Source organism: Gymnoscopelus braueri (genome assembly GCF_963280865.1).
Source record: "Gymnoscopelus braueri genome assembly, chromosome: 10".
NCBI classification, from domain to species: domain Eukaryota; kingdom Metazoa; phylum Chordata; class Actinopteri; order Myctophiformes; family Myctophidae; genus Gymnoscopelus; species Gymnoscopelus braueri.
The window spans coordinates 54581784-54653872 of NC_137611.1; the positions used below are offsets into that span (position 1 = coordinate 54581784).

The 72089-nt window shown below is 42.1% G+C and overlaps 4 protein-coding genes across 9 annotated transcripts in view; 2 read left to right on the forward strand and 2 right to left on the reverse strand.

The window, feature by feature from the left end:
* Positions 1-1179: 1179 nt before the first annotated feature.
* On the reverse strand, positions 1180-19494 carry trim55a (tripartite motif containing 55a). Its single transcript, XM_080439658.1, has 10 exons — positions 19140-19494; positions 17229-17401; positions 15376-15553; positions 7107-7202; positions 6649-6779; positions 6062-6164; positions 5745-5767; positions 4538-4662; positions 2363-2832; positions 1180-1389 (listed from the first exon to the last, which is right to left on the reverse strand). Exons 1-10 carry the CDS (start codon positions 19260-19262, stop codon positions 1309-1311), a joined length of 1503 nt encoding a protein of 500 aa, XP_080295784.1. The 5' UTR covers positions 19263-19494; the 3' UTR covers positions 1180-1308.
* Positions 19495-25337: 5843 nt separating this feature from the next.
* dnajc5b (DnaJ (Hsp40) homolog, subfamily C, member 5 beta) lies at positions 25338-30875 on the reverse strand (the record flags this gene model as incomplete). Its single annotated transcript, XM_080440370.1, has 5 exons — positions 30784-30875; positions 29278-29398; positions 26689-26902; positions 26092-26266; positions 25338-25435 (listed from the first exon to the last, which is right to left on the reverse strand). The coding sequence occupies exons 2-5, from the start codon at positions 29382-29384 to the stop codon at positions 25338-25340; spliced, it is 594 nt and encodes a 197-aa protein (XP_080296496.1). The 5' UTR covers positions 29385-29398; positions 30784-30875.
* A 5027-nt stretch (positions 30876-35902) lies between these two features.
* Positions 35903-49626, forward strand: LOC308094202 (armadillo repeat-containing protein 1-like). Of its 4 annotated transcripts, none has more exons than XM_080440704.1 (8): positions 35903-36164; positions 38806-38832; positions 38891-39087; positions 41444-41535; positions 42174-42360; positions 45760-45876; positions 46748-46822; positions 48856-49626. In XM_080440704.1, the coding sequence occupies exons 3-8, from the start codon at positions 38923-38925 to the stop codon at positions 49045-49047; spliced, it is 828 nt and encodes a 275-aa protein (XP_080296830.1). In that variant the 5' UTR covers positions 35903-36164; positions 38806-38832; positions 38891-38922; the 3' UTR covers positions 49048-49626. The 4 variants fall into 4 exon arrangements, with proteins under 4 accessions (XP_080296830.1, XP_080296831.1, XP_080296832.1 ...); XM_080440705.1 differs by having other exon boundaries at positions 38897-39087; XM_080440706.1 differs by lacking the exon at positions 38806-38832.
* Positions 49627-66772: 17146 nt separating this feature from the next.
* The window catches only part of LOC308094128 (uncharacterized protein), a 67703-nt gene continuing 62386 nt past the window's right edge, over positions 66773-72089 (forward strand). For all 3 annotated transcript variants that reach the window (XM_080440597.1, XM_080440596.1, XM_080440598.1), the window contains exons 1-2: positions 66773-66954; positions 70185-70325. In XM_080440597.1, the coding sequence (XP_080296723.1) occupies positions 66840-66954; positions 70185-70325 (256 nt within the window). In that variant the 5' untranslated portion in view covers positions 66773-66839. The remainder of the gene's footprint in view (positions 66955-70184; positions 70326-72089) is intronic.

Below are 72089 nucleotides of genomic sequence, written 5' to 3' on the forward strand. Positions count from 1 at the left end.
ACCTATGTTGAATGCACTTATTGTAAGTCGCTTTGGATAAAAGCGTCTTCTAAATGACTTTTGACCTCCGCATAAGGTGGTCTATTCGTTGACCGGAGTCCCCCAGGGGTCTGTACAAATATCTTCACAGCACATTGTTGTGAGCTTGTAGATTGGCTATTTTCACCAAATGCTCACTCCCAGGATCATGGTTAATTATGTTAAAATCTTGCACATAATGTAAGCTTTAACACCGGGTTTGTTTTCCATCCATGGAACATTGGTCTTCCTCTTTCCTTCTTGTTTAAATGATGAAATCTACTGTCAGAACATTTAAGTACAATTAACAGAACCAGTCTACCTGTCCACAAAATAGAACCACATCATATTTTCTATATAGTGTAATTGAAAATGTATATCTTCCTCTGAAACAGCTTTATTATTTCGAAGGTTTGGTAATAAAACACAAAAAGAGCAACAACATACAAGATCATTTATATTCGTAATAAAATCGTCACATTTGTGGATTATTCTCCTGAATGTTCCAAAAACATTCCGTTTGGTTTTTTTGATCACCCAGTGCATAAAATGATGATGAAAATGATGACTCCACATCCACACAGCTGTTAAAAACAAACAAAACACATACAGAATTAACTCTTCTGAATGTTTACAGGTTCAAAGACAGAGAAAGAGTGATCTAATGGGGATTATAACACTGACCGTTAACACTTTGAGCTACATTCTGAAATGTGCCAGAGATGTAATTTCAGAAAGAAATAGGGGTTAATAAATGTACGGTTGCAGACAAGAAAATGCATATCTATGTGTCACATGTCTCGTGTAGATGGACGGGCATGGACTGAGATGCACTCAATCTGTAATCAGATACATCATCAAGAGAGATGAAGCAGGGACCCCCTCTATATTGTATAAAATTGTGTTTCAGATTAAACTTTTTTTTTTTTTCACTTGGTTGGCTCTTTTTTCCCTCTACACCTATACCTCTTTGCCAAAAAATAGCCGATCTACAAGCTCACAACGCCTCGCAATGCGAGGCATTGTGAGCTTGTAGATCTGCTATTTTTGGCTAAAGTTCTCCTCAAAAAAAGGGATGCTAGGATTCAAGGGTTTAATGTAAGAAATAAGATCATATCACACAAAGATTTGGCGGCCCCCCTGTAGTAACTCTGAGGACCCCATGTTGAAGACCCATGCACTAGAGGGTGGCAATTGTCATCCCCGGAGACCCCAAATAACACCCCCTGAAATGTCATAGAAATAAAAGTTTATCATTATTAGTGTGGTACGGTCCTGAGATGCAGCGTTCTACTTCTGGTTGAGCCAGGAGAAAGAGAAAACGTGGCGGGTTCCATCTACGTCCTCGCCGCCGCTGGGATCTGAGGAGGCCTGGAATCAAAGCAAAACATGAGAACGTTTTCGTTAGTCAAGTGGCTTAAATGCTTTTCTTCAAAATGACCGTTAGGGAGTGGATACAAGCACCACCAGGCTTAAAGGAGAGAGTTCACCAAAAAAAATTACTTATTTTCTATCAATTGCACAGCCCATGAAGCCTTGGATTCATGGATTCTTTTTTGTTTTTGTCGCATTCCTAAGTCAATAATTTGATTACCGGATGCTAATGTATCCGGTAGGAGACTCAAAGTTGTGTCTCCTACTGGAAATACACCCGGTTCATTTTTGGGTGAACTACTCCTTTAAGGACCTACAACCGGATTTTAAGGAGGAGCCCACCAGAACATTGTTTTTAGGCCACTGAATAAGCTTAAAGCTGTGACTTTCCTCTTCTACTCCGGATTTGAACCTGGTTTCCTGTGCAAATGCTGAGATTTTTACCACTGAGCTAATAGAGCCTGCCTGCTTGCTCAGGGGATAAACTGAATCTTGACCAGCAGGTCCTGTGTCTAGGTGAGACATGACCTTTGACACAATCTAAATGTCTCAAAAGAAGAGCCGGGAGACAAAATACAACCACCCCAAGTTATATTGTATTAACATACTCTACCATTGGACAAAATCACATTTTATTCATTCAAGAAACGTAATAGTGCTGCTTTAATTATGGCAGGAAACCATGAAATTGGAATCCTAACCTGAAAATGTATTTATTTTTATTTTGGACGTTAGCGGAGCACTCGTTTTCGGACCACGGCCACGTCAAAACCTCCTCCGCTCGCTCTGTCTCGTGCCGAAAAACGAGCGCTCCTATTTCACATGTATGGCTTTTCCACATGAACTGTAACATATATAATGGTGCTTCTTCATGTCACTCATAAAACATAACACATAAACTGTCTCAAACTCTCTTTTACCTACATAACTACTTCAACATAAATCAAGTAAAGAACAGCGAGTCTTTCACCTGTGGTTGGCCGGCGGTGGCCTGGGACGGAGTCTGGGACGTGGGGAACGCCACGGACGCGGTGGCGCTCAGACCCTCCACGGGTCTCTGGTGCTGGGACAGAGAGGGCAACGGCAAGGGGTGCAGAGGGGGTATAGCGGCCTGCAGGGGCAGAGGTGAGGGGTGCAGGGGGGGGAAAGCAACGCTCCCTGTTGGCAGAGGAGGGGGCTGAGGGCTTTTGGGAGGAGGGACAGCAGAGATTCCTGTTGGCCGGGGAGGTTGTGGACTCCTCGGAACGGGGACGCTAGCGCTCGCCGCCGGCTGGGGAGGTTGCGGACTTCTTGGCACGGGGACGGTTGTGGCCCCTAGTGACTGGGGGGGTTGTGGACTCTTGGGCATGGGGAACACAGTGCTCCCTACTGGCGGGGGGAGCGCCGCTGAGCCCGCCATCGCTAGTTCCTCTTCACTGTCGTCGTCCTCCTCTTCGTCAGCTGAAAAAGCAAGCAAACAAACAAACAAACAAACAAACAAACACATATTTAGTGTAGTTCTAGGATTGAGTCCAAAAACCTTATATCGTTGCTGTCCGGCAGAAACCAGCTAACTCAATTTTTCCGCTTTTGCATTTTTTCCCCCATAAATCAGTGCTATTGAACACCCTTTACGTCTGTGTGTTGATTAAAACAATATTGAACCAATGAAAAGTATTCAAAAGCGTTTCTGACAAAACCAGCTAACTCCATTGGATCCTCAAACTGTCTGCTAAAACAGCTAACTCCACCAAAGGGGGGTGGAGTTAGCTGGTTTTGCTGACTCCAGGCTCCACCCCCTTTTGACCTCCAACCTCATTGTGAGCTTTGAGGTCCATTTAGCTGTTCTTATCAATGATGAACAAAACCTCCTAACTCCACTTTTTGTTTTGTTTTTGTCCTGAAAAATGAACAGGACTTAGCTGGTTTCTGCCAGACAGCAGAGATATGTAACAAGCTCATGAACTATGTTTTAAATCTCTTGGACAGACCAGGTCAAAAGTGTTTTATACTGTGAGGACAAAAGTGTTTTATACTGTGAGGACAAAAGTGTTTTATACTGTGAGGACAAAAGTGTTCTATACTGTGAGGACAAAAGTGTTCTATACTGCCCCATAACTAATTTCTGAGGTCTGAACTTTTCTTTTTGTAAGAATTCTGAGCGCCAGATCCCGCCCACTCAGTAATCTGCCCATAATAACTCAATTAACCTGCCTAGCAACACTGCGGCTCGCTCTGTCGGCCGAGCCACTGAAGCTGTGTACAGCCAGTGCTGGAAGCAGTGGTTTTATCACCTGGATCTCCCTCTGACGCCCGTGGCAAGTTTGTTATGGAGGTACGGAGGTTTTGCCATTTCTTGCGACAGGTTGTGTTTATGCAGAGTCACTCAGTAATCACACAGGTGTTTGTAACTCCTGGAGGTTGGCTCGTGAGACGAGTATCCTAACCCTCCTTATCCAACGTCTCTACCAAACAAAATAAAATCACGCCCAGCATGAAAGTCTGACCAATCACACACATTCTGTCCAAACGCTCTTCGGCTAGATACAACATCTCAGAGATGGTGCAAGAGTGTCTGAACTTTGTGTTGACAGGCCCTGCCGAAGTTCTTAATGACGTCATTTTGTTCTTATTGCTCACCTCATCCGAACAAAATGTGGATGTTGGTTGGAGTATGTTGCAGTTGTTCATGTTTAATGTTTTGAGTCTGCATCAAGTTAATCCATGTTTGCTGAGTTTGGTGTCTGAGTTTTGAGTTCCTGTGTTTGGTTCCACTTCCACCTGAGTTCAGTCCTGACAAATTAACCCATTGACTATGACTGTGACAGGTGGTACAGTACCTTGGTTTTGTGATTGAAGTGTGATTTTCTAGGAATCCATAGGACCCCATTTATTTCAGAACAGTATATAAGTCAACTTGCAAAGACTTCTACTACTTTTATGATGTAGGTAATATCATTGCTATTGGTATTTGTTATCAAAATGTGGTTATCGTTGCATCTTAACGCATTGGTTTGAAAGACGTAGCCAAAAAACTGCCCTGGAGAACAATTAATTTATGAACCAACATCCTTGACTTGCCATTAGGTCTACATTCATGCACACTACTGTATTGTGTAGCTGAAGCGGTGAATAAACAAAGTGATGCATTTCTGTCGGTTCTTACTTGTGATGAAGCTGAGGATGTGCAGGGCTCTCCTCTGCCGTTCAAAGTTGGTTGTGAAGTGATCAAAGTTCTCGTAACCTCGCTCCACCTTCTCCAGGTGAGATGTGTTGGTTCCTTCAATGATCCTAAGCAAAACATAACACATTTGAATCAATGTTTTCATTTTGTAACCTTTAACAAAACACAATGTTACCACTATGTATCGGTATTACTATTGTCAAAGCCCTAGATGATAAGCTGGCCAGAGCCAAACCCCCATAACGCTGCTTGTATTTTAATATTTCAATTGTCCACATTGTTTTTATAATGATTTTATGTTGCAGTATTATCTGGACTAGTGCTTCCAAACCTTTTTTGTATGGAGCCCCCATTCTAACATCTGACACCCCTCATTCTAACATCTGACATAGCTGAGACCCCTGCGCATGCACACAATTGCAGGCTCATGCATGTTTTTTTTCATACATTTAAACCACAAATGCCCTACACTCGTATGACAAATAGCAAAAGTAGCCGATCTACAGGCTGAGCTGGTAGATCTGCTAATTTTCTTTATAACCCTAGACGACTAACATTGAATGTTATCACACCATCACTAACGCTGTGTTTATTTTACCCAATATAATATATTCCATAAAAAATACTTCTCATAAAAAATATAAAAAATATATAAAGTACAACAATACATGGCAAATTGAGGTACTCTTCTTTATAAATGAAAAACATCATCGGGGGGCCCTATACAAAAGCAATAACCATAATAAGACCTCATGTAGGCAACAAGCCTACCTTCGATGATGTCCCTGAGCAGCCTAAAGGTACCCAAGAACCCACCCACCTCAGACATCAGCAACACAATGAAAATCACACAACCATAATTGTGTGGGTGAAAATCACCCGACGTTAGTGCTCTAGCATTAGCAGTGAAGCACACAAGGTTAGTGTGCTTCACAATACATTACATTACACGTGAGAGTTAGCTTAGATTTTGTGCAACATGTTTAAAACGATCGTCTGTCTCAAAACATACACGGCCTCCCTGTTTGCCTCCCAATGTTCTGTAGGTCTGTTAGTGTGTTACTATCCACCAGAGAGAGCTGTGGTTTTAGGACATGCTTGATCCACACACAAGTTCAAAACATTATGCTACCAAATCACAGGGTTCAGGGGCAGGGTTAATGCGTTGCGTTTGATTAGAAGTTCTTACTTTTGTAGAAGAGGTTTAGCATCCTGAAGGAGACATGAAGAGAGTGTTTAGACTGTTTTATTTATTTATTTATTTTGTGTGTGTGTGTGTGTGTGTGTGTGTGTGTGTGTGTGTGTGTGTGTGTGTGTGTGTGTGTGTGTGTGTGTGTTTTTTGTGTGTGTGTGTGTGTGTGTTTTTTGTGTGTGTGTGTGTGTGTGTTTTTTGTGTGTGTGTGTGTGTGTGCGTGTGCGTGTGCGTGTGCGTGTGCGTGTGCGTGTGCGTGTGCGTGTGCGTGTGCGTGTGCGTGTGCGTGTGCGTGTGCGTGTGTGCCTGGTCACCTGTAGAAAGAGAGCCATCTCAGACTGGTCCATGGTTTGAATCCCAGTCTCCAGAACCTTGGCCATGCTATCCAGATGCTCCGTGTATCTTCTCCTCAGACACCTGATGCAGTGGTGGAACAAGCATTAACATTAGTTACTCAAGTAAAAGTAGCAATACCACAATGTGCAAATACTCTGATACAGTAAAACTCCTGTATTCAAAATCAACATCAAAAAGGTTATAAGTACAAACCGATTTGGCATAATAATATACTTAAAATATCAAAAGTAAAAGTACTCATTATGCAGAATGTGCCATTTCGCAGCTTTAAAATCAAAATCCTTTGAAAATAACACACTGTAGATCAGCTATTTTTGAATAGTCAAAGTATAAAATAGGGCTTAATTGGTTAATGTATGTTTTGTAATAATACAAATCTACACAGTAGTAGGAGTAAATTGAGGAGTAAAACGTGCAATATTTGCCTCTGAGAGGTAGTGGAGTCAAAGTATAAAGTATATTGAAAAATGGACATACTCATGTGAAATTAAAGTAACTCAAAATTGTACCTTAGTACAGTAGTTGGGTAAAAGTACTTAGTTACCTGATGTAGTCGAGCTTCTCCTCCTGATCTGCGTTGATCTGCAGGGTCATGTCACCCTTCTTCTCCTCTAGGATGGCATACAGGTGGTCAAACGTCTCGCACACCTTCGACTTCTGCCTGCGACCGTTTTCCTATAATAATAATAAGGAATAAGAATAGAGATAGAGAATATAGATTAACTCTCTATCACTAACGTCGGGTGAAAATCGCCCAATCACCCACAAACCAGGGATGGGGGCAGGGAAACAAGCCTACCTTCGAATAAGAATAGAGATAGAAAGAAAGAACAAGAAAACAGCTCATATATTCAAATATTCCTGTTAAGTGAAACAAATACATCTAGCATACTGTATACATACATGAGGCAGCAGACGTGTACATAAGGTGCAGTAATAGAACAGTAAAACATAAAGGAAAGTAATCCGCATAGTAGATGTACTGTATGGACTGAGACCTACATCTATGGTCCTGCAGGTCTCTTCCAGCTGTGTGATGATGGCCTGGAGTCGTTCATTGTTTCCCACCAACAGCGATATACAGTCAGTCAGCTCACCCTGAAAAACACACACACACACACACACACACACACACACACACACACACACACACACACACACACACACACACACACACACACACACACACACACACACACACACACACACACACACACACACACACACACACACAAAGAATATTTTCTTATTCTCAGTTTGTGGATCTGCTATTTTTGCAATTTTTGAATTGGAATCCAGATTTTTATTTGCTCTTTTTTAATTGGAATCCTGAAAAGTAAAATTTCTATTTAATTTCAAATGCATTTAGTTAATACTTATGTTAACTTAATGAACTTAAATACAAATAAATTGGACATAAAAGCGGGTTATGTTTGCATGTTTGGAATTGTAACTGCTGAAATCAATAATATATTAGTATTCCAATATTAGTGACTCATACGGCAAAGAAATGTCGAGGAATAGAAAAGATCAAAAAGAACATGAAGGAGAACTGGAGGAGATAAGGAAGTCTCTTAACTTCATGTCGGCAGAAATCGACAAGGTGCTGGGGCTAGTCGAGGAAGTCCGACAGCTGAAGGCGGCTAACAAGGAGAAGGATATACAGATAGCCGACCTTTTCAAGAGAGTTGATGATCTCGAGCAATATTCCAGGATGGACGACTTGCTAATAAGCGGTTTGGCGACAACATATCGCACCTACTCCCGTGTGGTAGCAGGAGATAAGGGTGAAGACGCGCCTGACAGTGAGCATGTCTCCCTGGAGAATCAGGTGATCCAGTTTTTTGGTACACAAGGCATGGAGCTACATGCAAGTGACATATCGGCATGTCACACACTCCCTAGAAAGGACGGCAGTGACAAAGATAAACCATTGATTGTGATGCGCTTCGTGAACCGTAAACCTAAAGTGGAGTTGCTGAGCCAAGGCAGAAAGTTGAAGGGGACTAATGTCTACCTGAACGATCACCTCACAAAAAGTAACGCAAACATAGCTAGAGAAGCACGCATCCTAAAAAAACAAGACAAAATTCAACGCACCTGGACGAGGAACTGTAAGGTGTGGATAAAGTTAAATGGATCGCCTGAAGCAGCAAAGGCCATACTGGTAAGAGACATCAAGGAATTGGACAAATATAAATAATATGGGTAGGCCTATTGCTAGGCCTGCTGGCCCTGGCTTAAGGAGTGACTCTGAGTCCAATGATGAAATCTGACAATGATATTATTTGTTTTAATATGCATGGACTACTTTTCGCGCTCATGGCATATATAGAATTTTGTTTTTCTAATTACTTTACAAGGACTTACCTAGTGCTTTTTGCATGGACTAATACAGCTTTTTTGGAATGCATCTTTTTAAACGGAATTAGTCAATACCCTGGTGGATGGCATGTTTCCCTGGAGGATATCGTTTATTTTTCTAGTTCAGTAAATAATAAATGCATGAAGGGAATCATTTATTTGTTACTTTCCGGTTATTTGGAATGGATTATTATTTACATGCATGGAACTATGGGAAAGCATGGATTACTATTGTCGCTATGGAATGGTTATTTTATTTTTATTGGATTAAAACACGCATGCATGGAACTGTACTATCGGAAAGCATGGATTACTTTCGGAGCGATGGAAGGGATTTTTGTTTATTTTATTTGTATTGGGCTATTTTCATGCATGAAGAGTGGTTATTGGCATGCATGGTTCTTTTATCCCCTAGTTATATTTTTTGATGGAATGACATTCGAGGACTTGGCTTTTTCCCACGGTTGTTTAGATGGACTAAACGAAATGCATGCTTTTGCTGCTCTCGCCTTTTTTTTTCCTCTCGCCTTTTTTTTCCTTCTCTCTCTCGTCCTGTCGCTCTGTCTGTCTCGCTCTCTCTGTCTCTCTCTCTCTCTCTCTCTTTGTCTCTCGCTCTCTCTCTGTGTCTCTCTCTCTCTCCCTCTCTCTCTCTCTCTCTCTCTCAGTGTGTGTGCGCCGCGGGTGCGTTTGTGAGCGGGTGTGACGGTAGATGGGTGGTATTTGAAAGGACTCATGATAAATGGATTGGATTGGGATATAGGAATTCTTTTTTATTAACATGATCGACCTGAATCAAGACATTGACCCTGAGAGTAACTTTTTCACGAATGTAAATAACTGCCGTTACTACACAGATGAACAGTTTATAAAAAACAGGAAATTGGATCATTGTATTTCAATTATCCATTTCAATAGCAGGAGCCTATACGCAAACTTTGACAGTATTAAACAATATCTGAGCAAGTTCATCACACCATTCAGTGTGATAGCTATCTCTGAAACATGGCTCAGTTTAGAGAGGGGGGTGGTCGATTTTGAGCTGGAGGGCTATGATTTAAATTTCATGAATAGAAAAAAAATAACTAAAACAACAGGAGGGGGGACAGCTTTGTATGTGGACAAAAGATTGCAATACAAGATTGTTGAAAGTATGACTACTGCTATTGATGATATATGTGAATGTGTTACAATTGAGATTAATATGGAAAAAAAGAAAAATATTATTGTCAGCTGTGTTTATAGGGATCCAAGCTCTAGCATTGACATTTTCAAGAATTTTATGGAAGAGTTGTTCACGAAGACTGAGCAGAAGGTTACATATGTCTGTGGAGACTATAACATAGATCTTCTTAATCCTAATAAAAATATATTAATTGATGACTTTATAGCTGCAATGTATAGTATGAGCCTATATCCTATTATAACACAGCCTAGTAGAATAACATCTCATTCAGCTACTATAATAGATAATATATTTACAAATAATATGGAGGATAATATAATGAGTGGATTACTTATTAATGATATCAGTGATCATCTGCCAGTCTTCGTGATTTATGACTGTGGCCATAGCCTGAAGAGGGAAGAGAATACTAGAAGGTACTGTTCCTGAAGAAACAGTGTGGGATCGCTAAGAATGTTGATGGTATTGAGTATTGATAGTGTTAGAGTTAAAGGTTTGAAAGGTTTAAAGGTTTGAAAGGTTTTAAAGGTTCTAAAGTTTTGAAAGGTTCTAAAGGTTTGAAAGGTTTGAAAGGTTTGAAAGGTTTAAGAGGTTTGAAAGGTTTGAAAGGTTTAAGAGGTTCTAAAGGTTTGAAAGGTTCTAAAGGTTCTAAAGCTTTGAATGGTTCTAAAGGTTTGAAAGGTTTCAAAGGTTTGAAAGGTTTAAGAGGTTCTAAAGGTTTGAAAGGTTTAAGAGGTTCTAAAGGTTTGAAAGGTTTAAGAGGTTCTAAAGGTTTGAAAGGTTCTAAAGGTTTGAAAGGTTTGAAAGGTTCTAAAGGTTCTAAAGGTTCTAAAGGTTCTAAAGGTTCTAAAGGTTCTAAAGGTTCTAAAGGTTTGAAAGGTTCTAAAGGTTTGAAAGGTTTGAAAGGTTTGAAAGGTTTAAGAGGTTCTAAAGGTTTAAGAGGTTCTAAAGGTTTGAAAGGTTCTAAAGGGTATTTACTTTAAATTATTTTTAGTCACTTTAGTTACTTTAAAGTATTTTTTACAAATTTTTACAACTTTTAAGTATTTTTACTATTTTTTTCAACTTTTAAGTATTTTTACTCATGTTGAGTACTTTTAAGTATTTTTACTCAGTATAAGTACTCTTAAGTATTTTTAATCAAGGTACTTACTTTAAAGTATTTTTAGTCATTTTATTTACTTTAAAGTAGCTTTTACTAATTTTTACAACTTTTAAGTATTTTTACTCTTTTTATCAACTTTTAAGTATTTTTACTATTTTTTTCAACTTTTAAGTATTTCTACTCATTTTGAGTACTTTTAAGTATTTTTACTCAATATAAGTACTCTTAAGTATTTTTACTCAAGGTATTTACTTTAAAGTATTTTTAGTCACTTTATTTACTTTAAAGTAGCTTTTACTAATTTTTACAACTTTTAAGTATTTTTACTCTTTTTATCAACTTTTAAGTATTTTTACTATTTAAAAAGTGAAATATCTCTAAAAGTACAAATTATTTCAAAAAATTCTAATGGTAGCCAATATGTCCTAAGTAGGCTGAACGTTATAGAGTTGAAACGGAGTTTCTATCTAAAAGTATGAATTTCTCCATTGAAATGAATGGGAGTTTTTTAGAAGTAAAAAGTGAAATATCTCTAAAAGTACAAATTATTTCAAAAATTCAAATGGTAGCCGACATGTCCTGAGTAGGCCGAACGTTGAAGAGTTGGAACGGAGTTTGTAGCTAAAAGTATGAAGGACTAGTTAGGGGCCAAAAAACGGTGTTGACAATAACAGTAGTGTGATCGCTTTAGCGATCCCACAATAACTAGATATAAGAGATTGAGAACTGAAGAAGCTCTAAATGCTTTCAATAGGGAATTACTAGCTCAAGACTGGAAGAACATATATGAAACAGAGGATGTAGATCTAGCCTATGATAATTTCTTAAATACATTCTTACTGTTGTTCGAAAGAAACTGTCCAAAGCTAAAATGCAGGAGGAACACAAATTGTAATGATAAGCCCTGGATTACAAGGGGATTGTCAAATGCATGTAAAAAGAAGAATACCTTATACAGAGAATTCATAAAATATAGAACTAGAGATAAAGAAATTAAATATAAAAAATATAAAAATAAACTAATGGATATTATTAGGAATTGTAAGAAAGATTATTATAATAAATTATTAGACAAAAACAAAAATAATATCAAGGGTACATGGAAAATATTAAATAGCATTATTAGGAATAAAACATACTCTAACTATATTGATCATATTGTTGACAAGGAAAAGACCATTAACAACATGAATGAGGTGGTTGAGGGGTTTAATGAGTTCTTTGTGAGTATAGGACCCAAACTGGCAAAGGAAATAACCCCACCCCAAACGGGAGGTGCTCAATATTTTGTGGAAAGTAACGCAGACACCATCTTTATACATAATACTGACAAAAAAGAAATAATTGATATTGTAAATAATTTTAAGAACAAAACATCAACAGATTGGAACGGCATTGACATGTCACTTATAAAGAATGTAATTGATGCTATTGCAGACCCATTAACACATATCTGTAACCTATCATTTAAAACAGGCTCTTTTCCTTGTCAGATGAAAATAGCTAAGGTAATTCCAATACACAAAGCAGGAGACAAACACCTTTACACAAATTACAGGCCAGTTTCCTTGTTATCTCAATTTTCCAAGATCCTTGAAAAACTTTTTTCTGCTAGACTGGACAGTTTCATGGATAAACATCAGCTTTTGACAGATTGTCAATATGGCTTTAGAACCAATAGATCAACTTCAATGGCATTAATTGATGTGATAGAAAAATTAACTAGTTCAGTCGATAATAGGGAATTTGCAATAGGGGTATTTATTGACTTAAAGAAGGCATTTGACACAATTGACCATGATATCTTACTTAGAAAAATGGAAAGATATGGTATCAGAGGCATTGGGCTTAATTGGGTGAAAAGTTATATTGAAAATAGACAACAGTTTGTACAGATGGGAGATTATAGATCAACAAGCTCGGCTATTACTTGTGGAGTCCCACAAGGGTCTATATTGGGCCCCAAGTTATTTATTTTATATTTAAATGATATATGCAAAGTCTCTAGTATCTTGAAATGTGTGGTTTTTGCAGACGATACTAATATTTTTTGCTCCGGGGAGAACCTTCAGCAGCTGTTGGAAGTTGTCTCTGTTGAATTGGGGAAACTGAAATTATGGTTTGATTTAAATAAATTATCACTTAACATTAAAAAAACTAAATATATGATTTTTGGAAATAAAAAAATAGACTTAAATACAAAGGTTGAGTTAAGGATTGACAAAATAATATTGGAAAGAGTTTATGAGAGTATCTTTTTAGGAGTTATAATTGACCATAAGTTCAGTTGGAAAGCCCATATAAATCATGTACGGACCAAAGTGGCAAGGAGTATTGGAGTACTGTATAAGGCAAAGCATATTTTAAATTATAAGTCACTGTACACCTTGTATAACACGCTAATACTGCCATATCTGACCTACTGTGTGGAGGTGTGGGGAAACACCTACCAGAGTAACCTTCAACCATTATGCACAATCCAAAAAAGAGCAATAAGAATAATTCACAAGGTAGGATATCATGAGCATACAAACGTACTGTTCTTAAGGTCTAATACTTTGAAGTTTCTGGATATGGTTAAATTTAAAACGGCACAAATGATTTATAAGGCAAGAAACAAAACATTACCAGGAAATATACAGAAATTGTTTAAGGATAGAGAGGGGAGGTACGAATTGAGAAGGGAATTGAATTTTAGAAATCTTGGTGCTCGTACCACTCTTAAGAGCTTGTGCATATCTGTCAGTGGAGTGAAGCTATGGAATGGTTTACCGGAGGTGGTTCAGCAATGTAAAAATATAATACAATTTAAAAAACATTACAAGCAGAGTCTGTTGGAGAAATATAGATATGATAATTAATGGACTTATGGAAAATATAGTGTATACAGTACATAATTATAATAATGGTATGGGGTGTAACGGATTCCGTTGGTGTGTGTGTGTGTATGTATGTATGTGTAGGTATGTGTGTATGTATGTATATATATATATGTATGTATATGTGTATGTGTGTATGTATGTATATTAATGTATGGGTGTACATGTGTTATATGTGTATATATAACGATTAGGGCGTGTTGCCTGCTCAGTAAAGCATGGTAACATAATATGTTGGCATGTTGTGGTGAGATACTGACATGTATATGCGTAATAACTAGGAAATTGATGGATTGAGGGGTATGGTGTGATGTGGTAGTGTTGGCGTTTGTATATAACGGTATGATATTTGAATGGGTGTATATTAGTATATGCACGCATTCGGGTGAAATTATGTGTATAAGAATGAAGAAATGGGTGTATATATTGTATATTTTCGAGTGTTCGATTACTACGATCAGTGTAACATCTTGAATGTAATTATGAAATACTTTGAGTGTTCATATAATATGAACTTTATAAAAGATGTATCTAAGTTAAAACAACATGAAGGAAGGATAGGCATAAATAAGCTTTGAGCTTCAGCCTATGCCTTTTTGATCAATCATCATGAACCATTGGCTTATAGTGGGTTATGTTTGGTGTAATTGTTGATGTGGATCAAAATAAACTAAACTAAACTAAACTAAACTAACCTGCGGGCCGCATTAAGTGAAGGTGGGGGCCGCATGTGGCCCCCGGGCCACCAAATTGCCCATGTATGTAGTAGATGGAGAGAAACTGTTTATCGCTAGAGAGGAAACTGTTTCTGGAGAGAGCAGACAGTGGCTCTCGCTGACTGTTTGTGGGAAGACTGTTTCTCAGGTGTGTGGTCGCACCTGGCTCTGAGTCCAACTAGTTTGACTCAGCCATCAGTCATCATACCAGTAATGTCAATAAACAGGAAAATATTCATTTGTCAACGTTACGCAGCGATGTTTGGCTGAGTCCTGTATGTTCAGCTTTAAATTATTTCATGTTCTGGTGTTACATCAGACGACAAAGCAGTGTTCTTGTATGAACTTTATAATTGTGTGTTTGTGTATGTATGTATGTATGTATGTACATACAGTATATGTATGTACGTATATATATACACCTGCATGTTTCTGAAACAGACACTGAAATATCAACACCTGATGATGCGTATTTGTGGACAAAACAGCTTGAATAAAAACAACACATTGTTATCTTGTCATGATGTAAACTCCAAAATATTAATGCGATATCTTCCGTAGTTTCTCCGTTGATTAGAAACTGATGTTCCAACAATATTCTCCTTATTGACTTACATTGAAACAGCTCTCAAAGTCCCTCTTTTAGCACATTAAAAAATCTGGATTATCAATTTCAAATCAATAGAGCAACTACTGAATATAGGTCACCAATATTTGCAGTTACATCATGACAAGGTAACTACACAACCCGAACCTCTAACAAAGTATCATTGTTCTTTAAGTTCAATTTGATTTAATCCATTCAGACCGGGAATGCATCTGTGTGTCATTTTAGATTTAGCTACAACCATTATTTTTATACTTTGGCTATTTAAAAATAGCAGATCTACAAGCTCATATATTTTTATAGCAGATCTTAATACTGCGCGGCACCGAGTGCAGATGCGTTCCCGGTCTAAATGGGTTAATCCATTTTATTCTCCATTGAAACAAATGAGTAAAATGAGCATTGGCGACTTCTCACCTTCTGCTTCTGGAAGATGTTGTTGAGCGGTGCGACCTCACAGTCTTTATGAGCTCCAAACACCTTGCACATGGAACACGTAGGAACGCCGCAGGTCACACAGTAGATGTTGATCTTCTCCTCGCCGTGTTCCTCACACATGGGCTGTTCCACCTTGGGCTGTTCCACAGGTTTAGGGCTAACAACAAGAACACAATAACAAGGGTCAGCTTATATGATGGGAGCTGATATGATTTGAAGCATGTGCTTCAAATCATTCTAGAGAACCTCTGTCTGTGTACCCCAACTGCACTGACCAACAGTATGAGACTGTGGTTGTACTTGTACTGGCCAGCTCCCAGTGACCAATAGTAACAGACTGTGGTTGTACTGGTCAGCTCCCAGTACAACAGTATTAGACTGTGGTTGTACTGGTCAGCTCCCAGTACAACAGTATTAGACTGTGGTTGTACTGGTCAGCTCCCAGTACAACAGTATTAGACTGTGGTTGTAGTCTTGTACTGGTCAGCTCCCAGTGACCAATAGTAACAGACTGTGGTTGTACTGGTCAGCTCCCAGTACAACAGTATCAGACTGTGGTTGTACTGGTCAGCTCTCAGTACAACAGTAGAAGACAGTGGTTGTACTGGTCAGCTCCCAGTACAACAGTAGAAGACAGTGGTTGCACTGGGAAGCTCCCAGCACACTGTTCCAGTGTGTGGAGAATTTAGCAGTTGGATCACGTCTCTACAATAAAAATAGTCTTGTGCTCTCTCATTGGCCTACATTTATAAATAGTCCCAAGACAAGCAGGTCAGTCTATGAGGGCAAACGGCTGGTTAATGTGTGTTGCAACGTCTGCTAGCAATTCATTCACACAGCAGTCAAACCCACTGTTTAATGCAGGGTTATTAAACAATGGCTCAACTCGTAGTAAACAAGGGTTAACCCCATGATTAAAACCCATGGTTAATGCATGGTTGTAAATGCATGGTTACACTAGTGAATTCATGGATGGATTGTGGACCTGGTCCAATGGGGCTAGTGCCCAGGGGCCCTGGACTATGAGGGGCCCTGGACTATGAGGGGCCCTGGGCCACAAAGCTCATCAATAGTTCACTCAACTATATACTGTAGGTTGCCAGAGCGTCCTATAAGGGGCTGTCCTCCTCTATAGGGGGCTGTCCTCTATAGGGTGCTGTCCCCTATAGGGACCAATTCCACAACTGTAAGTTAGGTGGGGAGCTAACAGTGGAGAAAGTGATATGCATTCCTGCACTATATGTACCGAGTTGATCTTGTTACATAGAGCTGCTGTACATCAAAGAAACTGACTTTAAATACATTTGAAAGATATGCTGCTATTTTGTGTACAATTTGGTGGGGGCGGAAAGTTAATAGGCCCCACAAAACTTAATCCTTCCCTGCATAAACTATGAACGGTCGGCACCAGTCAAAAACCTAACCTTATTCCTAACCTTAAGCTCAGTAAAACCATGCCTAAACCTGACCTTATTCCCAACCTTAACCTCAGTAAAGCTATGCCTAAACCTAACATTATTCCCAACCTTAACCTCAGTAAAGCTATGCCTAAACCTGACCTTATTCCCAACCTTAACCTCAGTAAAACCATGCCTAAACCTGACCTTATTCCCAACCTTACCCTAAGTGAAACCATGCCTAAACCTGACCTTATTCCCAACCTTAACCTCAGTAAACCTACGCAAGACCGAGTGTTCCGCCTTGCTGGGCAGAGTGTTCTCGGAACGGGCCGAGTGTTCTGAGAAACAATGGGGCTGAGTAGTTATTAATGCCGAGCGTTCCGGTTACCATTGCATGTTATAAACCAACATATTATATAATGTTCCATTCACCTGGTTTCACCCTGTTTCATCATGTCTATGATATTTTCCACCAGCAGGTTGCGCTGCAGGCCGTAGACTCCATGTCGGTCCAGAACCACCTCATGGCGACACGACGGACAGCGGAAGCGACCGCCCGACGTGACGGTGCCACCGGCTCTGGTGGTCATGTACGGGTTGGCTGCCTGGAGAGCAAATAAACAAACACACAAATAAATGAATGTGACTGTGGAGCCGCTTCTCGTGGACAGTGGGACACGTACGGGTTTGACGCCTGAAGAGCAAATAAACAGAATCATCAAGAATCCAGAAGGTTTCATTGTCACTCACTACACAATATACTGGAACTAGGAACCAAATGCAAGTGTGTGACTTCTGAAGATACTGTGCAACTGCAACATCAACTATAGAACAGTGGTTCTCAAACATTTGTGTGTCAAGGACCCCCAGATTGATATGTATTTGGCTATGGACCCCCATCTGAAGATTTTTTGTGCCAGTGACCCCCACACATATTTTCAAAAATATTCTATAGCAGCTCACAAGCTCACAACGCTTACATATAAATTCTACCAAAATAAAGTAGGCCTACCCTGCCTAAAACATGATTTAAATCTTTCATGATCACTATTCTAACCAAATGATACAAATAGAGGACATTTTACTATTTAAACATTTGTATTTACATTGTGTATATAGTGTTATTTTAGAAATAGTACATCTTGATGTGACTTGTTGTGAGCTTTTATCAAAATACAAATGTGCCCAATAGGGACGCCAGGTTTAATGTCGTCAAAATATATTATTTTATTTAATAGCCTAGTTATTATGTTACCAAACATACATAGCTAACAGTCTACATTTTCCAAAAGGAAATGCATGTATTTAATTCAGTTTGAAGCAGGGATAAAACATATCCCTACCAGACATAAACCTGAATGACAGGGATATGACAGCCCAGGATGCTAAGGTTCATGTGGTTAAAGATAGTGTACCGGTGAGTGATATTTTTTGGTTACAACAAAAAGCAGTTTGTTAAAAGGTTAAAGCTCTATACTGTGATGGTAATCATTTAGTAACATGGGTCTTCCCCTCTCTCCTGCAGGCCATTTAGTATTAGTAAACACAGATACATTTTCAGGTCAGGATACCAATTGTATCCAATCAGGAGAAGGAACCCCACAAAGCTTTTGTTCCAGGTCCATATGTGTCTGCTCATTTTGTGTTTTGTTTCATCACTTCCAATTTCACGGTTTATTCTGTATCCTGTATGATATAAGTTCTATGTCCACACTGTATAACAATGATTACTATACTATCACAATATAGGCTAGAGCTAAGAAGAAAGAAAAAACACTTTCGCTACTTAGTTTAATAAGAAGTTTGCACTTACTAGCCACACGTAGATTATCAGGCCTGTCACCAAGACCTATGTAGGTCAGTGGTTCTCAACCTTTTCAGGATGTGACCCCACCAAAATAATCATATTTGAACTGGGGACCCAACATTTTGTTTGACTCAGTTCCACAGATAAATATTGTGAAAATAGCAGATCTACAAGCTCACAACGCCTGTTGTGAGCAGAGCTTGTAGATCGGCTATTTTCACAATTCTTGTCTCTTTCTTATATTATTTGACTATTTGGCCAATGTTTCATAGTATAGTCTGTTGATTACTTTTGATGCAGTCATTTTCTTTTCTTTCTTTTCTATTCTTTTTTTTAGGTATTAAAAAGTCCTTAAATTGTCACTTCACTATCATCTGGGGACCCCCCAAAATCATGTGGGTGTGAGTCAGGACCCCTGGGGGTCCTCCTGACTCACAGGTTGAGTCTTGAGAACCACTGATGTAATAAGGCTACAGTTCACCATGTTATAATTCACATGACATTCATATTCAAATCATTCTTCATATATTCCATACCTGGAAGACATCGTTGGCACATTTCCTGCAGAGGTTGTGCTGACAGGGCAGGATGACCACAGGCTTGGTGAACACCTCCAGACATATGGGACAGATCAGCTGCTTCTCCAGGCTGTCCTGCATGCTTTCTATCTGCACTGGACTGACCTGAGACTATCACAGCATTGACCCACACAGGTCCGAATGCAGATCACAGAACCTCACACACAAAAACAACCAGAGAACCCAGAAGAATACCGATCAGAACCAGTTAGAGTCTGTAGGTCCCTCCAGACAGCTTATAGGAACAGATCTATCTAACCGCTCAGTCACTGCAGGCTTCGCGACGCAAGCCAGATCTTCTCCTCTTCAAAGTTGCGTCTTTCAGGGAGTTCTCGGGTGGGACGTGTTACACCACATTAAGTGCCCTATCGAATTATGTGACCAGTGGAAGTAGCCTACTCCAGTTATTTATTTGTTTTACTTGTAGCAATACCACAATGTAGAACTACTCTGTCACAAGTAATAGTACCAGTATTCAAAATGTGCTTGAGAAAAAGTGCAAAAGTATTGGCATAAAAATATACTTAAGTACTATAAGTAAAAGTAGTCATTATGCACAATGTCCCATTTCACAAGTTATCATTATGTATAAAATCCTTTGAAAATAGCCAAAGTAGGTCTGAAGTGGTTAATGTATGTTTTTTTAAAAATATATAATAATGAAAATCTACAAAGTAACGTACAACTATTGAAATGGGAAATACTCGACCCCAGCAGGATTTGGATATTGGGTGATGTCAGTTTAATTCATGTGAACTTTCACATTTAGTTTCACTTGCCAGCACTGCTGGGAAAAAAATTATCCTTGTGAATTGGAAATCTGAAAATTCTCCATCACAAAAGCATTGGTTGAATGAACTTTCCTCTTTATTGTACTCCTGAGAAGATCCTGTACAATGTAAGGAGAAAACCCGAGACCTATAACACAATTTGGGTCTCTTTTCTCGATATTTTGCCTTCATTAACTCCTCTTGGTTGAGTTGCTATTGCTATTACTGCAAAGGTTGTTGTAGTCAATGATGTTTATTGTGCCATTCTGGGGTTGGGGGTGGGTTTGTGGGGGAGGGTTGTTTTTTGTCTTTTTGCTTTCTTTTTTCTATTGTCTCTTTTCCTGTTTTGTTGTATAAAAATGTAAAATGGATGGATGTACATTGTAGCCTACTCTGTCAATAAACAAATCTTTAAAAAAAATAAGAAATGGGAAATACTCCAGGAAAGTAAAAATACCTCAAAATGTTACAGTACCTGCATGTAGCCTACTTAGTTACTTTCTACCACTATTTGTCAAATAACTATATAAAAAATGTTGGTTAGCTTGTTACCTGAGTGTAAAACAGTTGACTCCTCTGTGGAGTCACTAGATTCGATAGGTCACCGCTGTGTGTGTGACCGGGCCGTGTGTCAGTGTGTGTCAGCTGCTGTTTTTAGAAGGTCGCACGTCAAACGGTTGCCATGTTGACATGTCCTTATATGAAAAGAAATGTCACCACAGCGGGCCCGGGGCCAGCTGTCTGTAGATAGGGACGATGGGGGGGCAAAGCAGTGTCTGACTGTGTGTGTGTGTGTGTGTGTGTGTGTGTGTGTGTGTGTGTGTGTGTGTGTGTGTGTGTGTGTGTGTGTGTGTGTGTGTGCGTGTGTGCGTGTGCGTGTGCGTGTGCGTGTGTGTGTGTGTGTGTGTGTGTGTGTTGAGAAATGTGTTGACTGATGTGTGTGTTCCATCAGTGGTGGAAGGAGGAGGAGGCCTACTTGGATTTTTAGTCAAAGTAGGCTAGTATATAAACAGAGTATAACAGAGTATATAAAATACTCTGTTACAAGGCTTGTATTACACATTTTACTTGGTTAAAAGTGTAAACATATTAAATCAAAATATACTGTGACACTTGAGATTGTAGATCTGCTATTGTTATTTATATTATTTTCTTTTGGAAATGTTATTACATTTCTGAAATGAATGATTATTTGTCATTTTTTGTAGGAAATATTCAGTTTTGTAAAATAAACAAACAGACAACCCCATCGGGTTCTGACAAAGAGTTAAAAGATGACTGAAAAACTTTGTGTTAAAGAAAAGTGTATTTATTTCCCTTATACAGTCATACAGTTTCAAACAGAAAGCTTCTGCACAGCTGACAAAACATTCACTTCTATTCACACTTACAGTAGATTTACAACCCACGTCCATGTTGAGTTGCAACAGCAGATCTACAAGCTCCACGATGCATCACACCGCAACGCTTTGTGAGCTTGTAGATCTGCTATTTTGGAAAGTTTGGGGGAAATGTTCACCTATAATAACATGCCCGACAGGGTTGAAAGAGGTTAACATCACAATCCAACTGATTCCAGTACAGCTGCTCACAAACGTGTGATAAAAGACAATCCTGCCCTGGCAAAACATGATGCCATTTCAGCATAATATAATCTAAGATATTCAGTATGTAATGTACTGTATGTATCATTTAACCGAATGGAATGTGTTATTCTTTTTTACAGGATGTTTGCATCATCACAGCAGAACCGAGTTCTTCATCTCTATGTGTGTTCTGGCTGTGACAGAGAGCTGATCGTGTTCCGGAAGATTCACTGGAGTTTAACAGACAAGCAGAACAGCAGCTTTTCAGGTAAGTTTATTACATTCACCTCATACCCAGATTTAACCAGTTAAACCCTATATCCACAAGTTTCCCAGGGCGTTGTGGGCATCACTTCAGTCGATTTGATCCCTGATACCTGATCAAATCGACAGGAAGTGATGCCCACAACGCCCTATAGGAAACTTGTGAATATACTGTATGGTTGACCGGGGTCCCCCGCAGGACTCTTGGTCCGCTCCTCCTCCTCCCCCCCCCCCCTAAAACCAAGCAAATAGCCGATCTCACAATTAAATGAGAATGCGACACATTGTGAGATTGTAGATTCACCCCTGAATAGCATTAGTCTCTCCAGACAGACTGTTGCCTCACACAACTTTCAAATGCTTCCGCCTTACAGTCTGTACAACAGAAGTGCTCAAAGTCCGCAGAAAACAACCAATGTCCCTACTTCCGTTTTGTCTTTGCAATCACAAAAAATAAGCCCTACGGTAAATCAAATGAGTCAATGATAGCTCGCTTGTTACGTTGCCGAAATGGACAAAAATGTTTTAAAGAACGGAAATGAGATGACAGCTTCCTGTGTACAAAGTTTACGAGGTGGTGTTACAGACTATCTGCAGCATTGGAAGATTGTGGAAGAATTGTCAGGTTCTTATAGACTAGTTTCAAAGGAGCCTAGTTTGTTTGAGGACAAATTGTTTAAACGAAAAACACCAACGACAAAAAACACAAAATATCTTAAATTTGTACAAGCTTTTAACTTAAATAAATGAGAACCAAAGCCAAACGCCAAGCCAAACTGTATTTACAGTGACATATACTGCATATCTGACAGAGAAGGGATAAACATCATTCAAAACATCAACAACACAAACTTCCTCATACTGTACTGCCCTGTGTCCATGTTTGCACAACTCATGTATTAAAAGTCCTTTGCTCAAAAGATTCTTTTTCAAGCATTTCTGCTTGGGTGCAGTGGAAAGACGAGTAACATGACAAGATAAACAATGGACATTCAATCCCATGACACTAAAGGCTTTACCCCCATTAAGACCATTAATAACCAGAAAGGGGCAAGATGCATGTTACACTGAATTCATACCAGCAGCGCTAAGACTAGTCCACCACGATAAATACAATAAACTACGTGGTTTATAAGTGACAGGAGGTTATAAGTGACAGGCTGACACTGTGTGTCAACGTGTATGTCTGCTATCAAGACTTTTTCGGACATACTGGGGCAGCAGTGGCTCAGGAGGTAGAGCGGCCGCTTGGGATTTCCAGTTCGATCCCCGGCTCCCCCTGTGTTAGTGGTGGAAGTGTCCTTGAGCAAGACATTGAACCCCTAACTGCTCCCGATGAGCACCTTGGTGCCTTGCATGGTTTCCTCCGCCGTCGGTGTGTGAATGGGTGAATGCAATGTGCATTGTAAAGCGCTTTGGATAAAGTCGCAATATAAATGCACCATTTACCAAGTCGAAAATTGTGAAAACAAAGATTTATACTGGCAACTGTAGAGTGAAATGGATCAATATTGAGCAACATGATATGTTTGTAGGCTAAAATGAAAACGTTGTTTATAATCAAGCTGCAGGGACCAGTAACAGGCTGTCTCTACATCTCCCCTGCTCTGGTCAGCTGTCCTGATTGGACAGAGCAGCTGTGTGAGAATCAGAATCAGTTTTATTGACAACATCACATCTCCCTGTGTGAGGCCCTGGAGCAACCGGAGCTGTCCCTACACTGGGGATATGGCATAGAGTCAGGCTGTTTGTTTAGTTGTCTATCTACAGTATCTACAACTACTAGTTTAAAACTTTAACTTTCTCTACCTCCATACGGCAGTTAGTTTCTGTCCATTTCAAGTGTGTGTCTAGTCTACACCAGAGCCTTCTATTAGAGAGTTGCGCCAATGAGGGGTCAGAAACAGCGTCGGTCACGTGGTTCATGTAGCTGGAAATAGTGACAAGGAGCCGTCGACTTCAATGCATTCCATGTACTTCCGGTTTAGGGATTTGTCACTATTCGCCAATGTATGTGTATGGAGAACACCTGGCCCGAAGAAGTGAACGGAGTTGGCGTAACTCTCTGATAGATGGCACTGGTCTACACATCCAGCCCAGAGCTCCGGTGCTGAGTGGATCAAAACGACTAGCTGCGACACATCACACACAGACATTCAGGAGAAGTGAACGCACTCCACGCTTGTCTCTGGCAGTTTGTTTGTAAACGATGTATACATTTTAGACATTAAATATGCCATGTAGTTGCTCAGTCTTCATTAATTTCACATCAACAGCTAGTTTAACACTTTGTTACTACTACTTCTATAGCAGTGCATTTCTGTTTTATCTCGAGTGGTTATTTTAGAGCACTCTGATTGGGTGAACGATGTGTGCAAAGTTGAGGTTTTGTCAATGTTGACGCTAGGCCTACACTTTTTGTTGTCGAGCGTCCTGACGCTGTGGGAAAGCGTGGAGACGCTCGTCTACATAGACTTTGCATTGAAATTCGCTGCTCAGTTAGAAGGTGTTTAGTAAACAACATGTCTGAGGGACACTAATGTCATTTAATCACTTATTAATTTCTACAACCTTATTACTGTGAAGTGAATACCCATTCCAGGGGCATCATGTGATATAAGAATTATATTTGTAGTTATTATACAGTACTGCATCTGCTTTAATCTCCCTGCTCTTCTGCTGAGAAATGTCCTGTATATCCTGTGGTCTGGGAGGACACCTACTGGTTAACAGGTGGTACTGCCTGAAAGTCAATTTCTCCCCTGAGCAAGCAGGCAGGCTCTATTAACAGGTTCGAATCTGGGTAAGACATGAAAATTACAGAGAGCAGCTTAAATGTAAATGTCAAATTCATGTCAATTACACATAGTGCAACATGCTTTCATAGATAGATAGATAGATAGATAGATAGATAGATAGATAGATAGATAGATAGATAGATAGATAGATAGATAGAATGACTATCTACTATAGTGTATTGCACTGAAATGAACTGTAGGCTACTGTGTAAAAACGCCAAATTAAGAATTTATAAGTTATTATTTCAATAAAGGCATTTCTTAGAATTTCTCAGATATTTTAGGCAGAAATGGAATCAGACAAGCAATAGTATTGGGTTCTGTTTCATGTCAAGAAAATTCGACAAAGTTGCTTGTTTGGAGATTATTTTGAATTTTAGATCATGTTCTGCATTTTGATGGTTATGGTGTTAAAATGTAAAATATTCTAATATTATAATAAACACTCTAGGCTAGGGCTGGGCGATATGGACAAAATTGAATATACATTTCCCTTTTTTTCCTCCCAAAGTTTCAAAAACAGCCAATCTGCAAGCTTGCAGCCTGAGCTTGTAGGTCGTCTATTTTGGCTATTTTGGGACGTTTTGGAAAGATTTTTGAAAGTATAAAATAAGTCTAAAACCAGGAAAAGACAACACTTTTGCCATATCACGAAAGAATGCCATCCAAACTCCCAGATGATGTCTAGTCTCATATGACCATATACAGTATGGATATAATATGGATCTTAGTTTGAACTCATGTGTAGCTGTCTCCATATCGTTTCTTCCCGTCACCGATCAGCTGTGTCTTCTCACTGGATTTAGATGGCTGCTGGACCACTGGGGTGTCTACATCTGCACACGACAAGGACATTTTTGAAATACATAAAAAATATGCATATTTAGTCATTTTCTAAGTAAAACTAAATAAAAATGTAACTGAAAAAGTCTCCTCACGCACTAGAAGGACAATATCAGTCACCAGAAGCAGGGAAGTGTGTTTTCATTGAGTCTAGCATTCATTAGAAGGACAATATCAGTCACCAGAAGCAGGGAAGTGTGTTTTCAATGAGTCTAACATTCAATAGATGAATATCAGTCACCAGAAGCAGGGACGCGTGTTTTCAATTAGTATAACATTCATTAGAAGGACAATATCAGTCACCAGAAGCAGGGACGTGTGTTTTCAATGAGTATAACATTCATTAGAAGGACAATATCAGTCAACAGAGTTTTTATCCCACGATTTTGTAACCCATTTTCACCCAGTGCCAATGCCTAAGCTTGTAATCCTGGGCGCTACTCTCCCTCCGCCAGCCTGAGGAAAGCCCCCAACTGAGCTCATGCTTCCTTCAATGCATGAGGAGTGAGCAGGCCGGGGACGCGTGTTTTCAACGAGTTTAACATTTATCAGAAGAGCAATATCGGTCACCAGAAGCAATGGTTCTAACGTTCTTAACATTATCATCATTTACCATAACATGTCATTAATATTAATCCTGTCCACCCACCGGTGTCGTCGTTGCGAACCTCCTCCTCCAGGTCCTCTGGTGACAGGTTGCATTCTGGCTCCGCCCCCTCACCAGGAGGCATGGGCTTCAGCCGGCCACAGCAGCAGTTACAACAGCAACACAGACAGCAGAGGCAGTAACAGCCCGTCAAAATGCCACACACTCCAAATAGAGCCTAGACAGACAGACAGACAGATACAAAAAGTACAAAAGTATTGGCGTCAAAATATACTTAAGTACTAAAAGTAAAAGTACTCATTATGCACAACATCACATTGTGCATGAGCCTGGGGACCTACCAAAGACCCCTGGAGGTCCCCAGACTCCACTTTGAGAACTACCGACAGACACACGTGCACGCATACATTTGCGCGCACACACACACACACCCTCACGCGCACGCACACACACACACACACACACACACACACACACACACACACACACACACACACACACACACACACATGCACGTACGCACGAGCGTGCACACACTTATCATTAAACAAACAACAGTCTTCACAATGATATGGTTTCTCAAATCCTACTGTAGTTGTGGGGAAATGTGGCCCTCACAAATACAGTACACACACCTACCTTGGCCCACCAGGTGGACAGCATGAAGTAGGTGTTAACGTTCTCCTCTCCAAACTGCTGAGCGACGTACAGTCCCAGAGAGCCATAGGAGTCATAGATGTTCCTCTTGGTGAGATCGGCGAGGACAGAATGAGCGCTGTTCAGCTCCTTGAACTTGTCTGATGCCTCTGGGTTGTCTGGGTTCTTATCAGGGTGATACCGCAAGGCCAGCTTCCTGTACGGAGGTCAGGGGGTCAGTGGTGAACAGTGGTGGAAAAATAACCCACTTTTTTTTCTTATACAGTAGGTGGCCACTGGCCAGTGACTTTGTCCATTTTCCTTCCACACCTATTGGAGTGCGTGACCTGAGATGATGTTGGTTCGAATCCAGCACACAACACCAATGGTTTTGATAATGTGGATTGTGGAAGTTAAATGGTGGATTTATGGATAGGACTCTAAATGAACAAACATGTTATATCAGCAAAACGCATCACATTCTGTTTGTGTGACATGCATGATGCAAAGGTTTTGAACGTGAAACTGGCCAATGTCACTGGCCACCTACAGTAAGTAAATGTATCAATACTGCAATGTAGAACTACTCTGTTACAACTAGTAAAAGCACGGAATTCAAAATGTTCTTGAGTTAAAGTATACATAAAGTATTGGTGTCAAAATATACTTAAGTACTAAAAGTAAAAGTACTCATTATGCACAATATCCCATTTCACATGTTTCCAAATGTATAAAAAAATCCTTTGAAAATAGCAGATTACACCTCTGGTGGTGAAAGAAGTATACCCAATCAGGAAAGAGAACCCATCAATGTTATAGTGGTCCAGTTCTTTCTTTAACAATAATAATAATAATAACTTTGTTTGTATAGCACCTTTCATATGAAATGTAGCCCAAAGTGCATCACAGATAATAAATAATAAAGTAGGATGCCAGAAAAAAAATAATAATTGTCAAACAGAAACATAACTAAACAGTATAGTTACTTCAAGTCAAACTAAGGGAAAATAATACAAATTCATTCTTCATCCTATCATTCCAAAGAGTCACCCTGCAGACTGAAATGCACATACAGTATACGTTTTAGAGTAGGACACTTGCCTATCTTTTGTAGGGAGCTCTTATAAGTGTTTCCACAGACTTCCACACAATAATTAAGGTATGGTAGTAAAAGTGCACAACAAGGAGTGTATAATGCTTTTTGATTCAATATGTTCTTAGCTTTGCCCAAAATGTCAATGCTCCAGGCCATCTTAGAGCACAGATGTGGGGTCTCCAGCATAGCTTGTGGTCAAATATAACACCCAAAAACTTGTTTTCATACACCCTTTCTATCACTACATTTTCCACGAGAACAATTTGAGAACATTTTACGGTTCCCAAAGAGCATAAAGTTTAAGAATAATTTGGTTGTGTCGAACCATATTAACCACATCTACAAGTTGCTGCAGGTCATTCAAGGCATGTGATATTCCACAAATATCATCAATATATAAAATAAACCGTTTGGAGGCCAAGACTGACCCCGGACCACCACAGGGAATATTACCACACCTGGACTTATGATCTGTTTAAATTGATGCTGCTGTTAATAATACTGTTAAGTATATTCTGCATGCCTCTAATATTATTTTTGTTATTCTCTAATATTTTGGCATAATAATCCTTATTGCATACCCTCAAGTTATAACTGTGCGTGCTCGATCACTTCCAATTTCACTTGTTTATCCTGTATACTGTATGAGTTCTCTGATTGTATTTTCCATTGACTAAAGAGCTGGAGAGACAGGGAGATCGCTGTTACTGAACAAATACTCTATAACAAAGATTGCTATCAGAATCAATGTAGAGCCATTTGTATGGGAGTGACCAATATATGAGAATGTGTACAGCCTAACTGCATTTGGGGAGTGTATATGACTACTACTATTTGTATTATTATATATATTTTTCTAATTGTTGGTTGCTGGCTTGTTGTTTCTGTCTATTTAGCTTTTTGTGTATATGTTGTCTTATGTGTCCTGTATTGAGCACTTAATTGTTAAAAACAATACAAATATTGAAAGAGAATGTAAAGCTTTTTAACACTTATTTTAACAGAACTGTAACACTCACACCACCTTTAACCACTTGAACCTTATATACTTAGTTCACTGGCATTCTCTAGTATTTCCTTGATGAAAATAAGCAACCTACAAGCTCACAACGAGTTATGAGCTTGTAGGTTGCCTATTTTCTCAGAATGTTCACCCCAGAATAGGGACGTTAGGGTTCAGTTGGTTAATTAAAGGAGTAGTTCACCCAAAAAATTACTTATTTTCTATCAATTACACAACCCATGAAGCCTTGAATTCATGGAGATATTTTAGTTTGTGTTGCATTCTTAAGCCAATTTTTTTTTTTGAAGAGGTCCTCCTACTGAGTCTCCTATAACCGATGACCCGGTTATCAAAATGATTGGCTTAGGAATGCGACAAAAACGAAACAATCTCCATGAATTCAAGGCTTCATGGGGTGTGTAATTGACAGAAAATAAGTTGTATTTTGGGGTGAACTGACTCAGCCATTCAAACAGGCCAACATGGCCGCTACCTGTAGGCCTTCTTGATGTCATCGTGGGTGCAGGTCTTGTCCAGGCCCAGCACCTGGTACAAAGACTCTCCTGAGGTGGACAGAGTTCGCTGTCTGGACTCAGACATCCTGCCCACATTACCTACAGACGGACAGACAGACAGACAGACACAGACAATTGGCATATTATGAGACAATAGGCTCTATGTGTAGTGAAGTGCAGTGAGCTGGGATTGAACCCGAGGCTCCCACTCGCCAGTCTGACGTGTTACCAGTCATGCCAATAGGGCTGAGCCCGATTGGCAGGTCTTTTGCACGCCGGCCCTGGCTACTATGACTGTGGGGGCTACAATCACCCCCTGATCTTTGGAGCGCGTCCTCGCGCTTCACACTTCACGCCGCGGACCACCGTACACGACGTCCCTCATGTCCCTCACGCAAGGATATTACGCTCCTCGTCCTGCCGACTACGCCAGATTGTAGTGAAGTGCAGTGAGCTGGGATTGAACCCGAGGCTCCCACTCGCCAGTCCGACGTGTTACCAGTCATGCCAATAGGGCTGAGCCCGATTGGCAGGTCTTTTGCACGCCGGTCCTGGCTACTATGACTGTGGGGGCTACATATGCACAGCAGCCATGTTGGAAAGAACTGGTTTCAGAAATGGTTCCATTTGTTCACTCTCAAAGTTATGGGAGTCCTTGAAATGAAAAGGTTTGAGAACCACTGTGCTACACTAAATGGAACAGAGCCTTCATTAGAATCATTGGTAACACCTGTGAACAAAGTAAGAAGAGGCCCAATTTCTTTCCAATATGGCTGCTTAGAGCATAGAGCCTATGGGCCCCTGGGCACAGACTTGTAAAGGTCCTCCCTCCCACTGGTACACTGACGTAATTGTAGCTAACAACACAAACTACATTTACCTGTATAGCATGTCAACAGCATCAACAGTTCATACAACATAATAATAACCTCCAAAATAATATAACTCATGTGTCATTTATGCACCGTCTCATAATGTGTCGCCGAATCTGAAGAGAAATAGATGATCTACAAGCTACAAGCATGTGACTCTTTCTGAGCTTGTAGATCAGCTATTTTCCATGCATCACAGATTGTCTCTAATATGTGCAATCAGGCTTACATACTAGACACTCACTTTAATATCATGGTTTGGTTCTTGTGACATCTACAAAGTGAATGTTTAGGCTATTCTTCCAGTATAGGACTTTTGGGGTTCTGTTATGGACATGAATGACTAAGCCCTTTGACAAGAAATGTAACGTTATAACTGTGACAATTCATGTCAAGACTATATGGCTTAGGGGTCTCCTGAGCTCTTGGGCCCTGGGCAGAGGCCTGGTAGACCTGTTCAGTAATCCACTCCTGTCAACCTCCATTTTCTAAGCTATCTTCACCTGATACTTGGCTTGTCTGCCCTAACGCCCATGACGGAATTTTACACAGTTTACTAAAATAAGAATAAAAGTACACAATAATCAACCACACGCACACAGCAGCAGGTACCTGTTGGCCTCGGTGACCTCGTTCAGAACTCCGCCGACGTCTCGCTTTTGTGTTCCTGAATCCAAACTTATACAGCTTCTTCTTGGAGTGTTGGTTGGTAACTTTAGCGTTGGAGCGGCTTGGTGTTGGTTAGAGGTGGATCATCAAACATTCATCAGATGGGCTCTGGTTTCACACGCAGCACGGCACCGCATGCAGCCTCAAGACTCACCCTGCCGCTGTCACAACCAAACTGGTGACATGTCCAGTCATGGGCAGTGACTAGAGCGGGAATTGGGAGGTTTAATCCCCGGCTCCCCACGGGTTAGTGTCAAAGTGTCCTTGAGCAAGACACTGAACCCCTAACTGCTCCCGATGTGCAGGTTGGTGCCTCACATGGTTTCATTTGCTGTGTGTGTGTGTGTGTGTGTGTGTGTGTGTGTGTGTGTGTGTGTGTGTGTGTGTGTGTGTGTGTGTGTGTGTGTGTGTGTTTCTTGTTAGAACGAAGTTTAGACATGGGTTTGGTGATTAAGGTTATAATTAACGTTAGGGTAAGAATGGTCATCAGCATTAACCACTTGAACCCTAGCATCCCCAGTGTAGCCCGAGGATACGATCACCTTCCTAAAGGTCCCATAAGAATACGATCAACTAAGTATAGGGTTTAAGTGGTTAAGTGACAGCGACTCAGGCAGTGTAACAGCACAAAGTACCGTTAATAATTTAATTTAATTGAATAATAAATAAATCATATTATTGAATAAATTATGCTGAAATGGCAAAACAGCGACCTCGCTGGAGTCACAGTATTGTACAGGTAACCAATGTGAGTGTAACAGGTAATAGGGTTGATTGGGTTTCAGCCATGAGACGCTCCGCTAGCTGTATTGTTGTTAAGGAGAGGAGGTTGCTGTGGCAACCTGTGGAGTAAGGAGGGGCTTAAAGGGACAAGATAAGATAAGATAGGATGAGATAAGATAAACGTTTATTGATCCCTGTGGGAAAATCCAGGTGTCGTAGCAGCAATAAGCACAGGATACTGTAGGTGCAGGTAAAAAAAAGAAATAAAATAACTAATAACTAATAATAACTAATACTGTTTCTGACTATATCAAGAAGCCTTGTTCCAATAAAAACCTGGGGGCCTGGGTCAGGTGGGCCGTGAGGATATTGCAAGTGGGCTCCCAAATAATCGACAAAACACAAAAACGTGATAAAAAATGTGTGTTAAAAAAAAATGTCTTTAAAACCGTGAACATTTTGTTTTCATTGTGATACCGATAAACAGGAAGTTACAGTATACTAGGCTAGTTCCATTGATCCAACACAATCAATCGATTGATCATTCAAATAAACACGTTCTGAAAATGCACACGGCCCACCCATCTGACCACTTAACACGGCAGCTGAATGCCATTTTCTGGAACGCGTTCTTTTCCACAGTCATGTGTTTCTTCCGTTGCTGTTGGCATCGTCCAATAACACGTGAGTCCCGACGGCTCCAGACCGAACTGAATCACTGCGAGCTTGCATAACGTCTTCAGACTAGGACTTAGGTCTAAGATGTACAGGTCCTCAGGTGTGTGTCCCCCAAAGAGGATGATGCAATCCCCCACCATGCAACAGCTCATCCAACACATCCGAGACGGGCTTTTCCCCTTGGGCTCAACCTTCGTCCAGCAGAAGGTCTGTGGATTGAATTTCCACACGTCATTGAAGGTCATTGAGCTTTCCTGAGGAGAGTTGTTTCCACCAAATATGTACAGTTCTCCATAGTAGACAAAGGCCGAATGACCCCAGCGTCCTTTCGGAAGAAGCGGTGCGGAAGGCGTGCTCAGCCAGCAGCCGGCCTCTGTGTCAAACACTCTGACCTTGCTGTAATTGCTCTCGTCCTCGTCCATGCCTCGGCCCCCGAATACAAACATCTTTGCCCCTATGACGGTGGCAGTGTGACAATCTGAAACGGGTGTCGAAGTGCCTCCGGTGTTTATCAAGGACCAGAACATTGTGGCGGTGTCCAGCTTGTAGATGTCATTAGTGTATCCGGTCAGCATGTTGAATCCTCCAAAGATGTACATGACCTTCCCCAAGACGCAGGCCGAGTGGCCGCACCTCGCCTCCGGAAGAGTCTCGGAAACCTCGGGCCGGGACCATCTGTGGGTGTCGACGTGAAACGCATAGAGCACGTTGCACTTGTTCCCGCCGATATCGACAACCCCATTGCCGGTCTCCTTTATTTCAAAGTCCTCCACTCCCCCCCAGATGTAGATGACCTCTTCTATCAGCACAGCTGTGTGGCACACGCGCATGGAGGGAACCTCGGGTGGACATTCTCCTGTTTCGGTCGTCACCGGGGGCAACATCACCCAGCGCAGAGACACCGCGTTGAATACGAGCACGTCAATCTCATCCATGTTGCTGTACGTTTCCCCGAGGCAGAAGCCTCCAAAGCAGTACACCTTGTGCCCCAGCGCCACTGCAGCATGGAGGCTTTTCTTTGGTCCTTTGAGGTACACCGTCCATCGCAACATTTCGCAGGCAAGTAGAAACTTCAATCGAGATACACTCTATGTCATGCTGTGTAAAATAATAGCAGGATTGCATGCGTTTCCTCTTATATAGTTACAGCGGCACACATGTCATGCGACACTTGGCCAATACGCACCACTAATAGGTTGGGTTTTCCAATCCAACACATTCTCACAAATAGTAGTCCTACTGCATAGTGACGAATTGGGGAGTAAAGATGACAGGGCTGCAAATATGTCACGAGTTGGGATACAAAAGTGACGCTAGGCGTGGCCAAGTAAGTGATGAGATATCATTGAATGGCGCTTAAAATAACATATAAAACAGGGGGTGGAACAGTGAGCTCCGTATCTCACTGTGATAAGACGCAAATGGACCAAATAAATGGTTCTATTTGCACACTCTCAGAGTTAAATTAAAACAAAGGATTTTACAGTGTAGGGGTCCCAATGCATATCAAGTTGGGGGTCATTGAAATTAAAACAGGTTGAGTATTACCGGTATATTCAGATGGTAACTGTGAAAGGCAATGTTTGCATGCTTTGAATTGTGTCAGATATCTTTATATTTTCCTGCCAAGATATCCGGAGGCCGGAGGGAATTATATTTTCTGGCTTTTGTCATAAAAAGACATAAAAAACTACCGGCCTAATGCAACCTCTGAGCTCTGACGTACACACACGCACACATGTACACACACACGCACACACACACGCACGCAGACACACGGGCAGGCACACACACACACACACACACACACACACACACACACACACACACACACACACACACACACACACACCGCACGCACACACGCACGCACACACGCACGCAGACACACGGGCAGGCACACACACACACACACACACACACACACACACACACACACACACACACACACACACACACACACACACACACACACGGGCAGGCACACACACACACACACACACACACACACACACACACACACACACACACACACACACACACACACACACACGGGCAGGCACACACACACACACACACACACACACACACACACACACACACACACACACACACACACACACACACACACACACACACACACACACACACACACACACACACACAGTAACAAGAACACAATTTTTTTTCTCCCTAAAGCGTGTGTTTAAGCTGCACGCCAAATACAAATTATGTGGATGCAGTTGGGAGAAAAAAGAGGAAACTTTATTATTATGATAATAAAGTTTTTGCGAACGCGGAAGGAGGCGCCTCCGACCAAGTGGAGCTTACTATGTCACCGTGCTTGGGTTGTGTGTGTGTGTCTCTGTCCGTCTGTGTTTAGCTCTCATTGGCTCGCGCCCCCATGTGACTCGAAACTCTGTGCTGAAATGCCAGCAGCTGCACTGCCTGTATACAGCCTCCAGAGTGCGGCAGAGTGCACTACTACAGTGTGGTTGAAATATAGCAGCCACAGTCAATCTGCGTTCGCTTCCAGCGTTCGCGCGTCTTACTTGTTTATAGCAGTGTTTATCAACCCTGGCAAACGTCCCAATTTTGGGCCGGGGCTACTGCTGAGGTGTGCCGCGCCGTTTGAAGGTTTGAAAAAATATCATTTTGATTTTTTTTTTCTTTTCTTTACAATAATAATAATCAGGCATGCAAACAGCCCCGAGGTGAAAAGGGTGACAACATGCTGTTTTTTTTTTCGGGTCAGGTGTCACACTATTGCCCTATTTGGATTCAAAACGGCTAGTGGAAGCTGAAAAGCCGTATCGTTTCGTGAAATTAGTGTGTGTGTGTATATATATACCGTATATATATATATATATATATATATATATATATATATATATATATATATATACCGTATATCTAGGTGTGCCCTGGGATCTTTTTGCTATGCCAGGTGTGCCTTGGCACAAAAAAGGTTGATAAACACTGGTTTATAGCACTTACTATGAACAATTACAGAGTGTTTTAGATGTATTTAGCTATTTTGGCTATTTGAGAATAACTGATCTAGTTCATAATGAGTCGTACGTTGTGAGCTTGTAGATAGACTATTTAAGAAAAATAAGCACTTTTTTCTACAATAATGTGGATTTGAACAATTTTGGGAGGATGAGGTGAAATTGAGTAATTCTTGATGCAGGCTATTACTACTACTACTACTACTACTACTACTACTACTACTACTACTACTACTACTAATAATAATTATCATCATTAATAAATAATAAATACATTATGAATTAACCGTTCTGGAACCACTCCCAGTGTTCACAATCACTACTGGCGTTCACAGGGCGTCAACCAGACGTGACCGATAAGCCTGCTTCCTATCCTAATAAAGCATTCTGTTCCGGTTTAGAGCCCGCCTACTGCATTCGGTCATTTCCACATCCAAATACATGCACCCATAGATATATATATATGCATGCACCCACACAGGCCATTTCCGTTTCTGCTCTAGGCCGGATCTGCAACGTGTAAAGTAAATCGACCCCAGTCTAACAGGGAATCCTTTTTACCCCTTGGAACCCCGTCACTGATTGGCCCACCAGAGTCAGGTGGTTACCAGAGCGTCCAATCACAGCGTTCGACGTTGGAACGTGGTCATCTCTCTGCTGGATGAGGAAACATAGGGAGGGAGCCGCCGAATTGAACAGAACGCGTTATTATCTGTGAAAAACTGGTTACAGTTTAAATTACGTCATAAACCTCACTGTGACGTTCATGCCCGTTTAAAGCGACGGCTCCGTTGACGTCATGCTTTGCTGGCGACGCCGTCGTGACGTGTGATGAACTGCAAGCTGCTAGCCGAGCTGAGCTAGCCGCCCTGCTGCTAACGGCTAGCAGAAAGTAACGAAGTAACGTCACCGGTGAGAGACTGACTGTGACTGTGTGTGTCTTTGTTTGTGTGTGTTTGTGTGCGCGGTGTCGCTCGTGTGTATGTGTTTTGAATGTGTGCGCGCGCGCGCAGTCTATCATTCTGTCTGTCAATATGTACACGTTGTGTCTGCCTGCCTTCCATTGTGTGTGTGTGTGTGTGTGTGTGTGTGTGTTTTGTGTCTGTCAGACTCATTCTTTGTCTGTCTGTCTGTCTATGTGTCCGTGTCTGTCTTCATGTACATGTGTGTGTGTGTGTCTGTCTGTCATTATATAACTTTGTGTGTGTCTTGCCTGTCTGTCATTATTTATGTCTGTCTGTCTGTCTGTGTATGTATCGGGTTATGTATCAGTCTGTCTGTATGTCATTATATAACTGTGTGTGTGTCTTGTCTGTCTGCCATTATTTATGTCTGTATGTGTCAGTCTGTCTGTCTGTCTGTCTGTATGTCATTATATAACTGTGTGTGTGTGTCTTGTCTGTCTGTCTGTCATTATTTATGTCTGTATAGTCTGTCTGTCTGCCTGTATGTCATTCTCTCTGTCTGTCTGTCCTCTGTACATTGTGGACACACACACCGTCTTAACGGTTCGATTCCTTAACGGTTCCCTTTAACGACTACTAGCATAGGGGGTTTCAAATGGACCCTGACAGACCAGTAAGGGTCCATTTGGTTGAAATAAAAAGAAAAGTGTGAGAACCAACGGTATTGTAATTGTATAGCAGACGTGAACTCCACAAACCATCTCTGACAGTCTGATAAACCCGGTTCCGGAAACGGTTCCAATTCTGGTTCCTCATCATTCCTCAATGTTGGATCCGGTTCCTCGGGTTCGGGATCCCAACCCTATTGGCAACACTGTCCGTAACCGTGTAACCATATATCATCACGGTGTCTGTAATAACATGACGTCACTGCTGGCCTGCATACGTAAACACACCCCACACACCAACCACAACACACCTGTTATATGTGTGTGTCCCGTATAAACAGTATGTGCTCACTGAAGGAAGGTTACATGCAAACACAACTGCTGTAGTGTATATAGCAGTGGCTCTCAAACGTTTTCATGTTAAAGGACCCCCAAATTATATGTATTTGGCCACGGACCCCCATTCGCAATTATTGGAGAAAAAAATCACAATTGTCACAAAATGTTGTTTTCAAACTGGGGCCTAATGCACATCGAACTGGGCGTCCTAGAAATGAAAAACGTTTGAGACTCAGCAGAGGCTGTGTGCCATTGTGGACATTCTGCACCAGTACATGAGGTTAACTGCGGAGCTGGAGCAGCACTACTAACTCGTTTAGTGACAATGTTCTGCTTCTGTCCACTCCAAACTAATCAAAGCTATTATTAGCCTGTAACTGTCATACTGCATAGTCAGTGGTACAGTATACTGTATGCAGGGTTTACAGCAATGTTGCTGCTTGTCACTCCCTGTCTCTCTCCCCGTTTCTTGTCTCCTCCGTTGTATCCAAATAAAGGCAGAAACGAGTAAAAAAAACATACCCGTGGGGGGATATGCGCACATGATCTGGCAACCCGGGAGCCAGCGAACACAAAAACGCTAATAAACAGCTGACATTTGGGAAAGCGAAAAACGGGCTTCGCTGTTCCGTGCACATGGTAATGGTCAATGTCTGTGTGCAAATGCAGAGCAATTGCTCCAGCCACTGAGGAGAACCGGGCAGAAGATTTTTTGAGCTCACCGCACGCACAGAGCTTTGTAGAATTTTAGGAGGATGTATCCATATTTTGGCCATGTCATAGGCAAAAAATTGCACATTGTGTAAATAGCAGATGCTATTAGTGAGCTTGTAAATCTGCTATGTTATATTTGCACGACACCGTTGTGTGACAAAGTATGAAATCGCGCTTTAAAGAATCGATAGTTGCAGCCCTTAACTTAATGGACTGTAAACAGTAATGACTCTAAGATACAGTCATGCTGAGTAGTGGGTTTCCTGAGGACAATAATACCCAAACCACATGCTCTCAGCTCCAGATATGTGTCCATTCTCAGAGTTACACAGGCCTGTAAGGGTCCATTTGGTTCCATTTGTACACTCTCAGAGTTACAGACCTGTAAGGGTCAATTTTTCCACTCTCAGAGTAACAGACCTGTAAGGGTCCATTTTTCCACTCTCAGAGTTACAGACCTGTAAGGGTTCATTTGGTTCCATTTGTCCACTCTCAGTTACAGACTTGTAAAGGGGGGCGCATGCTACCATTTTTGGTGGTCACCTTATCACCGCGTCAGTGATAGAGAGGGCTCTCTCTATCATAGAGAGCACTCTCTCTATCACCTAAAAGGTGATAGGGTGACCACCTCATTTGGTAGCATGCGTGGGCCTTAAGGGTCCATTTGGGTCATATCAGTTCTTTAGCTTGGGACCCCGTGTGGGACCCATTCACGGACCCCATGTTGGCGTGCAACTAAGTACAACTCAGGCTTTAGGTTTAGGGTTAAAATGACAAAAAAGTTAAAAAATTGAATTTATAACATTGCCGTACTGAAATGTTGATGTCCTCCTCACAAGTATAGTAATACATGTGTGTGTGTGTGTGTGTGGTCAGGTGTTTTGCATTGAGCTTTGCATGGGTCAGTGAGTGTGTGTGTGTGTTAAGGTGTGTGAGTTGTGCATGGGTCAGTGAGTTTCATTAAACCTGTGTGTGTGTGTGTGTGTGTGCCTGCCTGTTTGTGTGTGTTGAGGTGTGTGTGTGTGTGTGTGTTGCGTTGCAGTCATGAGTGGCGGGGAGCCAGACGCGTTGGCGGTGGTCAACCAGCTTCGGGACCTGGCCGCGGACCCCATGAACCGGCGGGCCATCGTCCAGGACCAGGGCTGTCTGCCGGGCCTCATCCTGTTCCTGGACCACCCCAACCCCCAGGTGGTCTACTCCGCCCTGCTGGTAAGAGCTTGCTCCACAGCCGGTAGACCCCATAGGGGTCCTTGGGGAGGGGGTTCCAGGGGGTCCCCAGCAAAATGTGTTAATATAGCATCACGATCATTTTAACCACTTTAACCGTTTATACTTTGGCTACTCAAAAATAGCAGATCTACAAGCTCATCGCGTGGCACTCGGTGCCACGCGATGAGCTTGTAGATCTGCTAAATCTTGAAAATGTGTGCAAACCTTTGAATATACATTCATTTTTTTAAACATTTGTAACTCTAATATTTGCTTCTGGGGATCCCTGGAACAACATATTTTGAGATGGGGGTCCGCGGCCAATTACATATAATTTCGGGGGTCCTTTTGACATGAAAAGGTTTGACAACCACTGGACTAAAACACATACACCTACCTTCTACCCTTTCCCACTGATGAAAACTAAATAAAAACTAAGCTATTATGACCAAAACTAGTGACTGAATATACTGACTACTACAAATAAAAGCTAGACTAAAATGTTATGGAGGGACCAGTGGAGAAGGGATCCAGTAGGACTAAGACAAGTCATTTAATGGCTGTGCATGGGTTTGTCGCTCCGGCACATACCTGAGTATAAATCAGGCATTATCACGCCATCAAGGCCTGCCAATGTAATTCTTTGTCGACTAAATCAACTGTAAATTTATTTGACTTAAATCTTAGAATATCTAGTCAACTAAAACTTGACTAAAAGTAAAACATTTCAGGAATTATATTCAAAAGACTATGACTAAATCTAAATCTGCTGTCAAAATGATCACTGCTAGACCCATATATATCACCCCAACTTGGTCTACTCTGCCCTGCTGGTAAGAGCTGTCAGTCTAGTACTGCACCTCATACTGTAGCAGTGGTTATCAAACTGTTTCCATGTGAAGGACCCCCAAATTGATATGTATTTGTTCACGGACCCTTCAACCCGTCGCTGTGCGACGGGTTGAACGTTATAGTCGTGAAGAGCTAGACCAATATATTGGTTTGCCCGTTATATGGGCCATAATAGAGCACCAAAGTCTGACGTAATTTACACATCCTAGGTTTGTCTACCTGGTTCGCGGTTTTCCACCCCCATTCTGAATCCCCATAGACGTATTTAATATCGTGTCAAATAAGAACTGTGTTCCAAAAATAAACAAATGACCCTGGCTGGTTTTATGGATATGAAGCATCAACTGACAGTGAGAAAACCTAATGTTACTTCCGCCGAATTAGTAAAATTCGGCGGAAACAGACTGTATCAAATATAAGGGACTGACTATCATAAACGATACAGAACCTCCTCCCTGACAATATCGCCGAGACAGTTTGTTTATTTTTGGACCACAATTCTTATATGAGACGATTCTATGATGACCCAATGTTATTCTCCATAACGAAATTACTTTACGAACCTGGGGATGAATGAGTGACGTCAGGACTTCTGTACTCTATGACCAGACAGTATTGGCAATTATTCAGCCTGATGTGTCCTGATTTTTCCACCGCTTTCAACCTGGCATTCCTATTTTGGGCAGGTCGTTATAGTGCGTAGCAAAAGATCCTGAAGGGGGCGTCAACAAGTGTCATTTGGTAGCGCGGACATCTTCGTGGGGTATAAACCAGGTTGCCCCCCAAGTATGTCTGCAGCTACTATGCCACGCCCCCCGTGGTGATGAGACGTTGGCACGCACTATAGCCAAAATTCTTAAAGTTGCATTAACAGCCAATCTACAAGCTCCCTTATGAGCTTTCTATTTTTGAAAAAAAAAGTTAATAAAGTAAAAGTTTTTAAAAGTTAACAAGAATGGATTGTTTTCCGTTTTTTTAAAAGATATTTTTGGGGCTTTTTCTGCCTTTATTGATAGTAGACTGACAGGAAATGGGGAGAGAGATGGGGGGGAGGGTGACACGCAGCAAAGTTCGTCGGGATCGGGAGTCGAACCCGTGACACGCTGTCAGCCAAGGTGCCCAGACGGTTACGGCAACCGCCCGGGCCTGTTTTCCACTTTTTGACAAAATATCTGTCAAAATATACTTAATTGATGGTCGGACCCAAAAGTATGGCATCGGTTGTGCTCTAATGTGTTGGACTATACTGTACCTTGTCAGTAGTCCTGCGTTAAAGGTTTTTTAAGTGACATTTTGTTGTTAAAATAAGTGTTAAATACAGTAGTCTCTATATCGTGATAGTAATCATTGCTATAGAGTGTTTGTTCAGTAACATCGGTCTCCCCGTCTCTCCAGCTCTTTAATAAACAGAAAATAATGTTTCAGGTCAAATGTTTGGATATGTTACGCTTCGTAATCAACGGGTTGTGTTGAGTGGTGTGTCAGTGAAATGTGATCGTTTCAGGCGGTGCGTTACCTGGCAGAATGCAGAGCCAACCGGGAGAAAATGAAAGGAGAGCTGGGAATGATGCTGAGTCTGCAGAATGTCATGCAGAAGTGAGTGACCTATCTGTGTGTCTCTGTCTCTCACACTATCTCATCTCTCTTATCTTATTCATTCATATATCTAATCTCTCTTCTCCCTGTCTGTCTTTCTGTCTCTCTCTCTCTCTCTCACTGTCTGTCTGTCTGTCTGTCTGTCTGTCTGTCTGTCTGTCTGTCTGTCTGTCTGTCTGTCTGTCTGTTTCTCTGTCTCTGTCTCTGTCTCTGTCTCTCTCTCTCTCTCTGGAAGTTTCTGGGTTAGGCCTTTGTAGTCTAAAGACCATGTCTCTGCTGTCCGGCAGAAACCAGCTAACTCCAAAATGTTCATTTTTCAGGAAATGACAAAAACAAAATGGAGTTAGGAGGTTTTGTTCATCATTGCTAAGAACAGCTGAATGGACCTCCAAACTCACAATGAGGTTGGAGGTCAAAAGGGGGTGGAGCCCGGAGTCGCTTTTTAATGCTTTTCATTGGTTCAATATATTTTTTTACCAACACACAGACGTAAAGGGTGTTCAATGGCCCTGATTTGTGGAAAAAAATGCAAAAGCGTCAAAATGGAGTTAGCTGGATTCTGCCGGACAGCAACGATAAGTGTTCAACACTAATTACAGTTGTCGTGGTTGTGAATGTTTGTGTGTGTGTGTGAGCAGGAGCATCACTCCAGGAGAGACCAAGTTGTTGTCGTCGGAGATCTACCAGCTGCTTCAGTCGGCCAACAGCGCTGAAGGTGACCCGCCTGAGGAAGCGCCCAGCCGACGCAAGGCTCAGTTCTTCCTGGGTTCCACCAACAAAAGGGCCAAAACCGTGGTTTTTCACATAGACGGCCTGGACGACTCTGTGAGTTACTGAAGAGTTCGCTGCATTCAATTTACAAAGTGTTATTAAGGCATTTATCAGACACTCTTATCCAGCGTGTCAAGTCTGAGATAAAAATACGCAGATTAAAGGCCAATTTATGCTTGGAGTGTCGACCGACCAGGTAAATGATGAACCTATCATCTGTCTAAACAACTAAACTGCTATCTAAATAACATTCTGTACCTTCGAAATGATAGGATACCAGGTGAACAATGAACCTAGCATCTGTCTAAACAACATATCTAAATCACGTTCTTAACAAGAAACAAGAAAACAAGTGACCAAGATATATGCATAGTAAACCAGTATCAACAAGGGATACAAGGAGATTGAAGTTCTAGGTGGTGAGGTGGAGTCTGAGTGTAAAATTCAGAGTGAGTCTGCAGTTCTGACTGCAGTGGGGAGTTTATTCCACAGTTTTGGAGCCGGGAGGGAGAAGGGTCTAGGACGTGTGGAGTGTTGTCCAGGGTGTTTTAGGGAAGGGAGAAGAGTCTTGGATGTGTGGAGCGTTGTCCAGGGTGTTTTCGGGAAGGGAGAAGAGTCTAGGTCGTGTGGAGCGTTGTCCAGGGTGTTTTAGAGAAGGGAGAAGAGTCTAGGTCGTGTGGAGCGTTGTCCAGGGTGTTTTAGGGAAGGGAGAAGAGTCTAGGTCGTGTGGAGCGTTGTCCAGGGTGTTTTAGGGAAGGGAGAAGAGTCTAGGACCTAGACTCTTCCCTAAAACACTGTGGACAACGCTGTGTTTTGTACTGGGTGCAGGCAGATGACGGAAGCCAATGAAGGGGAAGGGAAAGGAAAAGTAGGGAAACATGAAGGAGGTTGAAGATCAAGCGTGATTTTGTGGAAGGGCTTCGAGTTCCTTTTTATTATGGTGAATTGGGTCCGGGTCGGCTCAGATTCTATTACCTCGAGTCACAGGTGTGTTTATCAGTATGTGTAATACCCCAGTGGATCCGAAAAGACCCGTACTCAGCGCTGATCTGGAGAGAAAGCATGAAGTGCAGTTTAACTCCCGTGATGATATAGGCGGATCTAGGATCAGATTACTGCAGCACAAAGTAAGCACTGCGGGAAAAAGTAGAGCAGTAAGTTTGGAGAGTGCACCAGTAGGCAGCAGGCTCTTAGGAATGAAACCACACTGACGATTTGCCAATATGCATTGCTCATACATTTTGTTATATGATTTTGGGCTTTTATGCCTTTAATGTATAGGACAGTAGACTGACAGGAAACGGGGAGAGAGATGGGGAGTGACACGCAGAAAAGGTCGTCGGGATCGGGACTCGAACCCGCGACACGCTGTCAAGCTGGCATTGCAGCCCAGGCCTTTTTATATGATTTTAATGGTAAATCTACTGTAATGTTGTTACTTTATTTAATAGCCTAATAATAATTACAATAATAAAACATATTTCAATAACTAGGGTTTAGCCATGATGTTTGAATGAAGGCTTTTCCCCTCCTATTATTCTTGAGTGCCCGGATCCTTCCTCTATTGTTTTTTCATATTTCAATAACTATTGGCTGAGTAATATTTATTTAGTGGCCAATTAAGATTTCAGTCTGCCAGTGGCTGGCATATACCGGCTAAGGGAAACCTTGTGTGTCCTAATGAACACCTTTCTTTGATCATATTATTAGAATATGTCACACTAAAACCAAAAGAGCACCAAGCTGTACTCGGATGAGTCTGCCTTCATTCTTTAAGGGAAAACAAACAAACATCTATTGGTCTGTTTCTACAAAATGATCCAAAATAGCCTATCAAGTTCATGTTCACCCATTCAATTCGGGATCGCATCTGTGTGTGTCATTTTAAGATTTCTTTGGCTATTCAAAAATAGCAGATCTACAAGCTTGTAGATCTGCTATTTTTTGAAAAATCTTGAACATTTGTGCGAATATTTGAATATACATTTTTTTAAAGGGAACATTTGTAACTCAAATCTTTGCTTCATGGGGGTCCCTGGAACTAAATATTTTGAGATGGGGGTCCGCTGGAAAATGCATATCATCTTGGGGGTCCTTGACATGAAAAGGTTTGAGCAACATACGTTTTTCAGAAAACTGTTAAGAAGACGTATGTAGAATCCCCAGAAGCAAAGATTTGAGTTTCAAAAGGTTGCTTTAGAAATAAGTATATTCAAGGATTTGCACAAATTTCCACGATTTTTCAAAAATAGCAGATCTACAAGCTCGTGAGCTTGTAGATTTTTTAATAGCCAAAGAAATCAAAAAAATTACACCGATTCTTTCCCGGGGTTAAATACAGGGTCGAATAGAAACCGAACCAAGGATGTCCACGGAGACTGAGGGAGAGACGGAACTATTACTTTAGTGATTTAATTGGGGCTTAAACAGAAGCCATACAATGTGTGATAAAGCTTTTTAACTCCACAGCCCCCACGACCCACCTACCCCTGCTAACTGCAATGTAACTGGGATTTGTATTATTAAAACACACATGATGTGACCCCCAGTCACCACTTGGTGTCACCAAAGCACCACACATAAAGTATGACTGTCAATGTGTCTACTTCGCTGTTGTCAATTTCTCTCACTGGGTTGAGCGAAACTTTAATGAAGATGAACATGGATGTGTTCCATAGATAATGAACGATCAATGAAAATATATCGAAACCGATATTAAGAACCCAATAATCGAGAAGCACATTTATTTGGTTACTTTTTTATCTCTTATATAAAAACAAATCGACCATTTTTTGTGTTAATAATAAACTAACTCGATTTGTTTGATTACTGTACTTAACCCTGTATTATACTTTGCAGTACAATGGTGGTGTGCAAAAATATTGAAAATAGCCAATCTACGTACAAGCTCACAATGTGTTGCTTCATGGCAGGTAGTTAGCTTGTAGATCTGCTATTTTCATTATTTGTTTAAATAATTGTTCATCAAAGGAATACCTCTCCCCCAAAAAGCCCATTTAGACTTGAATTCATGGATATGTTTTTTTTGTTGCAGTCCTGGCCAATAAGCCAATATTTGGGTAGTTTGCTGCAGTAGGAGACCAAGGCAAAACATGGTCTCTTAGAAAAAATGTATAAACTCTCGTGTAAATCAAAGAGAATGTTTTAAACATGGCTTTGCTCTTGTTAAGATTGGTCTCCTATTAATTTAAATTAGTCAAATATTGGATTATTGGCTCAGGAATATGACAAACAAATAAAAACAATCCATGTAGTCAATGCTTCATGGATTGAGTAATTGATAGGAAAAAAATATTTTTTCCAGACCTAGAATGACTTCTTCTTCATAGATGATGAACATTTAATGATGTGTTCTTCAGAGTTGTAGGACACTGTGTGGTGAGGAAGCTTTATTAAAGATAATAAACTTGATGATGGTTCTTGGTTCTTCAGAGTCGTAGGACACTGTGTGAAGAAGCCTTGCTGAAGATCAAAGGAGTCATCAGCTTCACCTTCCAGATGGCTGTGAAGAGATGCATCGTACGGATAAGATCTGACCTCAAAGCTGAGGTGAGGACACCTCTCTGTCTGTCTGTCTGTGTATGTCTCTCGCTTTGACTGTCTCTGTCTGTTTGTTATGGTGGTGCAACAGTCACCAGTAACCCATTCAATCCACGAACGCATCCCTGTCGTTTTAGATTTCTTTGGCTATTAAAAAATAGCAGATCTACAAGCTCTTAGCGTGGCACTCTGTGCTTGTAGATCTGCTATTTTTGAAAAATCGTGAAAATGTGTGCAAATCTTTAAATATATATTTTTTAAAAGCGAACATCTGTAAAATATTTTGTTCAAGGGACCCCCAGAAGCAAAGATTTGAGTTACAAATGTTCGCTTTAAAAATGTATATATATTCAAAGACTTGCACACATTTTCACGATTTCGCGCTATGAGCTTGTAGATCTGCTATTTTTGAATAGCCAAAGAAATCTGATTGAATGGGTTAACTAATCTTTTAATTTAATTTTATTAAACACTTAAACGCTGCTGTCCCTATTCTGGGCATGTCATAATAGGCAAACATTGGGTGAAAATGGCAACTCTAGGCGTTGTGAGCTTGTAGATCAGCCATCTTCTGTAAAAAACATTTTCCACACTCATACACCACTGGGAGCTGACCAGTACAACCACAGTCTAATACTGTTGTACTGGGAGCTGACCAGTACAACCAGTGAGCAGCTCTACTGGAATTGTTTTTACTTGCTTACTTTTTGTTGTGAAACTAAACGTGTGTGTGTGTGTGTGTGTGTGTGTGTGTGTGTGTGTGTGTGTGTGTGTGTGTGTGTGTGTGTGTGTGTGTGTGTGTGTGTGTGTGTGTGTGTGTGTGTGTGTGTGTGTGTGTGTGTGTGTGTGTGTGTGTGTGTGTGTGTGTGTGCGCGTGCAGACCCTGGCGGCAGCCATCGCGTCCACCGAGGTGATGAAGGCTCAGCAGGTGACGAAGGGGGAGAATGGAGAAGAGGTCAGTGTTTACATAAGCACAAAAACATGTAGCTATTGAAAATCACTGAGTGAGTGCACATGGCAGACCCCTGTTACTGAACGCTATAGCAACAATCACAATATAGAGCTAACAGTACGTAACTTATTTTAACTGAATTAATAATAATATTAATGTTGAATGATTCAAATATACAGAGTTTTATTTACGCGCTGTAACATTCACACGTCCTACATAAAAGGGCCAGGTTTGCCTTACTAGCTTTCCTCTGAGAACAACCTCATAAGAAGTCCGAAAGCAAATGGTTCTCCCTTCATCCTTAGTTCCCGAGTCATTAAAAAAAACTGCTCTCCTCTTGTCTGCCAGCTGCGACCGAGCTCCTCTACTCCTCACATTAATTCCAACCCTATCTTTACTTATAACACGGCCCAAGCTCGGTCTCAGGGTTCTCACAGGCTTTTAGCAAAACAAAAAGGTCCTGGTTGCGTCCCCAGAGGACTGTGAGGGTGTGTCAGTAATAAATAACCCATTAAAAATGAGACATTTTAGATTTCAACTTCATTTGACTATTAAAAAATCTTGAAAGTGTGTGCAAATCTTTGAATATATCTAACCTACAATCCGCAAACTCGCTGAACATGTGTTTGTTCATGTGTTGTTTGTTCATGTGTTTGTCAAAAACTCGCTGTTGCCAGATCGTGCGCGAGCAACAAGCAACCAGCTTCATGAAAAAACACAAAGCTGCGCACTGCGCATGCGTCAACGCACTTTCTCTAACCAATTTACACCCACTTGACGCTTACAAAACCTGGACATGGCAACGTCGCTCATCGTTCTGTGATTGACAGCAAAAGTTGGCCAATCAGGTGGCGAGTTCGCAGCCTGAAAAAAGACGAACGGCAGCCATTGTTGGTTGTGCGAGTGCCTTCACTTCTTATTTTCGCTTATTAAACGCTCTCAAACTTCTGCTTTGAGCCACGGAATTCACTTATAACATATCGTTTGGATAGAATTTAGTTGTTTCACTTCATATGTGTGGTCAATTAATCATGACAGAGCCTATTTAAAAATAAAAATTCAGAGAACCGGCAGGGGCGAACAGTCACACGCATGTATCCGAATAAGTCAACCTATTTTGCCAATAGCCATCTCAAAAGTCCCGTTGCGTCATGGCTGTCCCCCCCGCCCCACCCCCACCACACACACACACACACACACACACACACACACACACACACACACACACACACACACACACACACACACACACGCACACACACAGGGAGAGAGAGGGAGGGTGGGAGAGAGAGAATAGTCAGCCAAACAGCGAGACATAATTTTCGCTGACGCAGACAGAGAGACAGAGAGGGAGAGAGGGAGAGAGGGAGAGAGAGAGAGAGAGGAAGAGAGGGAGGGAGGGAAAGACAAAATAAGCGAGCCCTCGCTTATTTTTGCGCGGACGTAATTTGTTTGTCATTGTGGTGAATGTTTGCTGCTGATGTTTGTTGTGTGAAGCTTAATGTCAGAGTGTTTGTGTTGGAGCGCCTCAGTGCGGCTGCTGAGTTCATGTGCAACATCTTGCATGCGTGACTGTGAGTGGCTTCACAGTTTTCCTTCGCCGTGTCTGTAGGTCACGGCGGACCCCAGGGTCTCCAGGGACCCCCAAGGGGTGGCGGGGGGGGGGGCACAATCTGTTTTTTTTTTATTTTTATTTTTTTTATCCCATGATTTTGTACCCCCAAACGACATTTTCTTTGGCGGGGTTAGGGGGGGGTACTAGAATTACGCGGGCAGAACTTCTAGTATACATACATTTTTAAAGCGAACATTTTTAACTCAAATCTATGCTTCTGGAGGGGTCCGTGGAACAAAATATTTTGAGATGGGGGTCCGTGGCCAAATACACATACTTTTGGGTGGTCCTTGACATGAAAACGTCTGAGGACCACTGACATGCCAACATACGTATTTTTTTTCAGAAAGCTGTTTAAAAGATATTTTTAGAATCGGGTCTTGATGGGTTTGTGAATTATTATTATTATTATTACTATCAGGTCCTGTTGGCGTTTGAGGACGATGAGGGCGAGCCAGTGGAGCGGAACGTGGACCTCCCAGACTACCTCCCTGAGGAGGAGAGCCCCTCCCAGGACCCCGACAAGGCCGTGACGCGCATCACCTCCGGAACGGACGGAGCCGGGTGGCTGGGCACCGCCGCCAACTTCCTGTCCCGCTCCTTCTACTGGTGACCGACCCACTGACCTACTGGCAGACAGACATACAGACAGACGAACGGACGAACGGATTGACCCTCCTGGGCTACTGTACCCTTTCTTTACCGTACCGATAACCACTTCCTCGTGTCAACGTTCACACACCAAAGCTGCCAGCTGCCCTCACTATGTACTGGTTCTCAACATCTGGTTTGGGGAAAAATGGACACTTACGAGTCTGTAACTCTTGAGAGTGTACAGACCAGGGGTCCGTTTGGTTCCGTCTGTACTCTCTCTGAGTTAAATTAACACTGATGAGGATTTCACATTGAAGATTGAAAACAAAAGTGCACGCTCAGAGTTACAGACCTATAAGGGTCCATTTGGACTCCCTGGTGGGCCCCGAACCTGGCGTTGAGAAACGGTGAACTGGAGGGCCCTCACCACCACCACACATCAACTGGGGGCCCCCTCATTACCACCACAGATCAACTGGGGAGCCCTTAACACCACCACACATCAACTGGGGGCCCCCTCATTACCACCACAGATCAACTGGGGAGCCCTTAACACCACCACAGATCAACTGGAGGGCCCCACAAAAGTGTTACAAGACTTTCAACAAAGTGTGTCGTCATCGTCGTGTAGCCCAATGGTTCTTAAACTTTTTGTATGTCAAGGACGTTCCATTTGTACACTCTCAGAGTTACAGATCTGTAAAGGTCCATTTGGAACACCCCCAAGAGTCCCTGGACCCCACTTTGAGAACCACTGGTGTAGCCTACACACACACACACACGCGACACACCACACATGATGTTTGAAGTTAGCAGGAGGTCTGCGCGTTCCTGTACGGACACACCAGACGATACAAGACCCAGAGAGCGGGTTGGAGCGTTTCTGTTTGGCCTCAGTGTTTGAGTGTAAAGTGGGATCATGGTTCTTTTAAAAGGCTCCCATCTTAAAGTCATACTGCGTAACCTTTTCAATTAAACATGTTATTTTTGTTATAATCATTCACTGGTATATATTTCACAATAACCATTCCATGTACCGTATGTCTTTTTTTTGTACAACTTCTGACACTTGTGCCAAAAGGCACCCGAAATGTATTCATTTTAACGTCGTCGTGTACCAAAACATGCTCGGCGGAGCTCGGACCCTGCAGTGTTTGTTTTGGAACTGCATTCTGGGAATCGCAGTTCTAACAAGACCAATAGACCCCTGTAATGACAACCGAGGTGTTGCCAAAACCACTACAAAATTGAACGTTACTCAGTATGACTTTAATTGTAACCCAATTTCTTACTGTTGGGGAAGCATTGGCATTAGAACTAACACTCCTCTGTTATATCTACAACTCCCATCAGGGAGTTGAGAATCCAAAACGTTTGCATGATCAAATGTTACCACCTTTAGAAAACCTCTTTGAGGAGGATACAAGTGTGACCCTCCTCTTCCTACTTTTTCAATATGTTCTTTTCACATAATTTGAGAAACCAATTGTGTTTGGTGTGTTCAGGATATGCAGCAGACGCCGTGTTTGTTCAGTGAGCTGTGCCTTTCATTTAACTGGCCCTGTCCAGAAACAAGTTCAAGTTGACCCTGGTTCGTGTCTGGGTACCAGGTAGGATTGGGACCAGGGTACCAGTTGGGTTTTGGACCAGGGTGCCATGTTGATTTAGGACCAGGGTACCAGGTTGGATAAGGACCAGGGTACCATGTAGATTTGCGACCAGGGTACCAGGTTGGTTTAGGACCAGGGTACTAGGTTGGATAAGGACCAGGGTACCATGTAGGGTTGGGACCAGGGTACCAGTTACATTTGGGACCAGGGTGCCAGTTATGTTTGGGATCAGGGTACCGGGTCGTATTTGGGACCAGTCATCCAGTGACATCTCTACAGACAAGACAGACAGATGCGTTAACACTGTGCCATGGTGTATTTATTTCCGTTTTATTAGATCACACACATATTACGCAACCCATTACTCCAACATGTCTGCCCTTGAGCAGTGAAGCCTTACTAGCTCCAGCAGGTATTGTGGAGCCTTGTTTCTGGACGAGGTCGTTGTTTACAACCCTGCATGAATGCCTTCAATGTTTTTAACCTCGTCTGCATCAGTTAATCAAACTAATCGATTTAATTGATTATAAATACAAAAAAAGGTTTTAATCAAATAATTGATTGAGGAGGAGAATGGACTGAAGTCCGATAGGGCTGCAATAGTTAACCGCTTTCCACCTCATAGGAAAAAAATGTAAAAAGAAGTATAAAATATGGCTTAAATGGATAATCGGAGTAATCGCTTTAGTCGATTATAAGATTATTAAGACCTATTAGATAATTTTTTTGCGTTGATTTGTTGATAGACAAAAATAAACATACTGAATAAAAATGTGCTTCTGGAAGCTGGATTGTTTGATTAATTGACAGAATCATAAATCACGACACTGTCAAGAAAAGCAAATGGTTGCAGCTCTACTGTAATAATTAACTAAATCGATTAATCGTCAAAAAGCATTGGTCTATGTTATTGTTCGTCTCTACAGGAGAAGGTGTTGAATTCCAACACACTACTTCACGATGGAGAGTGATTGTTACATGTCTCAGTTGGTCAGTTGAGCTTCAGGCAGTACTACTTACCTATGTGATGATGATGTATAAATGAAGCTACCCACTGAAGTACAGTTCCATTGTTTTAAGAGTGAGATTGTGGTTCGTGTCAACATGGCACTGATTATGTGTGTAAAGATGATCTTCGTCTTTGTGTTATGTACCTCTACTGTGCCCATAGCCCCGCCTCCTCATCGTACTGTCCAATCCACTGCAGCCTGAGTAGCTGTAAGTCATGCCAGGAGGATGTCACCATGGATACCACAATTGTTGGTTCTAGAATCTTGATTTTTTTTAATTTCCTGTCCGTTTATAAACATATCCGTATAGGTTATCAAATGACAAGTATTTATAAACAAAAAACCAATACTATTGACTATTGATATGTTAGGTAACTTGTTTTCTCAGCTTTATTCTACTCAGGTGAAGTTTAAATTGAATACATAGATTTAATATCAACCCCCCAATCATTGTTTCATCAATTCTGGGTGAAATTGTATTTGGTTTGATAACCGGTGAAGAAGATGAGTGTACTTCATCACCACTCGATGGGGCCGTTGTACATTTTGTTGTTGAAGCCAAAAGAAACATGACAGAATAAAACCAACCGTGTCTGATCAACTTCCCTTGTGTTTGAACTCCCTGAAATCATTCTGCCACTAGAACAGAGTTGTACAACAGCGGTCAGAAGAGGTGGTGGAGTGACTGAGCTTTGAGCTTGAAGTGACAGATTGAGGCTTATGTTGCAGGAACCAAACCCCCAAAATTAGGACATACCCCTACCTACCTGGGGTAGAACAAAACGTGACATTGTTTTTTCATATCTTAAGATGTCCCCTTCATGAAATGGATTGTCACCCTTCCCGTCTGCAGTGCTCTAAAATCTGAAAGTGACTGGAGTCTGTTTCATTTATCTCCAAAAGCCCTTGAATACAATGGAAGGAATGGTATGATTACTGGGATTGTGGTAAGCTCACATTTCATATCACACACCATACAGTAAGAACTCCGGTAACATTCACCAGCAAAACAAAAATATATCAGGCTTTTCTAGCATGGGAAAATCATGGATACGTTTTGTAATTTCATCCATTGAAAAGTACAGAATTGATTTGAACACAGACTGAAGCAATTGATGATCCATCTTCAATAATAACCACTCATTTATTCGAACGTGAACGTCTCTATGCTTGAATGCAATTACAATTCATAATTTAGATATCACATAATGCAGTGTATGTGTATACATAATGTATGTGGGAATGGAGTGTTCCCAGTAATATACATACATAAAGTGACAGTGTAACAGCCTGTACAACAAGCAACAAGGTGACTGTTGAGGCTTAAATCTAGTAGATGTATTTGATACAACAGATAACAATAATGTAATGAAAAGATATGAAAATGAAAGAGAGTAATGGATTGAAATGAGAATAAACAAAGTTATAAAAGAAAAAGGACTGCGTCCAGTTGCCTCAGAAGGCAACTATCCCAATTTTTAAATTGGGATGGTGTGGCTGGCATTCCACTGATATAGTTGTATAGTATATTAGTATAAAAACTAATACATTATGATATCAGTGGAATGCCAGCCACACCATCCCAATTTAAAAATTGGGGAAAAAACTAATGTATTATGATATCACTACTCTAAATACAGAGTTCCAGGAGGAATACAGAGAATACAGAGTTCCAGGAGGATGGAAGGTTAACCCCAAGGATACAAATGTAATCAGACAGTCCAGTATTTTGGCTAAGCAGTTCTCCTTTCCCAGTAAACACTTTGCAGATGTCTCCATATCTTCCTTGTTTACGTTCCCTGTTAGGACTCTCCATTCAGACATAATCATAACAATAATTATAATAATTTAGAATCCAGTCATACAAAATTAAAGTAGTACTCAAATGAGATGAATAACGAATGAATAATCAATAATAATAAATCATTGAATTAACAGGAATTTCCGTTACAGTGACTCTCCTGTCTAGATTGGTCATATGGTGCAAATGTTTCCTATTCAATATCCACATTGATTTCCATAAAAGTCTGATTAGACAGTCTGCATCATAAATTATTCTAAACTGTCAAATCCCTTTAATCACTCAGCATGGAACTCTCTCTCTCTCTCACTGTCCCTGCATTCCACCTCTGACTCACTCTCAAGCTAGATTTGTTAAAAGTATTTGGAGTAATAATTAATTTATTGAGCAGTATTATTTCACAATTCACATTGATAATCTTATAAGTCATACTGAATGATCCAGTTGATAACTATCTACTGAAGCTTATTGGCACAATAACATGAGAAATGGCTCTGGTAGCTTTATTCTTTCCTAGTAAATAGGCCTACCAGTCCATTTCTATCAGTCAGATGTGAATTAATTACATCAATAAACGGAGGAAACTTCTTATTATAATAATATTTTGGTTTATTCCAGAGAAGAGATACAAGCGTCGGAAAAGCATAGTTCCAGATATGTTCTTCTGAAGTTTAAAACATAGATACATAGTTTTATACACATAACGTGTGGTGACGCCTTTTGTCATCACGTCAGCCGTCAGTTGGGTCTCGACTTGCTTTGTTTCCTGGGCAACCAGGGTTGTGGTGACATTTGCACAATGTTTATAACAACAAATCTGTGAGGCAAGGAGGTTAACCTGCTATCTAATACTGTATTGTTGACATACCAGAACGAGCCCATCAGACAAAAACAAAGTTGCAGGCACTGGGAAGTTCAACCAAACTGACACTATAGGCAGACTGGCTAGCAAATATGAACAAGCACAACAAATGAAATATATCTTTATCAGATTGATAAATACATATTTATAGATCTATCAGGCTCCAACAAAGCTCAACTAAGCTACTTGTCATGAAGTGATCAGTAATTGGACTACAGCTTATGTTTCAATGTAAATATATTGACAATTTCGTCAACAAATAACAACTAGACTAAAATGTTAGGGAGGGACTAGTGGAGAAGAGATCCAGTAGAACTAAAAGACAAGTCATTTTATGTTTGGTTTTACTCGGGTGTTGCGCTCTGAAAATAGCAGATCTACAAGCTCATCAAGGTGTTGCGCTGCGACACGTTGTGACACTGCGACACAAGCTTGTAGATCTGCTATTTTCGGCATGCAACCAAGTGTAAAATCAGCCATAACGACACCATCAAGGCACCAGCAAAATACATTTTAGTCGACTAAATCAACTGAAGATTTAGTCGACTATAATCTTACGATATTTAGTCGACTAAAACTAGACAAAAACTAAAACATTTCAGATGACTAAAATATGACTAAAACTAAATGGAATTTTATTCAAAAGACTATGACTAAAACTAAATCAAAGTTTGCTGTCAAAATCAACACTGGCACACACGCACACACGTTTGAACCAATAAATATTACAGTGATACGCGTCAGTCGTGTCCTGTCAGTCATGTCAGGTCGCGTATGTCAATGATTTTTGGTCACCGTGCTGTGCTGGGTGCAACTGACAGTTGCCAGTAATTATCTTGCAACGGTTGCTATGAACCACAAGAATATGTACATCCTCTGTTTGGCACACAAGTTAGTTTTGCATGGCTCAGGGGGTTTCCACTGATCGAGGTCAGTGGGTTCACAGTCATTGGGTTCATACTTTTACATATTTCCACACCAACAGGAATCATATTGTAACTAGGGATGCACGATATTGACATTTTGGCCGATTAGCGATTATTTGCATCATTGCAATGCAAGCTTCCAGTAGGGTTTTAGCTACAACTGTTATACAGTAGGCTAGGCTAGCTGTGATTCTTGGTGCAGATGCAGTCTTCTAGACAGTGCATTGTTATTACCTGATTTATTAGGCCTACACAAAATGTAGTATTTTTTACTTTAACATTTTCAAACTTATTGTTCCTTTTGAAACCTTTCCCAGAAAACACTGATTGAATCTGCACGCACACTCCCTAAAGGCCAAGGAAAAACCTCTGCCCTGCATTTTTCACATCAGCCTTTTATAGCGCCACCAGGGGGCCGATTTGTGCAAAGTTAGTTTATTTATATTACTCCTACACATTTTGTCCAAACATCACACAAATCGGTACACAGTATTTTTAGTCTCATCTAACGTTTGTGTGATACCCTCACAATTGTGAAGCAACTTGTGAAGTAACTTCTATTTTTTCGAAAATGTGTATGCACTTTATTATTTAGTATTGTCCAGTACTTGTATTATTTTTATTATTCCAATGGTCACAAGCCAAAATAATATCAGTAGTAATTCACTGTAGGTCACTTGGGATGAGAAGCGGAACCTTTGTGTGTTTAGCAGGTGTTGCCTGAGGATCCCCTTTAAGGTCTGGGTGCCTCACCCCTTTCCTTCAGAGGAAAATTAGGAACGCAAGTGAACGGTTCATGTCTTCATTCCTGTGCCTGTTTACTGTGTTTTTCAGAGACTGACACCAGTGAGGCATTGAACCAAAAATCAATCCTGTTATGTGGTACCCGACCTAGCTTGGGACCCGTAACAAATTGTGGGGGCTCGTCCGGGATCAGCGCCACCTACTGGATGGAAGCTGATCTAGTGATATCAGAACCACGAGACCGAGGTGACGAGACGTGACTGCAGACCAGGAGTCAGCCAGTGGGTGTCCATAGGGGGAGATAAGGAAAAAGATCTCCTCGCCAGGGAGCCGCACTGCTGAATCAGGGAGTCAGCGCACGTCAGTCGCCAAAGAGCAACGCTGCTGGTTCACCAAACCAGCATTCACCACAACGAGACATCGCCTTACCATCAGAGCAACGCACACCATGTCCCAAGCACGGAAGGAGCTGGTGTGGACCATCAAAAATAAGTTGTTTAAGCTCTCAAGTACCAACATCTACCAGGTTGCAAGGGACCTTGCAACTGACACCGTCGACATCGATCAGTTGAGCCCAGCTGATGAGGAAGGATGCATGGACTATGTCATCTCCTGCATTCAGTCCGAAGCCCTGCTAGGAAGTGAGGATGAAGGCTTGGGCAAACTGATGATGCTGAATGACGTGATAGGAAAGATAATAATTGATGCAGAATTGCCAGTTGAAACTCCACATGTGGTACCCAGTACCAACCCAACCCCTTCCCTTTCAGACCACTTATCACCACCACCTCACCCCCAGATCGACGGTACTACTATGCCACCCCATCCCCATTCCAACCCCCCCGTCCACACAGCCCCACCAGACCACACACCACTACCACCCGACCCCCAGATCAACAGCACCATTATGCAACCCCATCCCCATTCCAACCCCCCTGTTAACGCAACCAACCAGCCAGTAGAGGAACTGAGAATACTGTATGAAGAACTGGGTAAGAAACTGAGACATTGTGAAGCTACAGCTACCTCCCCTGCCCCTACACACAACCACCAAGGTGGATCAGTGTCATACCCCCCTTCACAGAGCACACCAGAGAGACCTTCCCTATCTCCAGCGCAGAGAGTTTAAGGTGCATGGGGGCCAAGTTGGGGACCAGAGCTCTGACATTAGCTACAATAGCATCAGTAAGCAGATGGATGAAGGAGTCAAAGATGGTTTCACCGACGCCGAGGTGGTCCGCAGCGTGCTGAGAATCATCAAACCAGGCACATTCAAGGACATGCTGTCAAACAAAGATGATTTGGCTGTCCCTGAACTCAAGGTCTTCCTCAGGTCCCATCTTGGGGAGAAGGCAACTACTGAGATGTTTCAGGAGTTAATGTGCGCCCGGCAAGCTGAACAAGAGCCACCTCAGCAGTTCCTGTACCGCATGATTGGACTCAAGCAGAGACTCCTTTTCCAGTCAAAGCAGGCCAACACAGACATCTCTTATGATCCTAAAACCATCCAAGAGGTCTTTCTCAATTCAATCTATCAGGGCCTAGGAGCAAAACACGCAGACCTCCGGCAGAGACTGAGACCCCTCGTCTCTAACAGCCAAGTCACTGATGAGGAAATCCTCGGCCAAATGACAAAGATGATCAACGACGAGAATGAACATCAGCGCAGACTCGGCCAGCTTCCCCGTCAAAAGACAACACCCGCTCACAGTGCCAAGGTGGAAACAGGAGATAAACAGATGGATGACAAGCCTAGAGTCACCACTGCAGACAACAAGAACATTCAGACCATACAACAGCTCAGTGCACAGGTGGAGACCCTGACGCAAATGGTGGCCACTCTAATGGATCAACAGGTAAGCAACACCCAGTTGGCCCACTCAATGCCACCACCCGCCCAAATGTTGCCTCAATCCCCGTCACATCACCACTTTCAGCCTCCCCCAGTCACATCCTTCCCCTGCCATCGCCAGCCCGAGCATTTCCCCAATCCCCATCACACCACCCTTTCCAGTCACCCCCTAGCCCAATCCTCCTTCCAAGCGAGGGGAAGAACATTTCGTTGTCCAAAATGTACGGAACAGAACCTGCAGGAGTGCAACCACTGCTTTGTGTGTGGAGAGACAGGACACCGGGCAGTGGGATGCCTGAAGCGGACCAGGTTTCAGGGAAACGAGACCCGGTCTCTGCCGAGGGACAGCCAGAGACCGGTGCACAGCTTCAGTCCCGACCAGTAAACCCCACCCCTAAACACCTACCAAAATTGCCCCAGAACCCCAAACCCCAGACAACCCTAACCCTTACCTGCCAGAGTACCACCAGATGCCAAGCCCCCCTAGTTGGAAAGATAAGCCAGCTGAAATGTTTGATCAATGGGCACCCAGCAACAGTCCTGTTTGACACTGGCTCACAGGTGAGTATAATCGACAGAGCGTGGGCTAACGTTCACATCCCCAGTTACCCAGTGAGATCGCTGCAGGAGCTCCTCGAAGCAGATCTGGAAGTCTATGCAGCAAATGGCCAACTCATACCTTATGAGGGGTGGGTGGAGCCCACCATCAACCTCACAGGAAATGATGACCCAAATCTCACTGTCCAAGCCCCCTTCTTAGTCAGCCAGTTGCCCATGCCCCAGCCTTTGTTAGGAGCCAATGTACTGGAAGAGGTCATCAAGAGACAGGAGTCCTCTGGTGCTGCTGTAGCCACAGTAGTCAGCCTCTTACGCAGCGCATTCGGAATGGAGGAAGAGCAAGTGAAGGCCATGGTCAATTTCATCCAGGTCCCCCAAAAGACATTCTGTGACCCAGCCACAGTAAGAGTGGGCAGAGACAATATTGTTATTCCAGCAGGAAGTGCAATACATGTGTGGTGCAGGGTCCCCCCTAACTTTGACACCTCGGATCCCCTTGTCCTGTATGAACCCGCAGAGGAGAACCCTGTTTTAGGACAGCTGAGTGTGGGAGAAGGCCTCCTGGAAATCAACCACACACGGCGGCCTTGTGTTAAAGTGCCCATTTCCAACCACTCAAAGCATGAGATCACCTTGCCAAAGAGAACGCCCCTGGGTGTCATCCAACATGTCACCAAAGTCCTTGAGACAGATGCAGCAGAGTCACACCGAGCTGATGTCACACTGACAAAAGTAACGGCAGAGGTTAACCACATCGCCTCTCCCAGCACAACCCCCACTGAGCCCTGGCTACCGCCTGTTGATATCAGCCATCTGAGCCCTGAACAACAGCAGGTGGTGAAGAGAGTGCTCTGTGAGGAGTCTGGGGCCTTTGCTCAGGACAGTGGCGACATCGGTTGTATTCCCTCACTACAGATGGAGATCAGACTCAAGGATGACATTCCAGTGCAAAAGTCCTACGCATCGATCCCAAAACCACTCTACAAAGAAGTGAAGGAATATGTTCAAGAGCTAATAGTGAAAAAATGGATCGTTAAGTCCCAATCCCCCTATGCAGCCCCTGTCATATGTGTGAGAAAGAAGGATGGGTCTTTGCGCCTGTGTATCGACTACCGGCTCTTAAACAACAAGACAGTGCCAGACCGACACCCCCTTCCCTGGATCCAGGATCTCACTGACTCACTGGGAGGGTACGGCTGGTTTTCGATACTCGATCAAGGCAAGGCCTATCACCAAGGCTTTATTGCAGAAGGATCAAGGTACATGACAGCATTCACGACCCCCTGGGGGCTGTACGAGTGGGTCAGAATGCCCTTTGGGTTATCCAACGCCCCAGCAGCATTTCAAAGGAGCATGGAGGAGATGCTCGACACACTCAGAGATGAATGCTGCATCCCCTATCTTGATGATGTGCTGTGTTTCTCTAAGTCCTTTGATGAGCATGTGCAAGTGCTGCGCAAAGTCCTCCAAGCCCTCCAGCGCCACGGCGTAAAGCTGAAGTCAGAGAAGTGCGAGCTGTTCCGCAAAGAGGTCCGATACGTTGGCCGGTTGGTGTCTGCAGAAGGGGTGAAGGTGGATCCCAAAGACCTGGAGGCAGTGCGGGTACTGAAACACAGAACACCAAAGACAGTCGGAGACATCAGACAAGTGCTAGGCTTCCTGAGCTACTACAGAAGCTACGTGCAAGACTTCTCACGAATAGCCCAGCCCCTGTATGACCTGCTCAAGGTACAGTCTGACACCCCCCAGTCCAAACCCTCACGAGCGAAGACAAAATCCCCCCAACAGTCCTCTCGCACCCCAATCGAGTGGAAGGAGAAACACCAGCAGATCCTGGAACGCCTGGTAGACATGCTGATGGAACCCCCAGTGCTGGCGTACCCAGACTTTAATCAACCCTTCACTCTTCATACCGATGCGTCCCAAAAAGGTCTGGGAGCGGTCCTTTATCAGCACCAGGATGGAAAGTTGAGAGTGATTGCCTACGGGTCACGCACATTGACACCAGCGGAACAGAACTACCACCTGCACAGCGGTAAGCTTGAGTTCCTGGCATTAAAATGGGCCATATGTGACAAATTTAGGGATTATTTATTCTATGCCCCTCATTTCACTGTCTTCACAGACAATAATCCGCTCACATATGTCCTAAGTACTGCCAAGCTCAACGCAGTAGGCCACCGGTGGGTGGGAGAGCTTGCTGATTTTCGTTTCGATATCAGATATCGGCCAGGCAAAAGCAACATTGATGCCGACACCCTCTCTCGTTGTCCCCTTGACATCAACATCCTCATGACACAGTGCTCTGAAGAACTATCAGAAGAGGCTGTGTGTACTGTATGGGAAGGAACCCGAAGAGCCGAACAGAGAGACATTGCCTGGGTCCCAGCCCTCACCCTAGCATCCCAACCGCAACCCCCCGTAGAACCACTGCAGGCGATTAGCCATGATGAGCTGGTGAGAGAGCAAAGAGCAGACTCTGCGATTGGAAAAGTCATGGAGTTAAAGGAGAACAACACACCACCAACAGAGTGCAACAAAGGGAACTGTGACATAGACACCATGAGGCTCTTAAGAGAGTGGAGCAAGTTACACATAGAGGATGGCCTACTCTACAGGAAAACCATAGGTAGAAGACAACTGGTCTTGCCTGCCACCTACAGACAACTAGCTCTCACCTACCTGCATAACAACATGGGCCATGTCGGTGTAGAAAAAGTCCTGACTCTAGCAAGAGAGCGCTTCTACTGGCCTTTCATGAAGAGAGAAATCGAGGAGTACATCACCAGGAAGTGCCCTTGTCTAAAGCAGAAGAAGCCAGCCGTGCATGAAAGAGCGCCCATGGGCAGTATTACATCAAACTCTCCCCTCGAACTGGTGTGTATTGACTTCCTTCACCTAGAACCCTCCCGTGGTGGATGTGAGTACATTCTCGTAGTAATAGATCACTTCACTAGGTTTGCTCAGGCCTACCCCACCCGAAACAAAGCTGGCAAGACAGCTGCTGACAAGCTGTTCAATGATTTTATCCCCAAGTTCGGGTACCCGTCTAAACTTCACCACGACCAGGGACGCGAGTTCGAGAATGAGTTGTTCAAGTCCCTGAGACAGTTAGCCGGCGTTGGCCACTCCAGAACTTCCCCCTATCACCCCCAAGGTAATCCTGTTGAGAGACTAAACCGCACACTGTTACAGATGCTCAGGACCCTGGGAGAGAAAGAAAAGGAGAACTGGAAAGATCACCTGCCTCATGTGGTCCATGCATATAATTGCATAAAGCACGAAGCCACCGGCTTTTCCCCTTATTACTTGCTGTATGGCCATCATCCACGTCTCCCTGTCGACCTTCTCTTTGGCCTCATAGCAGATGAAGAAGATGTGACCCACAGAGGATATGCTGAAAAGTGGGCAGGAAAAATGATCGAGGCATATCGAATAGCCAATGCAAACAGTCAGCAGTCCAGCGCTAAGGGAAAGAAGTACTATGACAAGAGGAGCAGGGGTGTGACTCTTCAGCCTGAAGACAGAGTCCTTGTGCGTAACCTCAATGAGAGAGGTGGCCCTGGTAAGCTTAGACCCTACTGGGAGCAGACCATCTACATCGTGAAAGAGCAGGTTGGAGATAATCCTGTCTACAAAGTGACCCCTGAGACAGGTGGCCGCCCCACTCGCACTCTGCACAGGAACCTGCTGCTACAAGTGAATGACCTGCCGATAGAGCCACCCCAGAGTCCAGTCACCAACACACGTGAGTCACACAAGAGAGCTAAGAGACACTCACAACCCCTAAAACCCACAGAACGGACACAGAGCCCAGACACAAGTGACTCTGAAGAAGATGAAGGAGTGTATCGTTACTGGCTGCGGGTACCTGTGGAAAAACCCAGAACTGACCGTAACGTACCAGATCAAAATGTAACCCATGAGCCACACAGAAATCGTGAACAGAGTGGAACCCACTGGGAAGAGAGAGTCCACGTTGAACCTGAACAAGAGCGACAAAGTGTCATCGAAGAGGATCCGGAAGTACACAGTGAGACTGAACATGACATGGATCAGCCTCAGCCCAACGGTGACCAAGAGATACCTGAAATAGTCTGCCTGGAGGAAGACATCCCAGAGCCTCAGCTTGAATGTCAAGTCCCTCTAAGACACTCCACCAGGGTGAGACGGCCTGGCTACATGTTCACGTACCCAACCCTTGGCCAACCAGCCTACCAGCCCCGTCCCACTGTCAATGCAGTTGGAATCCATCCGATGCAGTGGAACCAGCTGTGCTACCCCCATCCCTATCCCCTGCCCTTTCAGCCCCCAATGCCCCCATCCATCCCTCCATACCCATTCCCACCCACTACATACCCAATGCATTGTTACTGAACTGAAACACAGCAAAGACTGAACACACTCACAAACACAAACACACTCACATACACAAACACACTTGCGCACAAGAAGTGAAAAGTGCCACGGACTATATGCACATTAAGGACATTCGATACCTACCTTGGGAATGCTTATTGTGATATTTTTCTTATACTAAATATGCACTGTTCAGAGTGAATTTTGGGGTTTTCTATTATTAAGGTCAAGTGTCAGGAGCCACTATTGTTTGTCGGGGAGTGTGTGATACCCTCACAATTGTGAAGCAACTTGTGAAGTAACTTCTATTTTTTCGAAAATGTGTATGCACTTTATTATTTAGTATTGTCCAGTACTTGTATTATTTTTATTATTCCAATGGTCACAAGCCAAAATAATATCAGTAGTAATTCACTGTAGGTCACTTGGGATGAGAAGCGGAACCTTTGTGTGTTTAGCAGGTGTTGCCTGAGGATCCCCTTTAAGGTCTGGGTGCCTCACCCCTTTCCTTCAGAGGAAAATTAGGAACGCAAGTGAACGGTTCATGTCTTCATTCCTGTGCCTGTTTACTGTGTTTTTCAGAGACTGACACCAGTGAGGCATTGAACCAAAAATCAATCCTGTTATGTGGTACCCGACCTAGCTTGGGACCCGTAACATTTGCTTGGGAATGGCTCGTTTTGAACAAAATGCTTCAAATCATAAACGCAGTGTCCGATTCTCATGAAACTTTGCACGCACATTCCCACTAGGCCGAGGAAGAAACGCCAACCTTTTCACATTGTCCTGTTATAGCGCCACCAGGAGGCCGATTTTTTCAAAACACATTTTGATATTACTCCTGCAAATTTTGTCCACACATCATGCAAATCGGTACACATTATCTTTATAGTCAAGTGATCAAGACGGATCTGTCCAATTTTCCATCCTGGCGAATTCCGAACATTGCTGGCCCTGACCTGGCGGAGACCTGCTCCGAGGAGCACTTTTTCTACTTCTCTCTCTCTCCCTCCTATCTCTCTGCCGCCCTCTCTCTCTCATGTGCTAGGGTTGAAGTGGTCATGTGATGTGAACCAAATAAAAGATTGAAAGTATATATATAAATCCTATCACAGAAAGATTGTGTAGTAGCCTAATTATTATTATAATATAGTTATTATACTAATAACTCTGACACAAAGTTGACACTTTGTGTCTCGGAGCCGCCACCAGTCATCAAATTATTGGCTTAGGAATGCGACAAAAACAAAATAATCTCCACGAATTCAAATCTCCACGGGGTGAGTAATTGATAGGAAATTGGGGGTGAACTGTCCCTTTAAGGAAGGTTGTTCTTGGTTTAGTGCTTGCAAGCTCCGTTCCGGTAGCAACGATAAGACATCCGGTTTTTGAGCTAGCAACAATAAGGTTTCCGGTTGCCTTCAAAATAAGATAACACATTTGTAATGTTTTTTAAAAGACACAAATCTATTTTAAAAATACATTTATGATGTATGTCTTTTAAATGGCGCATACTAGAACACTTCTAAGTGCCAATTTTCTTTTTAAAGACACAAATGTATTTTTAAAAATATATTTATGATGTATGTCTTTTTAAATGGCTTATACTAGATCACTTCCAAGTGCTAGGTTGTTCCTGATTTAAACTGGCTATTGATCCCCATTAAATGTGCACTTAGCACAGTTTCTGATCCTGTTTTGCACTTTAACTGGATATTCATTTGTGTTTGTTACGTATTGTTTTTGTATTGTTTGTCCATTATTGTAATGATGCTGCCTCTAGGCCAGGTCACTTTTGGAAAATTATCATGGGGGGGGGGGGTTTATGAAGTTGATCTCACCTATTGAAAAACTAAAATACAATACAAATAAGAATGTTTTCAGAAAAATGTACACAAAATGTGTGTGTGTGTGTGTGTGTGTGTGTGTGTGTGTGTGTGTGTGTGTGAGAACTGTTCCATAACTGTTCCATAACTGAGCGCCCCTGAACTTGATAGAAAATTGATACAGACCAGTAGTACAGAATGTTGGTGAACATTGAGAGATAATTTGTAAAAAAAAAAAGAAAAAAAAGTGGCAGGCCGTTTTTTTTTTAAAGTGCCGTTTTCAGACAACAGTGGACACTGGACAGGCGCCGGCGGACACTGCCGACACTTCTGACATACGCACGCGTGCGGGGACACCTCCCCTACAAAGCCACACTCTCGGATAAGCCCGAGAGGTGTAAAAAAAAGTGTGGCGGACCGTCCAGTGAGGTCAGAGGTCAGAAAAGTGCCGTTTTCAGACAACAGTGGACACTGGACAGGCGCCGGCGGACACTGCCGACACTTCTGACATACGCACACGTGCACGGACACCTCCCCTACAAAGCCACACTCTCGGATAAGCCCGAGAGGTGTAGCCACACTTTTTTTTACACCTCTCACCACCTCATGTCAGAAGTGTCGGGACTCGGCAGTGTCCGCCGGCGCCTGTCCAGTGTCCACTGTTGTCTGAAAACGGCACTTTTCTGACCTCTGACCTCACTGGACGGTCCGCCACACTTTTTTTTACACCTCTCGGGCTTATCCGAGAGTGTGGCGTTGTAGGGGAGGTGTCCCAAGTGTCGGCAGTGTCCGCCGGCGCCTGTCCAGTGTCCACTGTTGTCTGAAAACGGCACTTTTCTGACCTCTGACCCAGTGGTGTGTTCTAGTTTTTTTTTAAGGTATACTATGATTATTCCCTGCCTCCCACACGCACGGCATCTGCGAGTCTATAATTAATTAAATGTAAAAAATTTGCACGTGGCCCACAAAAATATTGCATGTGAAAATTTTCCGCACGCTTCGCTCGCGTGTGTGTCTCGCTCTGTCATGTCTGTCTTGCTCTCGTTCTGTCTCTCGTACCACTCTCGGTTCCTTGTTTGTTTTTGTTGTTGGCGCTGCCTGTCTCACTCTTCCGGGGCTTTACCTGCTGGGGCCAGTGTTGCCATGTCCGCGTATTATAAGCGACTTTGGGCTTGTTTTTCTGTAAAGTTTTCTTGTAAAATGTTGGTCGTTGTGGGTTGCGTTTTTTTGGGGCTTGTTTCTAAAGTGTACTTGCTTAGGCTTGCTTCAAAAAATATCGTAGGTTTTAAGTGCTCATGTGGCCTAAGTTGCTTCTTTTGGGCTTGTTTTCATAGAACTGGTTGCTTATTTCTCTCGCAAAATCTGGCAACACTGGCTGGTGAATGAAATCACAGAAGACTCGTCCCTAAACACACTCGCCCCGGGTCTAATCCGGCGGCCTCTGTCCGTGAAATGAATGGGGGCGAGTGTGTTTTTTTACTCTCTCTCGCTTTGCTGCCTGAGCCCTGAGCAGCACAGTGCACGTTAACGCCAGTCAGTCAGCGCCGTCAGTTAGCGTATCAGAGCGTATCAGCGTCTCAGATACGCTGTTTTGAACAGTTTTTGAAGGTGTACGGTGGTGACGAAAAAAAATCTCAAGGTGTACGACGTACACAGCATCTGACGGTAGAACCCACCACTGCTCTGACCTCACTGGACGGTCCGCCACACTTTTTTTTACACCTCTCGGGCTTATCCGAGAGTGTGGCGTTGTAGGGGAGGTGTCCCCGCACGCGTGCGTATGTCAGAAGTGTCGGCAGTGTCCGCCGGCGCCTGTCCAGTGTCCACTGTTGTCTGAAAACGGCATTTTTCTGACCTTTTCTGACCATTTATCCATTTAGATAAATTATTAATGTTTTAAAAACCGTTTTTGTTACACAGAAACATAATGTTGTATAGAAACATAATATGTCGTTTAAATGCTTAATTTATAGTTTTAATGTGCAAATTAACCGTTTTTCAATGGCTCCTTTTTGCTCTAGAGGGTACTCTTATTCTGAAGAGATCGTCCACCGGAAGTCTTATTGTTGCTCCGTTATCGTTGCTGACGGAACACTGCTGTGCTTGCAACTGTCTGTGCTGCAAACGTGTTGCCTCTTGCCTTCGCTCAATCCCACCCCACCCTCTCCGTCTCTCTCTTTCTCACAGACTCTCTTTTCTCACAGACTCACTCTAAAATCTTGCATGCATGCATTATTGGATTAAGGGATGAATAAAACATTTGATGTCCAGGACTAACAACGTCCATCCTAAAGTTTTCCTTCAGTGTGTGAAGAACAGAGTTGTAGCAGCGATGCAGACCGCCATGTTGAAACCAGTGATCAAGTTACACAGAATAGGTGTGTACTGTTTTATTATGTTACTGTTTTATTATGGTAAACATTTAGTCTAATAGGTATGTACTGTTTTATTATGTTACTGTAAACATTTAGTCTAATAGGTATGTACTGTTTTATTATGTTACTGTAAACATTTAGTCTAATATGCAGTGGTGTAAAGTAACTAAGTACATTTACTCAAGTACTGTTGTTAAAGGAGAGGTTCACCCAAAAAATGACTTATTTTCTATCAATTGCACACCCTATGAAGCCTTGAATCCATGGATTCTTTTTTGTTTTTGTCGCATTCCTAAGCTAATAATTTGATTCCCGTCTCCTACCGGCTAATGTATCCGGTAGGAGACACAAAGTAGATTATTTGTGTCTCCTACCGGATATACACACGGTCATCAAATTATTGTTTTAGGAATGCCACAAAAACAAAAATAAATCCATGAAATCAAGGCTTCATGGAGTTTGTAATTGATAGAAAATAAGTCATTTTTTGGGTGAACTCCTCCTTTAAGTATACTTTTGAGGTATGTTTTACTTTACTGGAATATTTCCAATTGTCTGTACTTTTACTTCTACTCCATTAAAGGCTACATCTCAGAGGCAAATATTATACTTTTACTCCACTACAATTAATTGAAAACTTTAGTTACTGGCTACTTTGTAGATTATTATTATTATTATTACAAAACATACATTAACCACGTCAGCCCTACACTTCAAGGGTTAGTTCAGATTTTTTGAGTATTTTCTGTAGGAAATACTTACCATTAATGTAGCGGTTGCAAAGGTATTCATTGATTGAAAAAAAAAACTAGACCCCTCTGTCACATGGTACTAATGTTTGTGTCCAGAATCACTGCGCCGCGGCAGCCTACTCACGCACAAAATATATGACACAAAAATTAGTACCATGTGACAGAGGGGTCGAAATTGAACGAAACCTGCTCTATATGGTAGAAATAGGTCAACAATACAAATGACGCTAGTTTTTTAAATACATTTATTTTTAATGAGCGGCCCCCACCAAATCTACTAATCTACCGGAACTACTTCATATTCATCAGAACCGGACCATAACTCTGACCACGGGACTCGGGCAATCAATTAATACCTTTGCAACCACTACATTAATGGTAAGTATTTCCTACAGAAAATACTCAAAAAATCTGAACTAACCCTTTAAGCTATTTGAAATAGCTGATCTACAAGGTCACAGGACTCACACCTTATGGGAAAGTACAGAGATGTCTTTATTCTATAATGTAAACAGAGAAAATTGATTCAATGTGCCTGCAATATGTTTGATCAGCTTACCGTGCTATGTTTTTGAACAAGAGGGCTGCGAATCCTGCGATATGTCTGCAATATGTTTGATCAGCTTACTGTGCATGCACTATGTTTAAACAAGAAAGCTGCACTATGTTTGACAACGATCTGAACTGCACCTGCATTACTCCCTCCTGGCTCTAAAAATAACCACGTATCATGCGGAAAGTTCATAACTCAAAAACAAGTGTCAGACAGGATATAGTGTGTTTGCGCTCATGAGTTGTTTTGCAGACGAACGTAAAGAAAGGTCGAACATGATTGATATGCAGAAAGCACAAAGGAGAGACGAACACAGAGGATGACTCAACTGCCCACGCCATCTACGCAAGAGTGTGTGATTAACCAGTGTGTGTGGGCCTAACCAATGAGTACATTTCAGTGCTTACTTAGTCATAATAGTCAAGCTATTTTATCTGTCTCTTTAGTGGCCATATGCAATCTACTATTGGGTGGCTGTAGCTTTTAATCATTAAAGATTTGGTTTCATGTCAATGCTTGTACTGTTCTCCCGAAATGTGAATACATATACTTTTGGATTTAAAGTTAACCATTGTCTGTTTACTTAAGCTGAACACTTACCTTTCAGGCAACTGAATAACTACAGCTTTGAATCATCTGCTATCTCAAGAACCGATTCCAACTCTTGGGTCACGATTCGATTCAAAATCAATTTCTTTGATTCAAAACAAATTTAAAAAATCGATTTGATTCTCAATCAAAAAATAATTAATTCACAACAATGATATTGTTTTCATCTGGACTTTAACAGGTATAGCCTAGTTATTGCCAACAGCTCAAACTAAAATGTATATAATACCAGAGAGGTTGCTTGTAAAAATTCTTGGCTTTGATGGAATCTTAGATTAGGTGTAGTTCTATTTGATTGCCTTGATGCAAGTAACATCAACGAGTGTCAGCTGGACAGTGACACACACACCTCAGCTGTGCTGAACTGAAAGTGACAGGAGTTTATTTATTTTCTCCTAAAGCCCTTGAATATGACTGAAGTCATTATAATGTTTACTGTGATTATGGTAAGCTTACATTTCATATCACAAACACCATAGAGTAAAAACTCCTGTAACTTTCATCAGCCAAAAAAAAATAAAGAATCGCGATTTTTTTCATTAATCTATTTTTTCCAACACCCCTAATAATAACTTAGGGTCTCCCACCCTACAATTGGGAGTGGCGTAGTCACATGTATAATGGGAGTACATGGTAACTCCATTTGGTTACAGGAGAATGTTCATTCTTAGTGCCTCTACAACTGTCTGTGGTTGGAAACATGTGTTGCCTTAACTCCATTAAGAACCTCTCACTCCGCTATACAGTTCCGCCATGTTTCCCATTGTAGCCAAACAGGGAGCAGTACTGGCACCGGACATAGGGGGGTTTTCCGGGTTGAACGGGAAACATGGCCACAGGCTGACTAAATAAGCGATTTAAATGGTTATTTCGTGCCCCAACCTACAATATTTTCCACCCAACCAAACCTTAAACATCTGTACGCGTTCTAATCTACCATTAGTTTTTGGACACAATGTATACAAAGGGGTAAACAGCGGAGCCTTGGCGGCCGTTTCACCGATTCTGGGGACATCGACATAGAACCTCATCTCGGAGCTGTATAGCGGAGTGAGAGGTTCTTAATGGAGGTAGTGTTGCCTTATTCCCTCCCTCTCTGTGTATCTCTCTGTATCTCACACACCTGTTCTTCATGTACCAAGTAGTGTGAAGTAGATCTGCTACTTGAATGACACAGGGAGGACGACCCAAAACATATTTGTGTTTTTGATCAACAACATGGAGAGCTTTAATACATGATTTGATGAGAGATGAATAGATCTGAGGCTGCTTTTTATTCTTTGGAGAGAAAAAAATATATATTTTCTTTCTTTTTTTAGATGCAGAGCTATTCATAAAACATTTGACGTCCAGGTCTAACAACATCCATCCTCAAGTTTTCCATCAGTGTGTGAAGAACAGAGTTGTAGCAGCGATGCAGACTACCATGTTGACACCAGTGATCAAGTTACACAGAATAGGTAAGTACTGTTTTATTATGTTACTGCAAACATTTAGTCTAAGTATGTATTGTTTTACTGTTGGTGTTAAGTTTGTAAACGTGTACACAATATATCCCTTCGGGTACAAGCCTGTTCGAGAACCTTGCAAGTCAGGAATGATGCAAGTTGGGAATGCTTGCCACACCCAGTATACAATAGCAATACCGTTGTACTTGTTGTCAGAGTACTCTCTGTAACCATAGACCACCGAAGTCTGACGTAATTTACACATCCTTTGTTTGTCTACCTGGTTCGCAGTTTTCCACCCCCATTCTGAATCCCATAGACGTATTTAATATCGCGTCAAATAAGAACTGTGTTCCAAAAATAAACAAATGACCCCGGCGGTTTTACTCTTATGGATATGAAGCATCAACTGACGGTGAGAAAACGCTAATGTTACTTCCGCCGAATTAGTTACATTTTCGCCAGAAACAGACTGTATCAAATATAAGTGACTGACTATCATAAACGATACAGAACCTCCTCCCTGACAATATCGCAGAGACAGTTTGTTTATTTTTGGACCACAATTCTTATATGAGACGATTCTAAGATGACCCAATGTTATTCTCCATAGCTAAATTACTTTACGAACCTGGGGATGAACGAGTGACGCCAGGACTTCGGTGGTCTATTGTTAGAATACCCAGTGCGGTACCCGTTACCACAGTATTAATGACATTAGATATTACAATCCGATACCGGTTTTGTCTATAAAACGCCTGGTGAGAGAAAGTAAAAGAAACATACAAACATTATATATATCTGCTGTTCGGCCGGAACCAGCTAAATCCAAAATGGTAATTGTTCAGGAAATGAAAAACAAAATATCAATTTTTCAGAAAATGAAGAAAACCTTATATTTTTAAAACAAAGCAATACTGCCTCATCAAACTTGGTATTATGACTTTATATATTATCAGATACTTGCATGTGTCATTATATTATCACCACTTTACCCAAATCCAGTGCAAGTGGAGTTAGGAGGTTTTGTCCATCATTGATAAGAACAGCTGGCAATGGATCTCAAAGCTCACAACACATCACAACGCATTGTGAGCTTGGAGATCAGCTATTTATGGTGAGCGCCATCCTCATATACTATAGATCAAGCTGAATTCTGTACTTAAACTACTTTTATTTTAACATGCATTGTAAACAACCATGGATCTAACTGTTACCACTGTTGTTCTTCTACAGTTGAGTGCAACAAACAATTCTGCCTCAATACTCAATCATGTATTTAACAAAAGCGATAATGGCACACCAACAATAAAAAAATGGCATATAAATACAAAATACATTCATGAAAAATAGAATCTGTAGCCTACTGCACTAACAATAACAACCACAGTTGAATTTACCTATCATATACCTATCAACATTTTATTATCACACTGTTGTGTGTTGTGTGTTGGTGTGTGGTGGGTGTTTCTTAGTGCTTTAGATTGTCATAAAAGCTGTGAAAGTCTTTTGGCATGATCTCCTTGAGCTCTTGGAGATGTTTGAAACAAACTCCTGCACACACTCATTCTCTGTCCATTAACATTTAAAAAGAAAACACGAGCAGATGACCTTTGTGAAGACACCCTTCTCCTCTTTACTGGGGTGACATCTATCAAACCTTGCACATACATTCTCTTCTCTTCCCAGTTTATGTTCTCCCAAAAGCATTGAAAAATCTTCTCCCTGTCTGCCTCATACAGAGCAGAGCTTCTCGAGAGCCTGAGAGGAGGGGGG

Excerpts from the sequence above, each read along its gene's own strand:
- trim55a (XM_080439658.1), bottom strand. The coding sequence starts at position 19,262 with ATGCAGGACAGCCTGGAGAAGCAGCTGATCTGTCCCATATGTCTGGAG. Across the intron at positions 17,402-19,139 it reads GTGCCAACGATGTCTTCCAG|GCAGCCAACCCGTACATGAC; the intron begins GTATGGAATATA and ends TTTGCTCTCCAG. Across the intron at positions 4,663-5,744 it reads GCTAAACCTCTTCTACAAAA|GATCATTGAAGGAACCAACA; the intron begins GTAAGAACTTCT and ends TGTTTTGCTTAG.
- LOC308094202 (XM_080440704.1), top strand. The coding sequence starts at position 38,923 with ATGAGTGGCGGGGAGCCAGACGCGTTGGCGGTGGTCAACCAGCTTCGG. Across the intron at positions 39,088-41,443 it reads TGGTCTACTCCGCCCTGCTG|GCGGTGCGTTACCTGGCAGA; the intron begins GTAAGAGCTTGC and ends TGATCGTTTCAG. Across the intron at positions 42,361-45,759 it reads TAGACGGCCTGGACGACTCT|AGTCGTAGGACACTGTGTGA; the intron begins GTGAGTTACTGA and ends TTGGTTCTTCAG.